At 42.6% G+C, this 71666-nt stretch overlaps 3 protein-coding genes across 4 annotated transcripts; 1 reads left to right on the forward strand and 2 right to left on the reverse strand.

Moving 5' to 3' along the window:
- Positions 1-9124: 9124 nt before the first annotated feature.
- On the reverse strand, positions 9125-33396 carry mfsd8l2 (major facilitator superfamily domain containing 8-like 2). 2 transcript variants are annotated; one of them, XM_078173191.1, is made up of 13 exons: positions 33268-33396; positions 33090-33176; positions 29836-29982; positions 29426-29611; positions 26182-26244; positions 25969-26088; positions 25644-25723; positions 24902-25184; positions 15953-16026; positions 15280-15493; positions 14190-14312; positions 13878-14008; positions 9125-11554 (listed from the first exon to the last, which is right to left on the reverse strand). In XM_078173191.1, exons 3-13 carry the CDS (start codon positions 29909-29911, stop codon positions 11474-11476), a joined length of 1431 nt encoding a protein of 476 aa, XP_078029317.1. In that variant the 5' UTR covers positions 29912-29982; positions 33090-33176; positions 33268-33396; the 3' UTR covers positions 9125-11473. The 2 variants fall into 2 exon arrangements, with proteins under 2 accessions (XP_078029317.1, XP_033507328.2); XM_033651437.2 differs by lacking the exons at positions 33090-33176; positions 33268-33396 and having other exon boundaries at positions 29836-30078.
- Positions 33301-38839, forward strand: kcnmb3 (potassium calcium-activated channel subfamily M regulatory beta subunit 3). The gene is made up of 4 exons (XM_078173192.1): positions 33301-33386; positions 36502-36708; positions 37567-37741; positions 38353-38839. The coding sequence occupies exons 1-4, from the start codon at positions 33301-33303 to the stop codon at positions 38719-38721; spliced, it is 837 nt and encodes a 278-aa protein (XP_078029318.1). The 3' UTR covers positions 38722-38839.
- Positions 38840-47351: 8512 nt separating this feature from the next.
- On the reverse strand, positions 47352-69264 carry LOC117271943 (phosphatidylinositol 4,5-bisphosphate 3-kinase catalytic subunit alpha isoform). Its single transcript, XM_033650510.2, has 21 exons — positions 68889-69264; positions 67008-67423; positions 66575-66784; positions 66196-66446; positions 65578-65823; positions 65271-65356; positions 65061-65166; positions 61878-62030; positions 61219-61353; positions 59200-59324; positions 58982-59063; positions 58605-58769; positions 58377-58480; positions 56956-57127; positions 54521-54627; positions 54112-54233; positions 51247-51325; positions 50874-51044; positions 50595-50712; positions 50348-50499; positions 47352-48509 (listed from the first exon to the last, which is right to left on the reverse strand). The coding sequence occupies exons 2-21, from the start codon at positions 67357-67359 to the stop codon at positions 48239-48241; spliced, it is 3207 nt and encodes a 1068-aa protein (XP_033506401.2). The 5' UTR covers positions 67360-67423; positions 68889-69264; the 3' UTR covers positions 47352-48238.
- Between the last annotated feature and the right edge of the window lie 2402 nt (positions 69265-71666).

Consider the following 71666-nt stretch of genomic DNA (forward strand, 5'->3'; position numbering starts at 1 on the left):
TCTGTGCTCCGTCTCCTAAGACCTATCGTGGCATATGCTCTGGCACAGTGGACACTTCCCTCTCTCCCTCTCTCCTCACTGCTTCCCCTTCCTCCCTCCTTCACACAGACAGGCCATTGTGTGCGGGCACAGATGAGATTTGCATGCATGTTAGACTGGATTACACATGCAGGCTCTGGGAACCTGGACCCCTGTGGTCTCCCTTCACTGTTTGGGCCCCGAAAACCGGCGAGCTCTCCTTTCAATCTGCAACTTCAAACAAATCTCACAGCTTAATTGGCTCAGGAATATCAGAGGTTACATTCGGAGATTTTTGAGGAGTGGGTGAAAAAGTTTGGGAGCTTCTCCGCAGCTGGTTTCAAAATCAATCTCATTGAGTTTTACACCCATCAGTGGTCAGATTCATAACTTGGTGAGATGAGAGTGCACGAACGGGTTAATCCTCTGAGTGATATGTATAATGAGAAACTTAATCCTTGATCTGAAGACGCCGTGTGTCTAAGAGGGTGGAGATTGCAGATAAGAGCAGCCAAATCTCCTTAAAAATAGCCAACATCAATCTGCCAGGAGATGCAACAAACATCTGATGAATTTTAATTTCACATGTCAATACTCTCCTTGATCATGTTTGTGTGTGCAAGCCTTTTTCGGTCAAGCCTCTCCATCATCCGTCAGTGTATTTATAGTGCATCTGTTGACAACGAAACGGCGCCAAAGTGCCTGCAAACAGACAATAAAAACATTTCATCTCAAAGCACTTGTGTGTCATTACATTTATTCATATGAGCATTAAAGTAAATTGTCAAATGCTGTCTTCTTTAAGCAGCTAAGCCCCGCCGAGCCTCTCCGCTCAGCAGGATTATAAATGAGATAGGATTTAATATTGATCCTCGTCTGACCTCCTATGAAGTTCTCATCATTTTGTAATATTCTTAACACATACTGTTAATGGGATCAATGGGCTCCCACATGTCCGCGCACAGATAAACCCTGACCTTATCGCTGTCAGACAACAAGCATGACCGCGCTTTCAAAGCAGGGTGAAATGAAACGTGAGGATTGGTTGTTTACTTGATTTGTTTACCGCAACAGAGAGAGAGTATTTCTTCATGCAGCAGGTTGGCCGGGCCTGCATCCACCCATGAAAATAAGCTTTGAACACGGTTACATTTTGGCTCCATAGCACATTGAGCTTTGCTGAGTAACGCCACCTTCAAAGGGCCAGACCGTGAAATATTGGATAATTTTACCTCACACTGGAACGAAACTGGTTGATGAGCAAATTTACTGTCTGCTCTGAGGCTCTCTGGTGCTGCTGCGGGGGAAAAAAAGAGCTCTCTCCTTTTGCACAGCAACACCAGGTTCATAAGCGAGCCACATACCTAAATGAGCCTGATAATTATCTGAATATATTTCCATTGCTATTACAATGGGCTGCAATCAATGAGCGAGGCTGCCTTAAACTCGTCTATGTCCCAAAGGCATTAATTTCACTGAGGCTCACATATGAGTATGGGGGTGGATGGTTGGTGTGGGTGGAGGCAATTGATTCAATGTATCTAAGGCGATGCCAGGCGCGCAGAATACAAACACACAGCGATGGGAGCTATAAGACGTGCAGGAGGGAGGGCTACCTGTGAGACTGTACACATATGCAAACCCCCGAGCGCCGCCGTCACATGTGATAAATCAAATCATTTGCCTTCCAGCCAGCCAGTCCTGTTTTTGAATCTCAAGCTGCTTACGAGAAAGGGGACATGAAAAATTGTGATTCATCGATAGCGAGCCACGAGCACGCTGTCCCCTCTCTCTTTTCCCGCTCCCCTGTCAGCTCATTAGTCGCCCATCTCGATATTGCTATAAGGTGTGGACTCGCAGCATTATGCCAGCTCACACACACAATGCTGTGAATTAAATGAACAAAAACTTTCACATAATTGGTTGCAAATTTCCCTCCTTCTGTGTGTGTGACAAGAGGCCTGTCTCTCACACACACACACACACACACAGTATTGGACTGCAGCCACACCCTTGCAATGACATCCAGGAGTAAGGTTCTTAAAGGGATACTTCGCCGATTTTTAACCAGTTTTGTGCGTGGTTTGTGGAAATGAACTGTGACATACCTCCCTCCATCTTACCGGCTCATCTCTCAGCTCGAATCTGCTGGCAGATTTTTCGCTGGCTCTGGGGCTGTTGCTTCAACTGCATTTTCGTATGTCCGCCACCACCTCCTGAAGAGGCAGAAAGAATAATTTGTTTACTAACACTTGACCTGAAGGCAGCTTCAGTAGGTCAAATCCACAGAGTATAAAAATAATAGACGTAGCTACTGGGATGTCACCCACTGGTTTGTGGACTCCCGTTTTGAAGCCTCAAGTTCAGCATTTCGGAACATAGCTTTTTTGGTTTTTGGGAGCCAGAGGTGATCATATTTAGGCGAGACGCTGGAGCTGTGGATAAGCGAGGGGTGGATCTGACTGTGAAGCTGAGGACACTATCGGCAGACAGCCTGTCACTCAAAGCGGCCCGCTCTTAATTATGCATAACTTTAAGCCTTCATAAAATGAAAACAAGTGAGTTTAAAAAAATTCACCCCCCGTAATTAGCTATAGAGACTAAAACTGTATTTTGCACCAGGCTGTGTTTACTTCTGCTGTAAAGTTTTAGAATGGGAATCTAGGAGGACTGACTGACTTCTGGAGCCAGCCTCAAGTGGCCATCCGAAGAACTGCAGTTTTCGGCACTTCGGCACTGGCTTCATTTTTCAGGCTTGAAGGTTGAAGCTTGGTAAAATCTGCCTGACTTCTACTTAAGTCAACTGTAACATATGTTCATTATTTCCAAAAAGATATGACTAGTACCCCTGCTGCTGAACGCTAAAGGTCCTGATTTGTTGATAATTTCAATTTTAAAATTATTATGAATCTTCCTCACAAATATCTCCGTAACAATAGTAAGTAAGGGAAATTTCTTTCATAATCATACATAGATATTATCCTGCAAGTCATTATCTTTTTAAGTTTAAGAAAGACGTGTGTATTAACTGTTCATTCTGTGAAATGTATCCAGAAACAATGCTGCATCTGTTTTGGTGATGTGCCTACAATAACTAATTTTGGAAAGATTTATCCCAGCACACTGTTGATAAGATTGACTCTGATTTTTTTTCTTTACTTGGAAAATGCAATGTTTGCAATCTACAATAATAATTATAATATTTTTAAAAAGACTTACGTGTAATCAATTCGACGATCATTTTAGCAGCATAGCCTATCATATTCATTTTAACTTAAAAAAAAACCCCAAAACAACAACAACAACAAAATAAAACCCTTAATTTGTGCTCCTTGTTCAACGTTTGCTTTAAAGTCTCCTCCTGGCTCTGATGTTGTTTTATCAGTATTAATGACTTAGTATGCTTTCGTTATTGTCAATAAAGATTTGATGTATATATTAAAAACAGCATGTCTCCCACCACGGACACAAAGGCTAGCGGGTGGACAAAGAGAACCACCTCTAAATAAAACATTTTAGTGCACTGTCTGGCTGTAATGTGATGATTTGTAAACAAGAAATGGGTGCCATACTGTTTCCTGAATTGCAAAAATGGTGGCTGTAAAAAAAAAATAACACAAATCAAATGCTAAAACTAGGCAACGCTTGTCAAACATAAAGCAAGATTCTGAAACTATGTTGCCTACAATGTTTTCAGAAGCATATTTTAGGTTACTGTTTAAATGTAATACGACATGTTGTTACCAGCCAGCTGCCATATTGTTTCGCAGGAGCATCTATTGGTCCGTTGTGGTGCAGTGCATTCTGGTAGTTGTAGGTTTTCTACCTCTTGAGCAAAAGCAAATAGCACAGCCCTTTTCCTGTTTTCAGTTGGAAAATTTAGGTCATGTAGCTCCAAATTAAAGAGTATTTGCTTCTTTGTACTCAATAGAAAGCCGAGCTTTATAAAAGACAATCTTTCCAGCAGTGAAATATGTCTTTAAATCAGCAACAATAACAGTGAAATAGTAAATCTTTGACCAAGCTGGCAGGAGACCAACTGCTGACATCTATTTAAAGGAGTTTTTAATGAATTGCCTCCACCGCAGAAACAAAATTACACCCTGAATAAATATATTCCTGTAAAATTAAATATCTTAATACATGATTTGTAGGGATGAATCTTCCTGCACAAAGATTAGATGGCACCGGGGAGGGGAAAACAGTGAATCATGTAATATCGCTGGCCTGATTTCACCCTCCCCTTCGTATTTTTCAGCAGACGATAACTCATCTATCATCTACGACCCATTAACAAGCGTCCTCAGTCCGGCTACAGTAATGCCATCAGGAAGAGGAGAGCCACTCTCTGCCCCTCTCCTGCCGCTAACATAATTGTTACACGCTGGCTCCAGTCAAATGCTGTTTTCCTCATTGTGACCAATTACCTTTATCTTTGTTAGACGACAGCGTCAATTTGCTCTCAAAGCTGGTCAATGCAAAAAACTGAAAACAGGCCTGGGTGAATTTCCCTCTGAAGAAAAGTGGGTATACTTTACTAATCACCTGCTGCATGAACTGGGGAGGAAATATTTCACCTTATATATGGATTTTTTTTCTTTTTTTTGAAAGATTCAGGTCATGTGATAATGAATCAATCAAAAAATCGATCACTCCCATCCCCAGCCTGGATATGTTTTCTCCTCAGGTCAATTATGTGTCATATGGGTCAAAAAAAAAAGGAAAGAAAAGAAAATTCAGATTTCTTTAGAACACGTGATAGTTCAAAAATATTTAGACCTTTATAGAAGAAGAAGAAGAAGAACGGCACAAAGTTACTGCGAGGCAACAAATGGAAAATCTGGGTTCAAATAAAATATTAAAAATCCTCAAAGTGGAAATAGACACGTTTTTGCTTTAACTTATCATAATGAAGTAAATGTTGATGGCACGATGTAATGGCTGTAGGATAATGACACCATCCAGCAGTCGCCAGAAGAAAATGTTTGCATTGAATGTTTCTATAAACCACAAATATGTTACACTTTCAAGTTTCACCTATATATCTATATCCATCCATCCATTTTCATGCACTTATCCAAAGCCGGGTCGCAGGGGCAGCAGGCTGAGTTAAGTATTCCAGACATTCCTCTCCTCAACAATGCTTTCCAGCTCCTCCTGGGGGACCCCGAGGCGTTCAAAGGCCAGACAAGATATGAAATCCCTCCAGCATGTTCTGGGTCTGCCCCGGGGCCTCCTACCAGTGGGACATGCCTGATCAGATACCCGAACCACCTCAACTGACCCCTCTCGACGTGAAGGAGCAGCGGCTCTACTCCGAGCTCCTTATCATATCAATGTTTGTAAAGTGACGTAGTATATGAGCTGATTTTGTCATCGGGAGGTGGAGGGGATGATGGATGGGGTGACACCTCGGAGAGCGGAGAGACGTCTGCCAAGCTGCAGACTACGGTTTGAGACCAATAAACAACAAACCAGTTGTTCTATACAGAGTCATTACTGCATTTCCCGCTGCCTTTCAGTCGTCAAACATGCATGTTTTGTAGCGACATGTGGCTCTTTTTAGAGCAGGTATAGTGCCACAAAAAGAGGATTTTTTTTACCAAGACATTGCTGCTTTTCCAGCTGGGATTGTGCCCACATTACCAAGAATTTTAAGCCAAAACACGACATTTTCCCAACCATTACCAAGTGTTTTTTTTTTAGCCTTTAACCACATTTAACCACACGTTTCAGTGTATCTGCAACATAATAGCGTGCAAATGGAGCGTATCCGTGGTTTGCAGAAACGTACAATGCCAGCATTTTTCTGGCAATCAGGTTGCACCATCAGCGTTTACAGTGGTTTCCTGTAATCCTTGCTTTCACTTTGCAATTCTGTCTGCCACCGGGTGCTATCTCCCGGGAGAATGAAGGCTTGATTGATAGCACAATGGACGTGCATCAAACATTAAGCAACCAAAACAGGAAGAGAATAGTGCTTTTGTTTTTCCTATTAGCTATATTAGGTATCCCCAGTTACCAAGAGTATCAGTGTAAGTCAGGGGTGTCAAACATACAGCCTATGGGCCAGAACCGACCTGTAAATGGGTCCAATCCAGTCTACTAGATGACTAGACTAACAGGTGCCAGGTGTCAGGAGCAAGTTAAACAATGTGTTGCCTAGTTCATGTAAAATTCTGCTTCAGAGGCTCTTCCACCCTGACTGGGATACATTTCTCAGATGTAACAATGAATACTTACTGTGACCATGTTTAAAGATATTGAACATTGTGCAAAATATCGTCAACCAGCAGCTTCAGTTCAGAAGAATCTGTATCAGGAAATGTGTGGATAAATGCACATGTAGCCTAAAGACAGTCAGAATAATGTCGAATAACTGAGACATACTGTTGAAGTTACTATCCCCAGTAGTGAAAATGGCGGACGGTGGAGCAACTGAAGCTACAGTGGAAAACAAGATGCAGTGTGTCCCGTCTGTGTTGATGGTGGTTGCTAGGCTCAGAGGATAACGGGAAGCGATCCACTTGTCTTTGTGAGAAATGCTGAGGGGGTTAAATAGGTGTCTGTTTCCACTTTAAACCATCAGCTACGCTTCTTGAGAGATTCTTGCACATACTTGCATTTTACTCCAGCACGTTTTCTTGATTTAAAGGCACAAAACTGTCAAATTTATTTCACCTCTTCCTGGCACTGTGCCACACTGGCTCTGCTTCCTGAAAAAGAAGTTCTCAGCCAGAAGTGCAGCATTGTAACGACTCCAGTTCCTCCTCTGATTCATCAGAAACACATCGCCCATGTGTAAAAATCAAAGTATATATAAATGAGAAGGTGTTAGGGACAAAAATACTTTGTGTTGCCTCAGGATAACAGTGTGCAGAGGGACAAACCACTCAGGTGTAATCTGAACCTCACAACAATCGAGGGAAACACTTGGATATAATGTAGTTCAGTGTTCACAGTTCAGTTGATTGTACAGCAGCACACACACTAAAAAAGCACTCAACACTAAAAAACAGTTAAAGCTACCAAGATATTTTTACACTCTGCTGAATAGCTAAAATAACTCTACGTGGCTGGGTTGCTCTTCCTCGACATGGCATGACAACAGTTAGAAAGCAGACTGAGCCATTTATAGTAAGGTAGTAGTACAACATGCAGATGCTTCCACTAATGCTTTACTACACCTTTGTCTGCTCCACAACCAGCCCCACCGTGGTAACCAGAGTTTCCACTCTCCAATTACATAATATTATTGTATTATCTTTGGCTTTTTACTTCACAAAACTCCATCTCCATAGCGACAAACTCTCATCCGTGCTTCACAGGAATAATTGTTGGCCCCTGCATCAAATGGTTGTTCTGTGTATCTTTAAAATTTCATAACTTGTGCGTCTGTGCCTACCTTTGGTATATTTAACATAAAAGCCCAAGGTCTCCGGCTTCTCTATTTATGGCCTTGGGGGGTTGTGTGCAGCCGCTATATGCTGTTACAGAAGCTGGAGCGGAACATAGTTCACTGCACCGATATGATCTTGTGCATGAAAGCAGGATCATCATGGTGTAGAGGAGAAATGGTCTGTCTGCTACCATGTTGAGAAACCTTTTAAAAAATGATATAACAATATATGCAGTCTCTTTAGGGGCCACCAAAATACACTTTCCTCATTTAGATTTTTACTATGAACAATAGGGCTCTACATGAACGTACTATTTTCTGCCAAACAATTTTGCTTATTTTATATCATACATATTTGTTTCCTCTGTGCTCTCTTCTCCGGTTTGAAGCAGGCAGTGATTGATCCCCTTTTACATGGCCTGTTCAAGGTGGGAATGTTGTGCTGCTATCACACCTCACCGTTCATTATTAAAGGTACGATTGTAATGGCGGGACAGAATTGTGTTGCCTTTAAGTAGTGGAGGTAGTAACAGCACGAATCACCATTTGTGTTAAAGGGACAGCTTGCAGGAACGGACCATGGACAGGATGCGTGTGACATTTTGACAACGTGTTACGCGTGCAACCCATTGCCGGGAGATTCAAAAAGCAGCTGCTGGCAATTAGCAGCTAACTCAAAGAAGAAGAACAGCAACCAAAAATGTCTGCAAACTAGGGAGACAATGTGGTTCGGGAGGTTCGGGAGCTCCTTACACTCCGAGCAGAGGACGACATCTGCTGCCATATCCTCCTCAGACCCTGAGTCCTCATGTGAGGACATTACATTTTGGGTTTATCCGACCTTATACTTCATTCTACTTAACTTAGACTTGTTGTCCTCTTTCAGGGACACATTTGTTGTGCCATCTAGTGGCAGTAAGAGCACAATACACTAATCCATATAAAAACAAGATGGCAGCCATCTCTGCTAAGTCAGTCTGCAGTCGATCCTGAAACAAAAGTGAACAAGATCCAAAACCTGATCACAGTTTACAGTTTAAACTTGTTTATTTATGTTTGGTATGGCAACAAATTTGACCAATTTTAGCAACAGCAACAAAATAAGACGCTGTTAATTAGGAAGTACTCGTTTGAGGACATAAGGACTTCTCAGGTCCTACTGATCCCAAATAGCTAGGAGGAATTAAAATTGCATAGCAAACAAAAGTTCGGGTCTCAGGAGGATATAACAGAGACATTAAATGATTGTTATTGCCATGTTAATGACACTGATATTTTTTAGAAAGCACTGACAACTTGTATGCTACATGTCACACTTAAGGCCGACGCTGTTGTGTTACATGTCACATCAGTCACGCCTCTTCTGCTTCCATGATGCCAGCATGCAAACAAAAATCACGCCCTGGGGCAGCGTGATGCCTGCGTCGTTTGGTTCTGTGTAAAAATGCAAAGGCAGCTTACAAGAGGGACTCATTTTTTTGTTTATTGATAAAATTTTTCATTTGACAGGTGTTGTTGTTTTATGATTATTATCACTTTTAGGGATGGGAACTGATACAATTTCATTGATAGCCTACCAATACCATTATCAATTCTGCTTATCGGTCCAGTTCTGTATTGACTGCCTTATTGATTCCTTATTAAATTAAAAAAAAAAAAAAAAAGTAGGCCTACACAGGTTTATGCGTCAGCGCAACCTCTTTATTATAGTGTGAAGACAGTGTGGATGAAATGAGAGAATATCTCCTCAGTATCCGTTAACTTTTAGATTTTCTTTATATAATAAGGTGCTCATGCTATTATAACACTGGATATTTACGCTCGGTGACAGACATGCTGCTCTGTTGGGGAGCAGTGGCACTTGTGTGTCAGATTGTCAAATACATGCTACTCCTGGACTTTAAGCCCATGTTGTCGAAAGCTATGTCAGGACATTGCTGGTCTTTTCACCATTACTTGAAATCATTATTTCACAGACAAAACAGCAACACTGTTGTTGTCCTTCTTGGTGAAATTAAGCCATGCTTTCAACTGTTTCTTCCTCTCCGCCATGACTCCGTAGATCTATGAGTTTGATGTCATTATTTGCAATGCACAACTGTCGGAAAAACATGCCAGCATCTAAATAAGGAATTGATAAGCTCGGAAGCATATACTGTCAGTGGGTTGGACAGTTCAAACGTCTCTCGATTCCCATCCCTGCTAATGAATAATAGCTATTACACCTTGAAATGTTGTTGTCAAATACACGCTATTGCTGGAATTCAAGCCCATGTTATAGAAAGATGTGTCAGCATATTGCTCGTCTGTCCACCTTTACTTGAAATGATCATTTCAAAGATATTAGAGCAGCAATGTTGTTGTCTTTCTTGGTGAAATGAAGCTTTAGACTGTTTGTCTCCGCCATGACTCTTTGTTGTCAGTTTCCAGCAGAGTTTGATGTCATTGTTTGCAACATGCAGCTGTCAGAAAAACATGCCAGCATCTAAAAAAGGAATTCATAAGCTCAGAAGCACACAGTTTAAATGGATTGGACAACTTGGAACCGGTTCTTAACTGGAAACGCCTCTCGATTCCCATCCCTGCTAATGAATCATAACTATTACACCTTGAATGCTGCTTTTTTAAAACTCAAAGTTTGACTGATGCTTACTGAGCTGTACACATTTAATGTTAAGGAGGATCAGATAACTGCAGATTTGAATAAAAGTGTTCAGGGGCTTTAACAATGGCTGCGGCTCTTACAGTTGTATTGTTGTGTAGGAGTTTCTTTAAGAACACAAGACAGCAGAAATCATGGTGAAAAAGCGAGCTTGTTCAAAGAGAGTAAATTCAGGCTTGACCTGATTTTTTTTGCACCCTGTTATCTCCCTCAAAATGTCAAGTACCTGAATACGCTGATCAGGGCATGAAAGTACTTATATGTATTATGTCCTTGAGTCCCAAAGATTAAAATTTCCATTTCAGGCAAAAAGCCTCTGGAAAGCCAAACATCACATGCTGAGTGTAGAAAACTGGAAAAGGTTACTGAGCCTTATCTGCAATTATGCAAAAACACAGAGATTGGCCAGAGCCATGTTCATTGGTACAAAGGGAATCCACAATGCCTTGATGTTGCTCTCAGCGTTATGTGTAGCATACAGCACATCCTAGAGGAGAATATAGGCAAGAACAGCTGACTATACACAAGTCACACCTTGTCATGTTTTGAATAATGAATACAGGCAATTAAACTTTAAATCCCCCCCATAGTAAAACGATAGAGATGGCTAATTAAGAAGTACTTTTTAAATTTGGTTTTTAATTTAGGAGTTTCTCATTTGCACATTAGATACAGAGGAATACTTTCAGATAACATCTATCTGCTTGAGTCACATCCAAGGCTCTGTATTAACACCAGAAACACAGTTGTACTCCAACACTGCAAATAAATATCCAGAAATCTCTAAAGCTTCACTGTCTTTGACCCTCGTCTTCTATCAGCTACACTGACACGGAGCTGCTAAGATGTTGACAACTCCTCTCCTGCACCCATTGTGTCAACTGTTTTCATTTTCAGCCCAGCATTTCTTTTGCTTTTTTCTTAGAGGAAGAAAGAGTCGGGACGAGGAATGAAAAATTTGGTACATGGGTCACATGGAGAAAAAAAACCCCCTGCTCTCTCATCTTTTCATCAACACCTGGGAATATAAATAGTTCAGTTTAAAAATAATGGCTTTCATCTTCAATTACACCTCTGAATATTCAATATGAGAGCAATGGTGCCCCCTTGTGTAAAGTATAATTAATAGTCTGATAGTGATGTGCATGACAAGGTGGATTCTAATAAAGTCTGATAACAGAGAGATTGTGCAACGCTTTGGAAACATACAGTGTGTTTACCTGTGTGATCACCTCTACAGCAGGATCTGAGGTACAGTGTGTGTTTTGAACATTTTTTATTCCACACTCATACAGTTTCTTCTCTGCAGTAAACTTGTATTGATTCTCTCAGAAGTGAAGGACACTCCCTCTGTCCATCTTTAGCCTCTCGGGCTCTTCAGAGAGGCTGCAGCTCTATCCTCCGCTGTCAGAGCTCTGGGCGCACTGCACTGCCCTGGGCTCAGTCAGCCGCTCGTAGGACAGTGCTGTCATAACCTGCGAAAATGTACACCGTGATATGCCTTTAGAGAACAGAGAGCAATAAGTAGAGGCTATCACAGTCAAAGACATGCTGAGTTAAGGATTTTACTGGCGAGTAGCCACTGTTTTTCAGTTTGGGTGTGTGAGAAAAAACCTTTGAATAGTCTCAATAGAGAAGGCACATACAGGGTAGGTAGAAAAGAAGCAGCATGTCAATACCAGCTCTATGAAAGTATGAAAATTAAAGCAGTAGTAAAAAATTTGGGGCAATACACTCATTCGCTGTCTTGCAGAGAGTTAGATGTGAAGACTGATAGTGTAAATATGAAGCTGGTAGTCTTAGCTTAGCAGGAAGTGAAGCGCCCGTCAGAGATGAGTCATTTCTATGTTCCCGGGTCATATGTTCTCTTGATATTAAACTAGTCTGGAGATTCCTATCTTTTCAGTTCAAATTACAAACTGATAAAATGACGTGGACGTTTCAAATGCAGTTTGAATGATAAAAATCTGTTCAGCCACTGAGGAGATAACAATGTCTAAAGTCAAGATTTGCCCACAAATTTGGGGGCATAGGTTTTAAGGAGTAAAGCGTCAGTAGTGTACAAGCTGTTGAAGGTGGATGATTTCAACCATGGTCTGTAAAAATAATGGATGTAGCTACCATGATGTCACCCACTGGTTTGTGGAATATCGCCATCTGTTTTTTTTTGGAACCAGAAGTGACCACATTTGGGCGAGAGGCTGGCGCTGTGCAGGAGCGAGGGATGGATCTGACTGAGAGGCCGAGGTCACTATTACTGTCACTCAAAGCAGCCCGCCCTTTACTATGTGTAACTTTAAGCCTTAATAAAAAGTGAACGGGTGAGTTATAAAAACAAAAAAATTCACCCCCTGTACAGTTGTCATGAAGGGGGATATAGCGACCAAAGTGCTTATCATGTTAGGGGTCACAGGGATGCTGGAGCCTATCCCAGCTGACATTGGGCAAGAAGCGGGGTACACCCTGGACAGGTCACCAGACTATCACAGGGCTGACACATAGAGACAGACAACCATTCACACTCACATTCACACCTACAGACAATTTAGAGTCACCAGTTAACCTGCATGTCTTTGGACTGTGGGAGGAAGCTGGAGTACCCAGAGAAAACCAACATGAACCAGGAACCCTGTGAGGCGACAATGCTAACCACTGCAAACTCCCACACATGTAATCCAAGTCTGAGCATGTGCATGTGTATGAGCTCCACTTGAGCAGAGTTCAAGTGTACAGGTGTGCACAGACACACTCATCCCCAATCCTCCAATTCATGAATAATGTTAGCCCTTTTTGGATTCTTTGTTCACTGTGGAGCCATGTGACAAAAACAAAGTTTTGTTTTCACAAACTGAAGGTAACACTGGGTGAGAAATTAAAGGCAAAGTGCACCAAAAAATGAAAATTCAACCATTATCTACTCACCCATATGCCGATGGAGGCTCAGGTGAAGTTTTAGAGTCCTCACAACACTTGCGGAGATCCCAGAGGAGAGGGGGTAGCAACACAACGCCACCTAATGGAGGCTTACAGCGCCCCAGATTCAAACGTCCAAAAACACATAATTGAAACTATAAACTATAAAATATCTCCATACTGCTCGTCCGTAGTGATCCAAGTGTCACTACGGACTCTGTATGCCTCCATTAGTGATGTGAGGACTCTAAAACTTCACCAGAGCCTCCCTCGGCATATGGGTGAGTAGATAATGGCTGAATTTTCATTTTTGGGTGCACTATCCCTTTAATATACAAATGGTCATTTAGCAGGTGAAGTATTTCTTAAGAGGATAATGAGCTGGGCAAAAAGGCCTCTGGGAAAATAGATATGCTCCCCCAAGAAACAGTCAAGCACATAACTCCCTGTAGAACCACAAACTATAATTTTTGCACTTTGGTGTTTTATGGAATAAATATATACCATTTTAATAAGTGCACTTCAAGTACCAGCAGGTGGATTTTAAGAGGCAACAGCTAAACATCTAGTTAGCTTAGCATAAAGGATGGTTAACACAGGGAAAAAGCTAGCCTGGCTCAGTCAGGAAGTAAAAACAAAATCCACCTACTAGCACCTTCAAAGCTCAGTAATTAACACGTTATATTTTGTTTGTTTGTAATCCGAGCCAGGCTAGCTGTTTACCCCTGTTTCATGTCTTTCTGCGGAGTAGTATCAGTTTTCTCATGTCACTCTTGGCAAGAAAGTGGATAAGCATGTTGCCCAGAATGTCAAACTCCTCTTTTAATTCATCATGTTACCAGTTTTCTGATGCTGTTGTAGTCAAATGAGCTGTGCTCCACTTACTGTGATCATTATAAGGAGAGCTAGCATCATGCCCAGCATCACGTACAAATTACTGGTCAGTCCTCCAGCCCACAAAGGACCCAAGATGGTGGCCAGGCCCCCGACTGAGCGTCTAACACCTTGGCTGAATCCTTTTTGTGAGGCATCACAAAGAAAATAAAAAAAAAAGTTTATTTATATCAAGCACAAACACTGAAATATGGTTAGAAATTACAGAACGTATAACTGTTTCTTTGCATCACATATGCTGCGCCACAATCTGTTGTTTTAATATGTTGAATCGTGCAAACAGTGGCGGTAAAATGAGCCAACCTTGTGTTTTCTCTGCAGTGACTTTGGAGAAGAGAGACACCTGAGACACGGCCACGAAGGGAAGCCCCAGCAGCTGTAGAAACACTCCGATGATGAAGGCGGACAGCTCCCATCCATACCCACCTGGTAGGGATGGAAACATAACACCCTGCTATTACTGAATTATAGTAGTTTGCTCCCGTATTATATGGAATATATCATTAAACAATTACCTTTAAAAACTAAACTCTAACACCAACTCTCACAGACATAAAATATTTATATTATTACATCTCTTAGCTATTAATTAGTAATATTTCACCGCTTTTCGCTTCTGATATGTGGCAGTAAGGATTCAAAGTGTGTGTTAGATCATACTTCAGTTATCCGTCCCTTCTTCTCTCGGGTTTTTAAGTCCCTTCCACAAATGGGTTGGCACCACCACCAGAGATAGCTCTATCTGAAAACTAAACCACTGCCAAGCTGGCAGCCACTAGATATTTGTTCTCTGCTGCTTTGCACCATGCACATGTTTGTGTGAATGTGTGCCCACTCAAACTGTTGGATATTCCTGCATAAGCTGAAAGTCTGTAATCTTATAATCAAAAAGCAATTTTGCCAATAAAACATGTTTCTTAGTGGTCCAAGAGAAAAAAATATGCATACATTTTTCCTCAGGTATCTGCCTTTAAGGTTGCATTTCTTTCTTTGGTTGCTTAAACTGTAACTGTAACAAATAGCAAACAAAAGTAGGATACGCTTTAACAAATAGCATTTTTGTCTAATTAGATTACTGTAATCCCTTTATATGTACTCAGGCACTCCCCAGCTCCAGCACCTGTCACTTGTAATCAGAGCGATAAATGTGACGAGCTGCAACAGACGCGGGCCAACATGAACATACAGGATCCAGCTTGCCTGTATGATCTCCTGCTGGCCTGCCACAGTCTGAATGATATCATTTACAGGGCACATTCAATTCAGCCAGAGTGTAACCCAATATGCACAGCACACCAACAACAGTCGCACGGGAAGGATTTGGCACACAATGCGAGGCATTTTTGTGCGCCTTTGCATTCTTGCTTGTATGTTTTCCCGGACAGGTTAGCACCTCGGGGGTTGCAGAGGAAGATGAGGCACCAGATACAAGCGGTGCAGCAGATGACCAGGCCCGCGGCCAGCACGGCGCGGTCCGCCACCCTCCTGCTCAGCCAGCGCACAAAGAAGAAGCCCAGGATGACCTCCACTCCGCACAGGCTGTACATCAGGCTGTTGCCCAGCTCGCCGAAGCTGAAGTGGCGCTGCGTCAGAGGAGTCACCATGGTCTGGGGGATTTTGAGAAAGATGTTGGCAAGGTCAGACAAAGAGATTCAGTCAGAGTACGAGGAGGAGGATTTATATTAGAGCTGAAACCAGCACCTTTTAAGTCCTTCTAAGGCTTCGTTCAGTCCAGATCAAACGTTTCGTTCTGTTTTGATATTGAAATGATTGTATAATCCAGGTCAGCACTGCGTGACAATTCAGTCGCAAAAATTTAATGAGAGGAGAAAAGGCCTCTTCATGTTTACGTCGGGGACATAGAGACTGATTATGTGCACTTGTTACATCAGTTTTACTCTGAGCGTTAAGCGACACTTGATTATTTTCTGAAAGTAACAGTGCGGGTCTTCCCAGGTAAGGCTCAGATTGATGCAGTTTGGATGAAACTCGGGGTAAAATAGTGTGACACTGTGTGAAATGCTTGGAAACCCTGGCTGATGGATCTCAACGGTAGCTGCTCTCACCTCCAGCGCTGTCTGATTGAAGAGAGTGATGAACTGAGCCGTGAGGAGAACAACCACCTCCTCTCTCAGGAACTCTGCAGAGTGAAAGACAGAGAGAGATATTGGGAAAAAAACAGAGAAACCAAAGAGAAAATCATAAAACAAGCTCAAGTGGTATCATTGAATTGAAAGTTTCGGCTGGCAAGTCAGGATGAGATAAAGAAGCTTAAAGAGAAAAGCAAACTTATTAGTCTAAAAGTAATCTTAAAAGGATGGTTCGAATTTTTTTAAAGTAGGCAGGAGTACCACCACAGAAACTCAGCAATGTACTGCTGTGGGTGGGGGCAGCAGTGAAATGTATTTTAGTCTCCTAAAAAACTCAATAACCAAACCAAGTGTGCGCTATATGTAGTTTTTACTGCCTTAATTTGCTATCAGACGGCCATTTCCTTTGGTGCTACAATTTCTCAATATTAGAACTTGCATTATCTTATGATGGGTGTGTTACCGAACAGATGTACTGGACCCAGGCCCAAGGGCTCAACGGGCCCCTAAACCAGAGCCTCTGAGTGAAGCTGCTGTTTGCATTTCTTGTCAAAGAGCTAAGTCAATCAATATAATCAATATAAAGCCCCATCTAAAAAAGCCAGAAAAAGAAAGACTGAAGGAATAGCTAAAGGTCTTCTTTTGACCCATCCACCATCTTTCCCGCCCGCCTTAGTGTTTTGACATTGGAGTTAGTTGAAAGCCTGTTGCATCTCATAAGCCCCTTTAACACTGCCTCTTCAAGGTGGGAATTTCACGCCATTACGCCACCTTGCAATTGTGTATAAAAAGTACAACCGCAGAATGGGTGGACAGCGTTGTCTCTTGTTTAAGGTGGTACTGGAGGTAGTATCAGCACTGAAATGATATCTGTATAAACAGGACAGGCAGCACAACAGAACGGCTGTGACATTTTGATGATGTGTTATATGTGCAACCCACCATCAGGATATTTAAAAAGTAGCTGTTAGCAGTTAGCAGCAGACTCAAAGAAAACGAAAAGCAGCCAAAAATGACCACAAACTGGGAAAACAACGAGGTCTGGGAGGTTCTTACCCTCAGAGCAGAGGACGAGATTGGCTGCCATATAACAGAGATGGTAAATGAATGTTAATGCCATGTTATGCCATAGTTACTGTTTGTAAAGTGCTGCCAACATGTGTGTTATATGTCAGACTAGAGGCCAATGCTGTTGTGCTACATGTCACGCCGATCAGGCTGTCTAAAATCAAACACTGGTGTGCCACAATGCTGTCATCATTTGGTTCTATGTAAAAATGCAAAGGCAGCATAAGGAAGGGACTTCTGTGTAAAAAGGGCTACAGAGATGCCAAAGGGTGCCCTCGATGTTATTATCTCACACTAAGGGGCGTGACAAAGTGTCGGTAGATGACGACATGAAAATGAGAATGAGCTGTGCATGCTTGTGTTTTTCTGGATGTTCAAACAAAGAGATGAAACCAGCTGTGGCCAGCTGCACTGAATACAGACATCAACACTCCACCTGCAAGACAGAGACAACTCAGCGTCTGCAGTGAACATTTCTCTCAGGAGGATTATGTACAGCCACTGCCAAATAAGGCAGAGCGACAGTTGCTGAAGAGCACTGCTGTGCCCAACCATCAGGTAAAACTGAGCTTCTGATTCAGAGAGATCCTAAGGTTGTGTTGTAACAGTCAGCAGTAGATCTCTGGGTCCTTGGGCTAAGAGTGATGTATTCAAAACTGTGAAAGGAAAGGAATAATGGAATGTAAAGGAATGCTTCAACCGAAAATTACCGTTTGTTTATCAATTATTCACCCTGTGTTACCTTGAATTCTTAAAGAAAACTTTGTTTTTCCTGCACATCTCCACAGTGAGCGAAGAATCCAAAAAACTGAGAAAACTCTTGATTAATTGAAGTCGTAGGGGTCCATGTTTGACGACAGCAAAACTATCAAAACATCCGTTTACTAACTGTCACATTCTTCGTTCTCAGAAAAATTCAGGACCACACACACTGTTATAAAAAATCTGTCCAAATGAAAACGCAAAACACAACTGAAGCACTGTCAAAAGCACGCCAAAGCATCAGGCGGTGATATAAGTGAAACCAAAAAGCCATACAAAAAGGTAAGATGGAGGAGGAGTGGAAGAGAAGAGTGGTCTGATCATGGAGAGAGAGACAGAGCTTCAGAAACTAAAAGCAAAATGCATGAGAAGGAGATGAAAAAGAAAGCAAAGGAGGAAAAGCTGGAAAAGAACAATAAGAAGGATGTTTTTAACTGGATGTCAAAGAAGAGGGTGCAACCAGTTTGACGGGGACAGTAAGGTGGAAAAGGCTGCTCACTGTTCAGCTCAGGTTGGACAACAGTAGGTTCCTCCTACTCCTCCACTCACTTCTCCATCCTCCACCCCAACCTCCCTCCTCCATCTGTTTAGCTAGTGTTAATATGACTGCTGTATTTAATAGAGATGTTTATTCCTGTATTTATCAGACTGAAAGAGCTCAGAGAGCTTGTGGGACATAGAAAAATTGGGAAATGATCCTGATAGGCTACTATGTGCTCTAATGACAGTAGTTTTGTATTTATATAGGAAAGGGTTATGTTTAGGATGGCTTCAGTGTGTTATCAAGCATGCTTTTAGGCCCGCCAAAAAAAAACAGATTAACTGTCTAACTCCACAATTCTTTACTACACAGTTCACAGTCTTTTCACGTTTTCAAGTATTTACTAACAAGTATAAAGTGTTTCGAAAGAAATCAATGACTTTGCTTTACCCAGACTTTAACGAGCCCATTTCCTGCTTTGTACAAAAACAAAAAAATCTAAATCATCTAAATTATGTTAGTTTGACATACGTACATTTAAAATCTAAAAATCAAGGAAATTTCTCTGGCATTTCTACTTTTTTGCTGTATGGAAAACATACCGATCTGTGACACCACCGTATCATTTTGAATCAAGAAGCTCAATGAAATGAAGGTTTCCCTCAACATGACATCACGCAATCGTCTCAGAGGTGCAGGTACCAATGGAAGTGAGTACGAACACAGAGAGTTTGGCCCCATCTTACCAAATAGGAGCTTCACTGAAGTCAGAGGTGCGAAAGTTAAACCTGGTCCACCCTCTCCTCTGGCTGCTGGTGGGAGCACAGGTGACTGCCACCTCAACCTGGTGTCACATGACACAGGGAGCATTCACACCAGGATAGTCTGGGGGACTCAGTTCAATTGGGTGGGGAACGCCGAAAAAGTTCACACCTTCATTTGGTTCGGTTCACTTTCACACTGCAGTTTTTTAAGAGGACCAAACCGCCAGGACAACGTCATGCAGTTACAACAGCTAGACATTTGGGAGCCGTATTGCCCGAAACGACCCCTGACCAGGATGAAGAAAAGCATGAGGAAGAAGAAAACCTGGCTCATCGATTGGCCAGGGCCAAAAACGGAAATCCATCCCCTTCAGCTGGCTTGATCACCACAAAAATGCACTGCGCTCTACCTCACTTCCTCTCTTTGGTTTGCTGGATAGTCCGTTTGCATTTCCCACAGTAAGCAAACCTCACCAGGGTTAACTCGCAAGTGAACCGAGATCCCCAGTTTTTAAGCAGAGCAGGGTTCTCTCATTTAGTCAGCATCAGAGTTTGAATGAGCGTTCACACCACTCCAAACGAACCGAACTATCTGTGGAAGCGGACCAGGGTTCGTTCAAAGCGGACCAAATAGCGCCAGTGTGAATTTGTCCACAGTGTCCATGCTGTACCAGTGGGAGTACCCCTACTTGCTCAACATCCGCCCTTGTATTTGTTGTTTCTTCCATAAACTGCTGAAGGTCTGACTCAAACAGCTGACCTGCAGTGTAGTACAGTGCACAGCACTGGGGGCGCTTACGCATAAGAATACAAAAGTTCTACAGCTGAGAAAATGTTGTGCCAAAGGAAAGAGATGTTTGACGGCAAGGTAAAGGGGTTTAAATAGAGTGTCCACTTAAACTGATATGTACTTTACTAGGTAGGTCTTTTTTTAGGTGGCTAAAATATGTTTTGCTGCTGGCCCTTGCTTAGTTTTCATGTCAGACTCCAGTCTGCTTCTCTGACATCTACTGTAGGTAATACACTGACTGATGGAGGAGTTTTTCATACAACCCAACTTCAAAAAATCCAAACTATCCCTTTAAGACTGAAAGAGGCTGATGAATCCTGGCTGGTTGGTCATGTTGATCCTCCAGTCCGGTCCAATTAATTGTCTTTTTCTAGAGATAAGTGAGAGCTCTTATGTCCAAAACATGATAACACGAGAGAAGGAAAAAAAATTCTGATAAATTCCAAATTCTGATACCAGCTTTCCCTGGAACCAAAACTCCCTTATGGACTTGGAGAGGAGGAAAAATGAGCTGGGCTTGCTGCTAAATTTGGAAGTCCATGCCAGATGGCTGGAGGAATGGCTTGATATTACAGTGTGTGATCTACTGAGGTTCAGCTCTGTCTGTTCACTGGTTTCACTATTATTTATATGATTTCAGTTTTGTTCATGACTGCGGTGTGCACTGTATGTGTAGTGGATGTATTTATAGTCATGTATTTTAATGTATGTGAGTGTATTTACAAGCTCTATGTAGCTATACGTAGGTTGATGTGGGTTTAAACATCATTATATGGGTTTAAAGAGGCTTTGAGATGACACATTCTGCATTTCCATAAATTTGGGGGACTTAGAAGAGACAGATTTTTTAAAAATCACTATAGCAGAGGCGGAAATATCCGGATTTTCTAGATCCTATAACGTCCATGATGCAACATGCCTTTCATTTTACCTTGGCTACAGGTAAACACCCATATCTTTTACTCCAGCTCCCATGTTGTTAGTCTTCAAGTTCATGCCAAAATTACTACGACGACATCATCACCTAGCGTAATGTGATTGTTTAGTCTGTGAAGTGAACAAGTGAAATGTAACAAATTGTTTCCGGGGAGTTTTAAGCTAGAACAATTTCTTGGCAGGCGCAGAGACTTCCTTGAGTGTTTTATCTCTTGGCCGGCTTAAAGACTTCCTTGAGTCTTGTTGTCACTGTGAGGTTGTTACCAAGACAACCAGGAAGACACTGCTCAGCTCACAGACATGGTTCACCCTGCAGGTTCACACAGAGTTACAGAGAGAAGATCGGCCTTTTGTTGCTGTGCCCCACATGGAATGTGCTTCAGCAAAACTTCAAGTTGACCTCATTAAAGGGATACTTGGACAATATTGAACCAGGTTTGTGTGACTGTGGTGTGTGTGCATGGGACCAGTGTTTTGGCTGGCAGATGGGGGAGCTCCAGAAGCTGGTGGCACAAGGGGCGCCTCAACACTGTTTATCTGCACAAACTCCCAACATCACAGTGACACAGGCCTGGTTGAAAATTGGTTGAGTATCCCTTTATTACCACTCAGACGATTCCAAGGTTTCATTGCTGATCTTAAACTGGGTGTAACGTGTACGATTTGAGCCAGTTCTGACCCAGTTTTTGGGTTTGCATTTCTCATGTTAGAGTCAGACTGAGTGTCAGATTTGTCAGCCGTTGGTTGCTGTGCAGTGCTTAGGGAGGAGCGCGGACCACTCACAGCACGATCAACTGCTCCTGAACAGCTGTTGGATGTTCAGAAGTTGGGCATACACTGTACGATGTGAGCCAGTTACTGACCCGATTTTTGAGTTTCATGACTCCTTTAAGACTCAAACTTAATTTCAGCTTTGTCAGGCAGTGAACAGGGGAAGCGAAGACTAATCATGGCCCGAGGAACTGCTCCAGAATGGAAGACTGAATTTCGGACATGTCAGAAATTTTGGTTGGCCATTGTTAGGTTCTCAAACTGCTGAAGCAGAGCTTCGAGTTGATTCCCCAGGGTCACTGCCTTTTTTTTCTCAGTCAATATACCCAGTATACCCAGCATGTTTGTTAGTGTGTCTAACTTGAGTGTGAGTATGAGTGTGTCAGAGAGCAACAGAGGGAAAGAATCAAAACTTAGACTGACTAGTTTTTGCAGAAATTTAGTTTTTAGCTCTTTTTGGGATGTCTGTGTCTATACAACTGTGAACTCTACCTCCATTAGCAAACTAATTTTGACCCTCCATTGAGCTTTCAAACAAATCTGTATTGACAGTTTTCAATAGCCAGAATTGTCCACAGAGGCTGACTGGCCATTTCATTTTCTATTTTATACGTACAGTGTGAGCTGGTTTGAACCCAGGGTGGCGGAGCCCTTCTGTGTGGAGTTTGCATGTTCTCCCCGTGTCAGCGTGGGTTTCCTCCAGGTACTCCAGCTTCCTCCCACAGTCCAAAGACACTCAGTTTAATTGGGGACTCTAAATTGTCCGTAGGTGTGAATGTGAGTGTGAATGGTTGTCTGTCTCTATGTGTCAGCCCTGTGATAGTCTGGTGACCTGTCCAGGGTGTACCCTGTCTCTCGCCCAGTGTCAGCTGGGATAGGCTCCAGCCCCCCAAGCCCACGACCACCAACAGGATACAAAAATGAGTGTGAGGACATTAATCATGATCTTTGGCTTTGGAGTTGGAATTAAACATTAACATTTCTAAAATGAGCTCAGGTTATAAAGTGTATGCCCTGCTTTAGAGGTGCTGGAAGACGTATTCTTGAGTGTCTGGAATGAGGTAGTCAAGCTTTTTCCCCCTGCTTTCAGTCTTTATGCTAAGCTAAGCTAACCAGCTGCTGGCAGTAGCTTCATATTTATCTAACCCTAGCCTAACCCTAACCCTTCCGCACATGAGAGTCTATCAGTCTTGCCATGTAACACTTGGCAAGAAAGCCATCAAGCATTTTTCCCAAACGTAACTCCTTCCTGTTAACCATTATCAATTGTTTATATACTGCTTATTAATAATACAAGCGGCAACATCCGGGGGGGCTGAAAAATGAAGACAATGTGGAAGTGCCAAAAACTGCAGTTCCACGAATGGCCACCTGAGGCTGGCTCCAAAATTGAATCAATCCCCATAGACCCCCATGTTAAAATATCCAACTTTACAGCAGAAATAAACACGTTTACAGCCTGGTACAAAAAACGGTTTGGTCTCTATGGCTAGTACCCCAGTTAATGACAACTGCACAGGGGGTGAATTTCCTCCGTCTGGCTAAAAAAAAAAAAAAATAAATAAATAAATAAATAAATAAAGCTATACTCCGATCTCGTCACATATTGACGTTTGGTCATGGACTTTCCACATCCACATACGACGAGCAAGGTACCCTGGGTGTGTTGGTTGTTGACGTTCAGGGGTGCTGTGTCAAGTTCTGCCTTTTACATGCATTGTCTTCTTTTTTTTCCTTCAACAACCCATACACCACCACCCCCACCGACCCCACTCTTCCGACTTTCGCCGCCTTAACTACCATCCTTGTCCCGCCGCATTTGCCCCTGATGCTACCGGGAGCCATTAAACTATAACGTCAACTGGCTGCGTATCATGCTGACATTAAAGGACATGTTTTTTTGTTGGTTTCTCACTGCCCAAGTGCCGGGTTTCAACGACTTCAGAGTGAGACCAGGCTCCGAAGTGCCAAACTCGAGACTACAATAGCCCACAAACCAATGGGTGACGTCACAGTAGCTATGTCCATTATTTCTACAGTCTATGGTTGAAATCATCCACCTTCAACAACTTGTAGCCACCTGATGTTATACTACTTGAAACCTACACCCTCAAATTTGTGGGCAAATCATGACTTGAGTCTTGCCTGGAACTGTAACGATAACAATCTCCAATTTCTTACAATGTTAGTTGACATCAACAGAACATATAACCCTGGGAACACAGGAGTGACTCTTCTCTGAGATGGGCGCATCGTGTTTACAGCCTGGTACAAAAACGGTTTTGGTCTCTACAGCTAATTTTAAGCATTCATGAAAACTGTATGAGGGATTAATTTTATATAACTCACCTGTTTACATTTAATTAAGGTTTAAAGTTATGCATATTTGAGGGTGTGACTGCTTTGAGTGACAGGCCGTCAATGAAGTGTCACCATGGCTAAGGCTACAATATCCATGATCCTTGTTCCAAAGGCAAAAGTTCACACTGGTTTCACTTGTGTTGTTTGTGATGCACGACTCCGACCAGAACTAAAAGACTTGATGAAAAAAAGAACACAGCAAGTGAAAGAGTTGCCGGAGTTTCAAAGATTCTTCACTCATGCACAAGAAGTCGAGGAGGATCAATAATTCACGAGAGCGAATACCAGACACGTTGTAACGGCTAACAGACACTCCTACAGTGTGTGTGTGCGAGCCGCAGACATCCTCCAGTTTTGCTCTTGCATGAGTTTCTGGTGTTGTAGATTTTCTTCGAATCAAAAAGGGGAATCAATAAGACGAATGTTGGCCACATTTCCAATTCTGTCTCCATTTCATCCACGAGTCAACCATAGCAAGTCAGTCAATAAGAAAAAGGAAGTCTGCCATCCATCCCTTTGCCACATCTTCAAAGAGTCAGAGAATCGATTTGGAGGTTTCACACACACACACACACACACACACACACACGCACACACACACGCACACACAGACTAACAAAGTACAGGAAAAGTTAATCAATAACGGCACACAATCACAGCTTGCATCCCATGTAAACTTACTATGACACAAATCCAATAGGACACCTGACATCATACATATACATGCTCACTCTGACATAAACCAGACACATACACACAAGTCCAATCAATACACAGGGAATCTGATCTGACGTGCCACACAGGATTTCTCAGAGAGACCTGTGTGTGTAGGTATGAGTGTGTGTGTGCATGCAGACAGAAAAAACCCAACAGAGCTGATACGAAACACGTGCATTGGCAGTGACACCTCTTCCTTCCTGAACCCCACAAATAAGGCAGAGGAAAGCTGACAATCATTGCACGGGACAGCCAGTCAAAACCTGCTCACTCACCTCTGCTGGCACTGAAGCTTTTGAAAGGGTTCGAGATGGACGAGGCGCCGCGCTCGGGGTGCATCTCACACGAGGCAGAGGTCTCCGATTGGTCGGGGCTGACAGCTCTGTAGGTGTGCACCTGCTCCTCGTCGGACCTCATCAGCGGCACCTTCTCCCCGTCATCCTCCTCTCGTTTCATCTCCACCATCACCGCGCCCCCCTCTGAGCTGATGGGTGGTACATCCCAGTACGTAGCCAGGACAACAAACTGGAGCAGCAACCACAACAGGCACATGAAGATCTGAGAGTGAGGAGGAAAGACCAAAAAAAAAAAAGAGTCAAATATCTTAGAATTTCTTTTTACAGCATCAAAATCATGGAAAACTATCAGGGGAGATAAAGTATTTGATTTATGGAAGAAGGTGTTCAAGACATAAAGTAACCTGGCACAGTGAGATAAAGAGACTTGCAGCGTCAAATTATGTGGAAAAATGGAAGTAGGCGCCGGAGCTTTGTTATATCTCATTTGAGCTACATCCGTTCTACAGGTATTCAGAGACTCATGAGATGGAAATAGATCGATTTGGGTTGTTACGGGCCTGAATATCGCTGCAGGTGTTTTGTATTCTTCTTACTCAGAGAACAAAGCAGAAAACTGCAGCAGGAGTGCAGAATGTAGAGCGACTATTTCTGAAGGTTGTTTCTGTATTCATGAGGCTTTCAGAGAACCTTAGATTACTGATTATCTGGATGCTGTTACCCCAGGAGACGTATATTTGTTCACAGCAAAGGGCCCAAGTTTGAAATCACACAGCCGCAGGAACAGGTTGAACGCCGGCCCTGGAGAGACAGGAGGAAGAGCTTTAGAGAAGAAGTAAAAACAGAGTGGTGTGCAGAGACAGTAGCCTCCACATCAGTGATTTCCATTGAATGTCTCCTTCTCACAGTTGAAAGTGAACATCAAAGAGGACATCACATCCCTCCACATCATATCCTCCCCAGTGTCTGATATTTCTCAGAAGACAGAGGAGGTGGAGGGAAAGAGACACCTCTCTCTGTAGTAAGATGAAGGGGGAGAAACTGACCCACAAGAAGGCCAGCTTGTCGACAGGCCATGATGGCCGCAAAGATGCCGGCGCGCTCCTCGGGACGAGTGCACCGAGTCAGGAAACCGAAGATGGAGGAGCCCGCTCCTGCGCCGACACCTGAGAGGAAAACAGCAGCTTTCTGTTACACCTTTACAGCAGGCTTTGGGTGTTATTTCATGACATGCATGCATGTGAGCGTGTATGTGTCACCTGCTACAAGCCGACTGCATAACAACAGCCACTTTGAGTATCCAATAAAATACATGAAGTTACCTGGGGACACATGAAAATGAAAATCATGCTGAAAAATGTGTGAGACAAGTTATTCACTTTAAGGCTGAAACATGAATGTCTCAACCACTATTGGAGGGATTGCCATGAAATTTTGTACAGACAGTCCTGAATCCTAAAGACTTTTGTGATCTCCTGAGAGTTCATCTTACAAAAAGTAGTGTACAATTTACGATCACTAACAACCATCATGCATTGCACATACAAGAAAACAAAATTTATATGAAATGAATCACCGGAAAACATTTGAGAGACACTTTTTAGTCAAGCGGAAATCTCCGAGGCTGAAAAATGATGATGATGTCAATCTGGAAGTGTTAAAACTGCAGTTCCTCTAATGGCTACTTGAGACTTGCTCCCAAAACAGAATCAATCTCCATAGACCCTGGTGTTAAAGTGCCCAAATTTACTGTAGAAATAAACATGTTTACAGCCTGGTACAAAAACAGTTTTGGTCTCTGTGGCCGATTCAAACATTCATGACAACTGTACAGGGGGTGAATTTTTTATAACTCAGCATATTTACATTTTATTAAGGCCCAAAGTTGTGCATATTTAAGGGCTTGAGTGACAGTTCATGAGTCAGATTCACTTGCTCTTCCACAGCTCCACCCATGTCCAAATATGGTCACTTCTGGCTTCAAAAAACCAAGATGGCGACGGCCGAAACGCAAAACACAAGGCTTCAGAACAGCAGTCCACAAACCAATGGGTGACATCATGGAAATCCCCATGTAGTGAGTAGTGAGCAATGAATAAGTGATACACTGACGTACAAAGACCAAATTTTAGCCACTGACTGTAGCTGTGATCACGTCTGGCTCCAAAACACCAAGATGGCGACGGGCAAAATGCCAAACTTGGGGTTTCAAAACAGAAGTCCATAAACTAATGGGTGGGTTGACCGTAGCTGTGTCCGGTATTTATAGTCTATGGTTTAACACCCCCAAAAAATTAGCTCGCCAATGTTGGAGTATGTGGGAGTGTTTTTCTTGGGGCAATCAACAGTAACCACAAAAGGGGGCAATACCACCAACCTGTTCCCCCACCTGTGGGGGATCCTGTGGATTTGACTTTCTGCAAAACTTCCTACAAGGTGACATTATAATGATGGCTGGTGTTAGTCCTTGTGGCGTTTTTGTTTATCACTTTATCGTGTTGCCTTTTCACTGTCCATTAAATGTAACTGCTCTCTCTTTTTGTTCCCTTTTATGGTGATAAACTCTCTCTCCACCTTCCTACGCCATTTTGGGTGGTATTCATTTGCCAAAAAAAGAGACAAAATATACAAAAAAAAAGTTTAAAGATGAACTCACAGCCTGGTGCAAAAACAGTTTGGTCTCTATGGCTAATTTCAACATTCATGAAATCTGTACAGTGGGTGACTTCTTTTATTATTCACCCTTTACGTTTCATTAAGGCTCAAAGTTAGTTATATTTAAGGGCGGGGCCGCTTAAGTGACAGGCGAGATGTTGTTACAGTTCATGAGTCAGATCTGCCCCTCGCTTCTCTACACCTCCACCCTCTCATCTAAATATGGTCACTTCTGGCTCCAAAAAATACAAAATGGTGACAGCCGAAATGCGAAACACAAGGCTTTATAACGGCAGTCCACAAACCAATGTAACCAATGTATGTAGGACTATACATTTATAGTCCTTTACATAGAGTTCCTCATGAAGTGAGTAGTGAATAATGAACATGTGAAGTACTGTCTGACTGTAGCCAGGCTGTTGGAATGTTATCATTCGACTGAATGGGTGTCATCAGAGGTTATCAGCCTCATAGATATGGGTTAGAAAGGGCCTTCTGCATCTGCTAGTAGGTTTGGACAGCCAATATCAGCCCATTAAAACAGTTGCAGTTTCGTTAGGTTTCACTTTTACTTTCAATAGGTCTAGGTGCAAATACTAAGTCATTTGATATAGAATAAAGATCATGGTTTGGTGTAGAGGAAGTACTTTTGTTAGGCCCTACTAACACACACATCATGTGACAACTTACGAATCCTGTGTTGTTTGACCAATCCACCAAGGCCCATACTCTCTTTACGTACGAAAATAGATACATGCATTTCAAACACTGTACTGCCCACACGTGTTATAAAAAAAATTCACCCCCTGTACAGTTGGCATTAATGTTGATTTTTTTTTTGCTACCAAAAACAAAAAAAAACATTAGTTTATGGACTGCTGTTTTGAAAACTCAATTTTGGCATTTCGCCCGTCGCCATCTTGGTGTTTTGGAGCCAGACGTGATCCTGGCTACAGTCAGTGGCTTAAATTTGGTCTTGTACATCACAGTGCATTACTTACTCATTGTTCACTACTTGGGGATTTCTATGTAAAGGACCATAAACATAAACTGTTTAAACAACGGACGTAGCTACCGTGACGTCCCCCACTGGTTTGTGGACTGCAGTTATGAAGCGTTGTGTTTTGCGTTTCGGCCGTCGCCATCTTGGTTTTTTGAAGCCAGAGGTGACCATATTTAGACGAGAGGGTGAAGTTGTGGGGGATCAAGCGAATCATGCATCCTTTATGTTGGCATCAATTTTTGTAAATCGATATCTGCATATGTACGCAGAATCTGTCGGCAACGGGACAAGATTTTGGTAAACAGTTTGTGGGCACAGGGAAACGGAGAGTACCACCAGTTTCTCCTTTATTGTTTACCAACTGTAAACTTGTTGTCGTGGCCACCACAGAAGGACTGCCTCTCCAATCAGCTGATTGGACAATGGGAAAAAAAAGCAGAGATAATGTCTGGCATTTTTCTGCCCTGACCTTAAGTTTTTTCAACTTGAGGAGTTCAGAGTGCTCCGGCAAAAAGGCTAGGTACCTTGAGCACAGAAATGCAAGGCATGCGGCAATAAGGAAACAGCTTAATTCTCACGAAACACAATTACAAAAGGGCGCCTCCAGCTGCTTAAACACTTTATGTGTGATCAGGGCCTAACATGTCCAGGCTGACAACGGCACTCTGAACCCACTAGTAGATGTATCAGGTATGTATCTTCTATGTGGCTGATAACGACTGATAACGGCCATTTAATCATATTAATACATTCAAACCTTCTGGCTACAGTCTGAGTTTACACAAACACAGTCACGCCAGTGCTTTCTATAATCATGTGATTTGTCTTGTGGTTTGATCACTCACCAGCAATCTCAAAAAGATTGGAGACAAGGATGATGGACTTTGTAGTTTTGGTCCGGTCTGACCACAGCCCGAAAAGCGGACCTGTGATCAGCCCGCTCAAACTGAAGGCAGACAGACCCAGACCCAAGAAGTAAGGGGGGGCCTCCAAAATCTGAAGATACTTCCATATTGTGGGCAGAATGACAGCTGAGACCACCAGAAAAGAAGAGATGAAGGAAAGATGAGTGTGGAGGGAGAAAAAAACAAGGGAGACATGTAAATGACAAGCCTTGTTTACCCACGGAAAAATATATTTCAATTTAAAATGCTCTCTGTGATGTGTGCTTCAGCCAAAATGCCAGGCAGATTCAGCTCTAATGAGACCATTATCTCATGTCTTCACGTCTATAAAGCTGTCATAATGAACTTACCGTACTCAATGCCGCTCAGCATAAATATCAGTCCAATTGTGAAGAAAGTTAGATTCCTCTTTTGGTGATTATCCATTGTGCTCTGTGACTCGCTGCCTTTAATGCACCGACATTTGGCTGTGCATGTTGTCCACGAATGCTGCTCAGCTGTATAATCAGATAACAGGAAACATTGTGCGTACAATTACAACTGCTGGCCCGGATAATCAGAGGAACTTGTCGGTCATTTGAAAACTTCTTAGAGACTGAAAAATGAGATCACACGAGGTTCCTCCTATAGAAGAGGCTCAGCGGGGGTGAGACCTGAGACGCAGGGCAGAATACATCAAATCAGCAACGAAAACAAACTGAAATGATTGCAGCAGTCCGTCCCCATTAGGCATTTATGTTAAAGATGAAATTCTCTTTGAGTCACGTCCGCAGCGCAGCATCACGCTGTGAGCCTCACGGTCAAGGCAATGTCTCGGGTTACCAGGTGAGGTAAAGTACACTCAGCTTTATACATTTTTAATCTTGTTTTCTTCAGTTTCATCAAAAGCACTTGATTCTCCCACGGCCTAGTGAAAAAAAAGTGCCAGGGCCTGTCTGCCTTCTTGTAGGCTATGGGTACGAAATAACTTTTACAAGAAGAGACTCCACTTGGCAGCTCACAGATACATCACACACAGTAATAAAACCATACAGGTGATAAAATATATCGGATAAACTGCGATTACATTTCCCAGAATAAGAAGCCTTACAGCAGAACATTTGATAAAGAGGTAAAGGAAAATATTCTAAAATAAAATAATGCCTTATTGTATTTAATGCTGAATAAATTAGGTATGACACCGCTGTCTGTTTTATTGAAAGGTTGGCGCTGTGCTCAAGCTGCTGTGGTGTTCCTAGCCCTGGGCTTGTTATATTAAACAGAACTGTCACCAAGTTAATACCTCCATATGTTTTTCCAGAAACCCATGAATAATACAGTGAGTTTCGATTGTTTGAATAACACATATAAACCCACTCAGCATTCTGCTCCCATGTCACACAGTGTCGGGATAGTCTGAGAGGTCTGGAGCTCAACGAGCTGACAGGATAATGAAATGGTGAAGGACACATACGTTTGGGTCAGTATCTCTTTTATCTCTGTATGTGTGTGAGGGCTCAGATCTTTACTACACAATTATTTTTGCCAACAGAATTCAGACTAATTTCTAATTAAACTAATTTCAACTAATAAAATGTGGAAGAAAAAAATGCTGTCAGTCAAATCAGAGGCAGATCTTCCTATAGGCGACATAGGCAGCTGCCTAGGGTGACTCCCAGAGGGGGGCTGCCCAAAAATTTAACCCCAAGAAATGTTTTTTAACATTCAAAAATATCGAACATAAGGAAAATGTTAAAGTGGAGTGTATGGGGAATGAAGAGGCAAAAGCCAGCCAGGACAGAGCATAAAAATAAGACAACGAAATTTGAAAATTTGCACATACGGTATTCTCTCATTGCTTGATTTTTGTTATTATTGTGGCCGGCACGGTGCTACAGTGGTTAGTACTCTCACCTCACAGCAAGAGGGTTCGAAGGTGTGAAGGGGCTGCTAACTATGGTGGCCAAAGCAAAAACGTGAATGGCCCCATCTGGAGCCAGTGTTTGGTTTGTCTGCTCTGGACTACTGTAGAAACCACAGACTGTATTAATCATGGACGTAACTACCATGACGCCACCCATTGGTTTGTGTGCTGCAGTTTTAAAGCCTCAAGTTCGGCATTTCATTGTTTGATTTATGCTATTATTGTGGGCAGCACGGTGGTGTAGTGATTTGTACTGTTGCCTCACAACAAGAAGGTTAGGCGTTCAAATCCACCGGCCAGCTGGGGCCCTTCTGTGCAGAGTTTGCATGTTCCAACTGTGTCAGTGTGGGTTTTCTCCAGGTACTCCAGCTTCCTCCAACAGTCCAAAGACATGCAGGTTAATTGGTGAATCTAAATTAGTTCTTGTTCTTTGTCATGATAAATACAATAAATATAAAAGATTATAAGTATGATATTCATTAAATCATTCATTTTCCGTAACCGCTTATCCTGTTAGGGGTTGCAGGGATGCTGGAGCCTATCCCAGCTGACATTGTGCAAGAGGCAGAGTACACCCTGGACAGGTCACCAGACTATCACAGGGCTGACACATAGAGACAGACAACCATTCACACTCACATTCACACCTACGGACAATTTAGAGTCACCAATTAACCTGCATGTCTTTGGACTGTGGGAGAAAGCTGGAGTACCCAGAGAAAACCCATGCTTACACGGGGAGAACATGCAAACTCCACAGAGAGGTGCTCCCCCACCCTGGGTTTGAATCAGTACCCTCTTGCTGTGAAGTGACAATGCTAACCACTGCACCACATTGCTGCCCTATAAATACAATAATGTTCTGTCTCTTTTTTGGCAAATGAAGTATACCCAAAATACGAACGTAGGAAGGTGGGGAGAGTCTATCACCATAAAATGGAACAGAAAGAGCAGTTACACCTAGTGGATAGTGAAAAGGCAGCCTGATAAATTGATTAACAAAAAAGCCACAAAGACTAACACCAGACATCATTATAATGTCACCTTGTAGGATGTTTTGCAGAAAGTCAAATCTGCAGGATGATGGAGGCAAAGGTGGGCGAACAGGTTGGTGGTATTGCCCCCTTTTGCAGTTGCTGCTGATTGTCACTTCCTGCAGACTGGGCTGTCTACCAACAACAACAACAACAAAGAAAATCCCACATACTCCGAAGCTATTTTTTGGGGGTTAAACCATAAACTGTAAAAATGATGGACATAGCTACTGTGAATTCAGCCATTAGTTTACAGACTGCAGTTTCTGAGCCTTGAGTTTGGCATTCAGACGAGACGAGACGAGACGAGACGAGACAAGGTAAGGTAAGGTAAGGTAAGGTAAGATAAGATAAGATAAGATAAGATAAGATTGTTGTGTGTTATGTGTGTAGATGTGATTGAATTGGCAACTTTCCCAACTTTTTCACTTGCAACAACACACAACTGCAACTTTTCCTTCTGACTAACATGCACTGTCAGAGTGCTGTTTCCTCTCGAGTAAAAAGTTAATAGTGAAGACGGGATTCATTCAGGTTTTCCATGGCAAATTACTACATGCAGCTGAGGCTCACGGGCCCACTGAGATGCTATTAGCATCCTACCTGCCTTACCTGTGGTTGTTTCTATAGAAACACACATGAGAGAGGAAGGTGTTGTTGCACTCACCTTTGAGCCTTGGTAAACAACAGGAAGTCCCCCAGTGAATAAACTGCAATCTGGTCCACTCAGTCAGTCACCGCGCTTCACTGGAGCCTGTTGGGGACACACACTGATCAGCTGTTGACAGAGGGACATTTGACTTTCATATAGAGCGGAGCTTATTAGGTGGATATACTGTACATACTGGGAGGTGGCTGAGACAGAGATAGGAGTGGGCATGTTCTTGAACACAGCTTCTCCCCGGAGGTCGTTCACCATTCCCATTAACATCAACCTGCAGGGTGCTCGCAGGCGGCAGACACGGTAAGAGAAGACGATCGACTGGGCCGGGCAGCTTTGAAAACACTGTTGGGAGATCATTAGGTGAAGTTTAAACAAAGCCTCACATTCAGATCTCCAACTCTTTGGCACATCTGAGCAGGATTAGACACACTGTATGTGTCTGGAAAGCCAAATGTAGATCTGTAACTAAAATCCATAAATATTGCATTAAAGAAACCCTCCACAGATTTTGCTTATCAAGGTCAGTTTACACGGCACTAAGAGAGCTACTTTAAAAACAGTTGTATTATGAATTTGTGGCTCTGGAAGGAGCTATCTGACGAAATAATACTTGATAAGGTCATCAGGGTTCTCACTTTGGCCTTGAAAACTTAAAGGGGACCTATTAAGCTCATATTCAGGTTCATACTTGTATTTTGGGGTTCTACTGTAACATGTTTATATACTTTATTGTCACAAAATGCTGTCTGTGCAGGAACACGTACTCACTCTCTGTCTGAGACGCTCTGTTTTAGTGCCTGTCTCTTTAAGGTCCCCTCCTGAAAAGACCTGGTAGGTTCTGATTGGTCAGGCTTTGTGGGCCCTCCTTATGTCAGTTCCTCTGCACCTTCACTGTAGCCACAAAGGGATGATGTTTTTCTGTAGGCCGACGCGGAAGTTAGCATCACACTAGATTCCTTGACGAAAAGCCTATGGGATTTTTGGATTATTGCCGAAAACAAGCTCTGTGGCAAACAAATGTTTATGATATGCTTTGTTCAGCAAGATAAGCTTCACAAATGAACACCACTTTTATGATTACTGAAGCCTAAATACCATCGCCAAAAGTAAAAAAGTTAATGTTAGGCTATAAATGAACTACACTATGGTCACGTCAGGGGAACATCCCTGACGTTAGCATGTAGTAGCAGTGTAGGCTACATAATGTTAATGACCAAATAAAGACATCCATCACGAGCTGACGTCAGCTTGTTGGCAAAGTAGAAAAATCATTTGGAAACAGAGTAATCAGAACAGTCTGGAGCCTGAGGCTTTCGCTCACAGGGATTACTTTTATATATGTTTACGTCATTATTTGAAACTTAAGCCACGTTTAATATGAACACCCATCACTAACATCACTACAGAAAAGCATAACAGGAAGTCTGTGTTATGAAATGGGGTTGTGAAGTTTGTAAGACATACGCTATAAAGAATTATGGGAAATGTAGGATTATGTGTTTATGGAGATTGTAATGTTCAGTACATCACTGTTGTTAGAGCTCTGATTCTCTGCCTGAGCTCCAGTGGGCCTGTCCTAACCTGCCAGGCTATAATTTCTCAATATTCCCATGGGCTTGAATCGGGTTGGGTTCTCGCCAATTTACCGTTTTTTGTTTGTTTAGTTTCTTAGTTTTGAAAATGAAACTGGCAGTTCTCGTGTGCAAATAGCAAAAGTTTCAGTTGACTGAACCAAGAGGGAAAGAGAGAGAGAACTGCAACTGAGGGAGGGAAAGTGGCAGTACAACGGAGCAACATGTCAGCCCTTAGCTTGTAATCAATGTTTTAATATTAACTCCAAATCTGAAGCCATGGTTCTCTGCTGGAAAACGGTGGATTGCCCTCTGCGGGTTGGGAGAGAGTTTCTGCCTTAAGCGAGGGCGTTCAAGTATCTCTGGGTCTTGTTCACGAGTGAGGGTAGAATGGAGTGTGAGATAGATCGGCAGTTTGGCGCGGCTTCTGCAGTGATGCAGGCATTGCGCCAGTCCGTCTTTTTACTGGTCCATCTACGTCCCAACCCTCACTTATGGTCATGAGCTCTGGGTACTGACCAAAAGAATGAGACAAGTGGCCGAAATGAGTTTCCTCCGTGGGGTGGCCCGGCTCAGCCTTAGAGATAGGGTAAGGAGCTTGCACATTTCGGAGGGATCTTGGAGTAGAGCTGCTGCTCCTTCGCATTGAAAGGGGTCAGTTGAGGTGGTTCGGGCATCCCATCAGGATGCCTCCTGGGCACCTCCCGTTAGAGGTGTTCTGGATATGTCCCACTAGTAGGAGGCCCCGGGGCAGACCCAGAATATGTTGGAGGGATTACATATCTCATCTGGCCTGGGAACACCTTGGGGTCCCCCAGGTTAGGGACGTCTGGGGTGCTTTGCCCGGCCTGCTGCCCCCGCGACCCGGCCTTGGATAAGCGGATGAAAATGGATGCATGGACATTAAAAAATATATATTATAATATATAAAATAAAATATATGTTTAACAGTAGAAATTTGGGTTTGTAACAGAGCTCAGGCCCAAAATTGCTGCCGTGGTTCAGGCTCCGTCGAGTTTATGTTGGGTTTGGCCTGATTTTTTGGAGGCCCGATCAAAGCTCTGACTGTAATAACTTTGTTGATCCCCTGACTTTCCATCTTGCGCCATCATCTGGCTGCTAATGACATTCTATCAGCCTCAGCTATACAATGTGTTTAGTGCTAAGTAGCATGCTAACGTGCTAAACTAAGAATGTGAACATGGTAACATTTAACATCAGTGTGTTAGTACAGCCTCACAGAGCTGTTAGCATGGCTGTTTTAATTTGTCTCTCTTTAATTTCCCCTTTAAAGTGTATCTCATCTTGAAACATCACAGACTGACTTCTGTCTTTATAGTGTTACTAATAAATGTAGTTAAAGCACTAGTTTTGACTGGTTAAATCTTTATGACGGCTCTTTTGTGCAATGCTAAATGAACAAAAAGAGAAAACATTGGGGAAGATGTTTAAAATATTACATAGCCACATGAGCTGCTTTCATCTGAGACCACAGCTTAAACTTAAATCTTTGAACTGGTGCGAACATGTGTTTTTATTTCAAAAGTCTAAATCTGTTCAGTTTCAGCCCTGAAGGGGAATCGTGTAATTTGAAAGAATAGAAAATTTATCAAATGAACCAAATAGATTTATGAGCAGAACATACTTTAAGCCCTGAGGGGGGATTGTGCAGTTTGAAGAACAGAAAATTAATCAAACGAACCAAATCAATTTATGAGTCGAACATGAAATTTTTTGATGCATCGACTCAAAAATCTAATTTTTATCACTGCTGGATTAAATCGTTACATCCCCAGCGTCCATGTATCCATGTGTGTGTTTGTGTGTTTGTATGACAGACACAGGGAGCCCTTTCACACAGCCGCAGCGCAGGAGTACGAGTGGAGCAGAGGGGTGAATGGGCGTGGAGGGCAGCAGCGAGCTCGGACCCAGATGCCGGTGTCAAGTGTCGGGGAGGACAGAGCCATCCTGCTGGGCTTCGCCATGATGGCCTTCTCTGTGCTCATGTTCTTTGTGGTCGGCTTCACGATGGTCAAACCTTATGTTAACAGGTACACTGTAGTTTGTCTGCTGATGGTAGAAGGGACATCACATGACAGACAGTATGACTTGTGTGTGATTTTTAAGAATACAATTAGGGCTGCATTAGCACAAAACAAAGTACAGATGAGGACATGGTCAGAAATAAAATGGATGTGTGTGTTCAACCATCCTAAAGGTGTAAAGATGTCAACCTGCTAGTGACACTAAAAGAAAAGTCAGGGCTTATTGTCGAGGTATTTCAGGTCTGGACCAAAGTTTTAGACTGACTGTCAGACTGACATTGCCATCCTCTGGCATGGCTAAAATAACTTTTAAGTTAGACATATTAATAGGTAATAAGTAAAAAATACTCAAGGTATGTCAAAGCAATCTACTTTCCTGGCTGCAATTGTCTACTATAACAATTGGGTTGATTCCCAACTGGTCCAGCCATGAGGTCCAGATTTCTCCTTAGTCATTAGTTCGAGGTCCACACAGCTCAGTGTGTTCAGCGTCATACTTGCATTTGGCCATGTCACTGAGCTAGTTTGCTGTCTCTGTCAATTAGCTTTCCACTCGTCACTCACTCTACAGCAGGGAACAGCACTTCAAAGTAGAAGCTCTGTGCCGGACATTCATTGTACCCCCCAAAAATTGTTTTTACAAAGTTGACACGTTTGCGAGTCACTTGCGGTCCATTCAGAATGGACCCAGGACCCACTTTTGGACCAGGATCGACAAGTTGGGAACCACTGTACTATAAGATGTTCTACAATATAGTCCTCACATCAGAGATCTAAGAAGAAACAATTCTTGCCTTTTCAGTGCGGTTTAGACACAAGACTTGGAAGCCCTGGGTACATCAACATTGTCCTCTTGTTTTCCAGTAATTGGGAGGAGGAGGCCAGCTGTGTGCTGCTGCAGGCCGACGTCCTAGACGAGTGGGTGGACTGCAGAGGTGTGAGCACCGTGCCTTGCCTCAGGGTGACGGTTAACCTCACGGACTCCAATCACAGGGCTTTTCTCCACTTTGACGAGGAGTCGGTCCTCCTCGCTCCTGAGGTAGGGATTTATGTCAGTACATTCCAGGTTTTTAAGTCTTACGTTACGGCTTTAGGAGCTTTGGGTTTGCTTCACACCCGGTGTGGCTTGTCGACTGTAAGGGAGCAACACCTGCAGGATGCTCCAGGCCCTCGAGGAGTGGATTTCAGCATGACGACTTAAAGTCTATGTGCCACAGCTGACAAGTAGGACCACTCGGTGTAGCAGATGTTTCTCAGGACTCACAGTCATCCATGTTTTCATATTAGACATGTAAGCAGGGACTTGAGAAAGCACCCGAGAAAGAAGTGGAGGCAGAAAGCTGCACCGAACTAGCTGACAGGATGGAAAACTGCTCTGAATCCTGCACCCCTGTGAATAAGCCAGCAGATATTATTAGGAGATGCTCTCATGCTGCACTCCTGTTCCATTCAGAGGAATTATATGAAACATTTTTCAGTAGCAGTGCGGCACACAGAGGCTAGAGAGGGCTGTTATTTTTTTAACAGACAAAATACTGAATCAAAAAAGAACCTTGCAGCTCGTCTCACTGATTGCAATCAGCGCTGCCAACTGTAATAAGCCTGTCACTTGATAAAAATTACACTTGAATCATATCTCTTCTCTCCCAGTGTTTCTACATACCCAAATGTCGCATGGACAGAACTGAACTTCAGGATGAGGTCCTGAAAGTGAAAAACAGCTTGGACACTAAACTGGGGAGCACTGCATCTTGCTTCAGCGACCGCACAAGGCACCCCAGGGACGTCATCCTGAGCAGGAAGTACACCTTTAAGAAGGCCCTATTTGCGTTACTGTGGCCCGGTCTGATGCTGGGTGGTGGGGCTCTGCTGGTGGGCCTTGTGAAGCTGACACAGTGCTTAGCCCATCTTTCCTCTGAGATGTGCTGTGAGACTGCAGCAGGCAGGCTGACATCAAGATACACTCAGGGCAAACTGTACAGACTCCTCCGCAGGTCCAGCATGCAGTCTCCTTCATGACATATCCAACAATTGTGCTGCAACATGCCAAAAATCCCTTTTGAAAACATGTAACTGGTACATAATATGAATCAGGGCTGGTATGTATAAAGCAGAGTAAAATTCTGGTCTTGAAGTGTCAGAAATATCCACAAAAAACATAATTTTACTCTTATTCTTAAGAAAAATGGCATGCAGAAACCTCCCCAAGTGTAGGGAATTGGTCTCAGCTCATAAATTATTTAAAAGAACTCCAGAGGTTTCTGAACCCAGTTAGGAGTGACCAGCAGATGACTGTGGTACATGCACAGAGGCACAGGATACACCAGCCCAGACGATAGAATAAAATGTTGGCATTGTACATTTCTGCACATACAGTACAGGCCAAAAGTTTGGACACACCTTCTCATTCAATGCGTTTTCTTTATTTTCATGACTATTTACATTGTAGATTCTCACTGAAGGCATCAAAACTATGAATGAACACATGTGGAGTTATGTACTTAACAAAAAAAGGTGAAATAACTGAAAACATGTTTTATATTCTAGTTTCTTCAAAATAGCCACCCTTTGCTCTGATTACTGCTTTGCACACTCTTGGCATTCTCTCGATGAACTTCAAGAGGTAGTCACCTGAAATGGTTTCCACTTCACAGGTGTGCCTTATCAGGGTTAATTAGTGGAATTTCTTGCTTTATCAATGGGGTTGGGACCATCAGTTGTGTTGTGCAGAAGTCAGGTTAATACACAGCCGACAGCCCTATTGGACAACTGTTAAAATTCATATTATGGCAAGAACCAATCAGCTAACTAAAGAAAAACGAGTGGCCATCATTACTTTAAGAAATGAAGGTCAGTCAGTCTGGAAAATTGCAAAAACTTTAAATGTGTCCCCAAGTGGAGTCGCAAAAACCATCAAGCGCTACAACGAAACTGGCACACATGAGGACCGACCCAGGAAAGGAAGACCAAGAGTCACCTCTGCTTCTGAGGATAAGTTCATCCGAGTCACCAGCCTCAGAAATCGCAAGTTAACAGCAGCTCAGATCAGAGACCAGATGAATGCCACACAGAGTTCTAGCAGCAGACCCATCTCTAGAACAACTGTTAAGAGGAGACTGCGCGAATCAGGCCTTCATGGTCAAATAGCTGCTAGGAAACCACTGCTGAGGAGAGGCAACAAGCAGAAGAGATTTGTTTGGGCCAAGAAACACAAGGAATGGACATTAGACCAGTGGAAATCTGTGCTTTGGTCTGATGAGTCCAAATTTGACATCTTTGGTTCCAACCGCCGTGTCTTTGTGAGACGCAGAAAAGGTGAACGGATGGATTCCACATGCCTGGTTCCCACTGTGAAGCATGGAGGAGGAGGTGTGATGGTGTGGGGGTGTTTTGCTGGTGACACTGTTGGGGATTTATTCAAAATTGAAGGCACACTGAACCAGCATGGCTACCACAGCATCCTGCAGCGACATGCCATCCCATCCGGTTTGCGTTTAGTTGGACGATCATTTATTTTTCAACAGGACAATGACCCCAAACACACCTCCAGGCTGTGTAAGGGCTATTTGACCAAGAAGGAGAGTGATGGAGTGCTGCGGCAGATGACCTGGCCTCCACAGTCACCGGACCTGAACCCAATCGAGATGGTTTGGGGTGAGCTGGACTGCAGAGTGAAGGCAAAGGGGCCAACAAGTGCTAAACACCTCTGGGAACTCCTTCAAGACTGTTGGAAAACCATTTCAGGTGACTACCTCTTGAAACTCATGGAGAGAATGCCAAGAGTGTGCAAAGCAGTAATCAGAGCAAAGGGTGGCTATTTTGAAGAAACTAGAATATAAAACATGTTTTCAGTTATTTCACCTTTTTTTGTTAAGTACATAACTCCACATGTGTTCATTCATAGTTTTGATGCCTTCAGTGAGAATCTACAATGTAAATAGTCATGAAAATAAAGAAAACGCATTGAATGAGAAGGTGTGTCCAAACTTTTGGCCTGTACTGTATATGTTACATTGGTATGTTTAATAAGCATGACGTGGTTCATATTACATGTGTATAAGCTCAGTTTCTCATCAGGGGAAGGAGGGGGTAGTGAATACTATGACACCTAGGCAAGACAGCCGCCAAGCTGCAGATCACTGTTCAAGACCAACAGAAGTAGGTCAGGACATTTCCGGCCATGGTTTTAGCAACAAAAGTGAGTATTTTTTATAAGAGGTCAGGACATTTCCAGCTTTATTCATAGCGACAAAAATGGGTATTTTTGACAAGAAGTCAGGACATTTACAGCTTTATTTATAGCAACAAAAATGGGTATTTTTTGACAAGAGGTCAGGACATTTATAACTTTATTTATAGCAACAAAAGTGGATATTTTTTGACAAGAGGTCAGGACGTTTCCAGCTTTATTGATAGCAACAAAAATGGGTATTTTTTGACAAGAGGTCAGGACATTTTCCAGCTTTATTTATAGCAACAAAAATGGGTATTTTTTGTCAAGAGGTCAGGACATTTCCAGCCATGTTTTTAGCAACAAAAGTGGATATTTTTTGACAAGAGGTCAGGACATTTCCAGCCATGTTTTTAGCAACAAAAGTGGGTATTTTTGACAAGAGGTCAGGACATTTCCAGCTTCATTTATAGTGACAAAAGTGGGTATTTTTAATAAGCGGTTATGGACATTTTCAGCCGGGTTATTAGCAATAAAAGCAGGTATTTTTTCAAGAGATTTTGAAACATTTCCAGCTATATTTGTAGTGACCATGCCAGATATTTCAAGACCGAACATGCTGTTTTCCAAGCACTTTTAATGGACATATAGTGACAACATCTAATTGCCTCCATTGCAGCTCATTCCATAGCTGCTGGCTGCTGCTGGCTCCGTCAATACTCTAACAATTTCAAAAATTGTTGTTCACGTCAGTCTCTTTGATCAACTTACACGGGGAAATAAAAAATGCTGATGTTATCCTTTAACCACAGTGCTGTCACAGCATGAAATCAAATGTAAAGAAGTTTCAACAAATTGGAGTACATATGAAATGTAAGAATGAAAAATACATGGTTTGAATGAATGTAACAATGCCAACATTTATTCTGGCAACTGGGTTGGACCGAAGTAGTGAGTAGTTGTTTTTTTAAAGTGTCATGTACATAATTAACATACAAATTTTAAAGGGCTTCCCCTGATGGGTTTTTACTACATGTAGCTCTTCTTTGTCTTCTTTGAAGAGTAACTAAAAAGCATGCATACCTCCAGTGGTTTACTTTTCCACCTTGATGCAGCAACACAGAGTGTACTTCACGGTATGTCGGTACACTTCGAGATCACTGTTGGGGGGTAAAAATATTAAAGTTACACAAAGATTTTTATGAACATTTCAAACTGCATATTAGATAACATCAAAATATGGCTATGGCTAACTGCGCTTAACAAGGTGTGCATGAAATTGCTTCTGGCTGATTTAGTGCTTGATGGAGGGAGTTTTTGGGTTTACAACACTAAAGAGTCACTGCAGTCAGTACTTAACAGTCACATTTAGACTTGATTGAATGTTATATTAGCTTATTAGTCCCACTTTTTACTTTAAAAAAATGGACTCCAAAGTCAACATTTAGAGGCACTCTTAAAAATTATACATACCAGTCCAGTTCAGCCAGTGAAGAGTCTTGTTTGTAGTTTTCTATAGGAAGATCGAGAAAAAGATTTTCTTGTCTTGCACAAAGGGATACTTCACCCCCCAAATGACCATTTCTATATTAATTAATCACCTGTTATGTTGACTTTATGAGGAAATCTTTTTGAATTGAAGTCATCGCATTTAAAAACAACAAAACTATATAAAAAACATCCGTTTACAAACTCTAACACAACTCCTGCAGTTTAATCCAAGTCTCATTTATCATTTAACGAAAGTGAAACTTAATCTATGCTCTCTAAAAAACCAGACCCTATTGACAAAAATAGTAATTAAAAACTACCGATCTAGGCAGCGGTGAACCAGCAGCTTCCTTGTTCAGCCAGATAAAATTACTGTTTTTGTCGATGGAGTCTGGCATGGATTAAGTTTCACTTTTAGTTCAGTTCCCCATCAGAAAGGGCTGTCTCGTTGGGAAGTACCAAGCGGTAACCTCGGGGACCGACAAATAAAGCCAACACAAAAGTGCCAAAATATGCAGTTCCCCTAATAGCCACTTGAGGCTGACTCCAGAAGCAAGTCAGTCCCCATAGACCCCCATGTTAAAATGCCTAGATTTACAGCAGACATAAACATGTTTACAACCTGGTACAAAAATGTTTTCATCTCTATGGCTAATTTCCCCCTTCATGAAAAGTGTACGCGCCCTATGATTGGCTGGTACTCATTGCCTTCATTAGTGGGATTGGTCAGTTTTAAGTCAGAGGAGTGGGATTAGTTAAGGTTAGGGTAAGTATGTCAGGGTAAGCCAGTCAGAGGTAGAGTAAGATGGGCCATTGCTTCACCATCCTAGGATTCACAAATTTGCAAACTGTATGGGGAATTTATTTGTTGGGTTTTTTTGCCTTTATTTGAAAGGAAAGTTTTGGGAGTGAAAGGGGAAGGGAGAAGGGGGATGACATGCAGCAAAGGACCGGGGTTTAAAATCAAACCCATAGCCACTGTGGCAAGGACATGGCCTTTGTACATGGGGGCCCACTCTACAGACGAGTTAGTGGTCGCCCCGGGGGCATGATTTTTTTTTTTAGAACTCACCCCTTTACATTTTATTAAGACTTAAAGTTACGCATAGTTACGGGCAGGCCGCTTTGAGTGACAGGCCACCTTCCTATAACGTCCTTGGCTTCTCAGTCAGCTCCAACCTCTTGCCCAAATATGGTCACTTCCGGTGCCAACAGAAACATAATGTTGACGGCTGGAATGCTAAACTTGAGGCTTCAAAACTGAAGTCCAAAAAACAATGAATTCATGGAGGCCACGTCCAGTTTTTTTTTTTCAGTCTAGGGTAGGAGTCGGCAACCTGCGGCTCCAGAGCTGCATGTGGCTCTTTGGCCCCTCTCCTGTGGCTCCCTGTGGCTTTGACAGAACATTATATGGAAATAAATAACCATTATTATATTTTCATTTATTGTTGTGGGCCTAAACTAATCCTTACATTCTTCAACTTTAAAAATGTGAAGCTCGTACAGTGATTTTAAAAAATGTTTTAAAATCTCACAACTAAAATGTGAGTCATACGTCTGTGACCTGCTGCCTTTTCATTTATTTGCAGTAGCTGTTCCAAAGCTTTGGAATAGCCTTCAGCTCTCTCTTAAATCTTTCCCCTCCACTGACACTTATAAGACAAATCTTAAAACACCCATGTTTTCAATGGCCTTTGGTTGTTTGTCGTGGTTTTAATATACTTAAAAGACTGTGTTACCTTTATTATGAGGCTCAAATATGTTTTGCCGCTCCGGACAGATTTTTCTTTTGTGGCCAAAAATGTAGATAGTATGTGGATAGTAAAGGTTGCCCCTGGTCTATGGGAGGTACTGAGCATATGACTGGATAAATGAGATATGGATTATACCGCACAAGTTGTGTGAGAGTTTGTAGACGGATGTTTTGATACAGTTTTGCCGTTGTTTAACACAGACCCCTATGACTTCAATTCTACAAGAAATTTCTCAGTTTTTGGATAATTTGTTCACTATGGAGTTTTCTTTTAATAATTTTACGTGACATCAGCTGAGTGATTTACATATAAATGCTCATATTGTGGGTGAAGTATTCCTTTAAGGATTGTTCACATTAGCCTTATCCTACATGAATGTTAATCTTTATCATGAAGCAAAACACAAAGTGCCTTGTAAATTATATTTTGATTGACTGCAAAACAAGCTCTGTAATTAAACCACCTGGTGATGTATTTATATAGGGAGAAATGTTTTTTATTCAACAGTACAATAAATGAATGCATACAGTTTATCAGACATGGTCATAATGAGGATGACTAAAACAAGTATTTGAAGAGGTTTTATGAGATATATATATACAGATGGATATATAACTAACATATGGATCTGGTTTTTAAAACATGCAGGGTAGCTTCTTCCTCCTTATTGTGCTTACAGACTTCCACATACGGCAAGAGATCTCCACTCGACGTAAAGATCGTACTCTGACAACAGCATCAAGTCCTTGTCCTTCATTCAAACGATCCACCTCTGCTCTGTCATTCATATCATTTCAACAACTAGAAGCTGTCTACTGGGTTTTGTATGAGGATGGTGCACGTTATGCATGATTCCTCCTTTGTTTTGTTTTTTTGGTTAGCAGTTTACATATATGAGTTTGCGTACATTTAAAAATACAAAAATATATTACCTCTGTAGTTATTCAAGGAAAGCATTTGCACATGTAGTAGCAGTTATCAGTATCTGTTACCTTCATTGTGACTTTGTTGTACCTCACACAAGTAACAAGGTCATTTCTATACATGAAATTCAAGTAAACAACATCAGGTCAAACAAACAAACAAAAAAAGTAGATATTCGAGGACCTCATGCATAATGCAGTGTGAGAAACAGAAAACAAAGTACAAAGGGAAATAGCATCATCTAGAGAGTTCTTCCATAAAGTATACAGGGTCTAGTTTTCTCAGTTTGGGTCCGGCCCACTGCTCTGTAGCCTGTACAGAAGCACATGCATCTCAGTAGGATCGGTTTCCTGAGCATTTTGAAGTCCTTACCCATGTACAGAAAACAAAAAAAAAAATTGGACTTGAGTGTCCAGGAAACCGCCCCGTGGTGTATCATTTGGTAAAGCTGGAACATCTATTGACCTCTTACGTATGCGTCTGTGCAGCTAGCGAACCTGCAAAGACTGTTCTTCCACACATAAGGGTGACAATCGTAGGAAAAGAGGAGGGAAGAAAGACACTTGGAAGGTTGAAAAAATAAAAATTCACTTCGTTTGCTTTTCTTTACCTGGATGTCACGATCAGGGACCATATGGTGAACGTGAGTCTGTCTTCAATTATCTGAGAACAAGAGGACAGGAGCGAAACTCAACACATCAAACATTTTACAGATGGCTTAGATTGAAGCTCCGAATATAAACCTGGTAAGGAGAAGCGAAAGGCAGGGTCCAAAGACGTTTCTCACAGTTCTTTTTGTTGGGAAGAAGTAGACGATTCTGTTACAGTGCAGCATTTTTTTCTGTCTTCCATGTACTGTCTGTACGAAGTTCACTGACACGCTTGTCTGTGTGAGCATGTCGGGGGAGATGCATTTCTCTCTCTGCCTTACTCTGACATCTTTTTTTTTTTTTTTTTTGCAGGATACAGTACATATTAGGATCACAACTTGCATAGTGTAACAGCACAGCACACAAAAGGAACGCTACACATCCTCTTCCCCTGCGTTCTTTGCCTTAAACAGCTGAATTATAGGGTTGGGTACCGCACTCTACTTCCACATGTACGGACTGAATTACATCGGTACTGACAAGTACAGATTCACTTTGAATCAATCTGTGCCAAATTATGGTAACTAAGAGCACACCTGGATGAAAACACCAGGCCAAAGCACAGCAAAGCGCCCAGAGGCAGCCGCCCGCAGAACTCCCTGACTGGTTTTCCTGCTTCAGGGTGCTTTGCAGCCAACAAAAGGAGCTCTGAGCCAGACGGTTAAGCAAAGAGGCAGAAGAGGCACAAAGTGTCAGGAAGCTGCTACGGACTATGCCATTTCCCCAACTTTGTGGCATTTTGCAGCAGAGACAACAAGCTCTGCAAAGCCAGTGGGTTCAGAAAGGAGGCGAAAGTGCAGCTAAGCGAACCGGACCCAGGAATCTGCCCATGGAACTCCTCGGCCGGCTGCCTGGCATCATGCGCTTTGCAATGGAGAGAACTGTTCTGGAGACAACAAGCTCCGCAAAGCCAGTGGGTTAAGTAAGGAAGCAGAAGTGCTCCTAAGTGAGCCGAAACCAGCAAGCCACCTGCATGCATCCTTGGCCGGCTGCTCACATCGAGGGTGCTTTACATCAAAGACAACGGACCTTTGCGAAGCTGGTAAGTTCTTTAAGGAGTTAGAAGTGCCGCAAAGTGATCTGAAGCCAGGAAGCTGCCCGCAAACTCCTGGGCCAACTTCCCGGCTACGTGCCGTTTCGCAACTGAGACAGGCTGCGCAAAGCCAGCAGTTCAGAAATGAAGCAGAAGCGCCACATCAGCTTCCCAGCGAGCTGCAGCATCGGCAGTTTGGTCTGGTTTGTTTTCCTTTCTATTTTATTTTAGGAATAGCCTTGTATCACTGCCGTTTGAGGTGGTGTTTTTTTAATTGCTTACTTATTCTAAAAAGAGTGTGAGAGAGACGGGCAGACACACACACAGGCACACGGTAGAGCTAAGACAGATACTTAGCTCTATGTGTGAATAGAGAAGAGTAAAAAAGGTACTGCTGGGTATCGGTACAGAGTAAAATGTGAACGGTACCCAACCCTATCACAATTCATAACCTCCTAAACGGCTGACCGTCAGAAAGGTTTTCTCCGGTCCAACTGTGTGGGGTGGAGGACGGACATTTGTGCCTCGACGCCGGACGCATGATAATACTGATAGACGAAACAAAACAAATACTGCAGAGATCAGTGCTATGAGTACACACGAGAGACTTGGAATAGTATTGACTATTTTTCTTTTTTACAATAAGACTGCTGAGTAGTGGAGTTACACATCTAGTACTTTGGCTCAGTAGAAAATAGACTCAAAAAGGAATATGTGCACCGAATGCATACAAGTCTATGGATATACTGCTGTACAAAAGTCAGTTATCTGGCGTGATTTCTAAACTGAGAACACGTCATCCGTAGGCTACAAATAAGTTCAGTTGCTCCAAAAGCGTTAAATGCTAGCTAAGTGTTTAACAACACGTCCTCTGTCAGTCCTGTGGTATAGTGTTGGTGATTGATTTTTATGATTGTAAAGGAGGGTAATATGATTTTTGTGGGCACACGTCAGCTCCTCATTGTCCCTTTCATTCTGTCTCAGCTGGCGTGGCTGTGTGCGCCGATATCTCCCCCCCGTCTTCATCAGTTCAAAATAGGTAGTGGAAATAAAGCAGATACACTTTTGTCAGGTCATCCTTAGAAAAAGCCGGCTGTGCTCATGGTACACCACTTCATGATGTTCCTTTCTTAATGCTGATGGTTGTAGATGTACTGAAAGGAATAAAAAATAAGAAAAATAAAAATCTGTCAACATTGTCGATCCATTACACTTTAGTTCCTATGAAGAAGACTGATGACACTCCGCCCTGCCTTTGTTCATAGTGCAGGGAGGAGAGATTCAGAAACCTGCAGAAACAGGAGCATTTAAGCATCATGTCCCTGAAATAGGCCCTTCTGAGCACCCTTATTTTGTGGTGCGCTGGCAGGTAATGTTTCAGAGTCACACGCTGGCAGACGTATTAACCAGGCCTTAGTGTGTTTGGGGAAAATACCTCGCTCTCCTCTCACTATTCTTTTGGTTCTTAGTGTGCTGTTGTCTCCGCAGTCCTTTACTCCTCTTTCGCGTCATTTCAGTTCATGGCGTGCTGGCGGATTGTGTGGAAGATCCAGTCCATCTTGGTAGTCCAGCCGCCATGGTGAGCGTCGTTCATCTGCTTCATGAAATAGTCCAGGGCCTCCTGCTCCGTCTTGTCCAAAGCCAGCGTCTTTCTAATGTAAGCGATGTCGTCGAACGACTGCAGCTCAGGCATCCCGGAGCCCAGCATCATGGAGAAGAGGTTGATGAAGAGGTTGGCATGCTGCCGGATTGCCAGGTACGCCTTGTAACACATCTCCTGGAACCTGAGGAGGGAGCAGAAAAAATTTACAAATAGGAATACAAGCACGGAAGAAAAGTGGGGACAAATGTGCCTTTTGTGCTGCCTGTTCAAGGTGCGAATGTTACGACGTTCCTCTGTCTCGCTGTTCTGTAGAAATGGTACGAATTCTGACAGGGAATAGCGTTGCTTCGCCTTTAAGCCAGCAGACAAGGTACTAACAGTACACAACTGGCAGGATGCGTTTGACATTTTGACGACATGTTATGTGTGCGACCCATCATGAGGAGATTTAAGAAGCAGCTAGCAGCAGTTAGCAGTTAACCCAAAGAACGAGAATAGCAACCAAAAATGTCCGCCATTGTTATCATTAAGAAAACACCTGACATGTATGCTGTATGTCACACTAGAGGCTGACTCCATTATGTTACGGCTCAGAAACACCAAACTGACATCAAAGAACTAGTAACGATAAAGGTTGACTGTTGCATCACCTCACATTGCCCATGTCTTGGCAAAAAAGTTGTGCTTGAACACACCGCAAACACTACAGCCAACAGCCAACTAGCATATACGTTATGCGCCTGCATGAGAAGGTATAACTCTCCATAGCTGCAGGTGGTTATAGTCTGTATTCCTCATCAAAAAACAGGGAAACTGGAAGACCAACAGGATGGATTGAAGATGCTAGTTAGCCAGTTAGCACATTAACAACACCCAACTGTGAAAGAACAGAGGTTATATATCGTGCGCTAGTTAACCAAAACCCGTTTCTGCTAAAGAGCTCAGTAGCTAAAAGAAATTATCTTACCTTGTACAACAAGTCAGTTACACCATCACGCCCTCTTGACCTTGACTGTTAATTTGTTTTCCTCACTTCTCTTTCTCTTCTTGTGCACTGAGCTAAACTACCAATCAGAGGGATTTCTCTCACCAACAGGCTCTACCAGCTCTGCATCCGATTCAACATATTAAATCAGCTGTAACACAAAACAAAAAAGAAAAAACAGCCGACTAGGGCTGACTCGAGCTATCACAACTCAAATTGTTATATTGGGCTTTATAAATAAATTGAATTGAACTTAATTGAAAAACTAGCATGGTATGCTATCTAAAACCACAAACTATAGTGGCATTCAAGGTTAGGAATTTGCACCAGCCACCAGCCAAATACTGGTAAAATATGCAAGTGGACTGGCTTCATTCACCAGAGTACCACAGTAGCCAGAACTATAATATTATTACTTTCAACAATGTTGTTGTAAGCTACTGTTATTACCTGCATCTCTCTCTCTGTCTCTCTCTCTGTCTCATTGTGTCATACGGATTACTGTTAATTTATTATGTTGATCTGTTCTGTACGACATCTATTGCACATCTGTCCGTCCTGGAAGAGGGATCCCTCCTCAGTTGCTCTTCCTGAGGTTTCTACCGTTTTTTTTCCCCGTTAAAGGGGTTTTTTTGGGGAGTTTTTCCTTATCCGCTGCGAGGGTCATAAGGACAGAGGGATGTCGTATGCTGTAAAGCCCTGTGAGGCAAATTGTGATTGGTGATATTGGGCTTTATAAATAAAACTGATTGATTGATTGATTGACCAGCCTAAAAAACAATGGTAATCTACTGAGTGGCAGGTGGACAAAAAAAGTTCAGCCAACCCTGGGGGCATTATGAAGGCATTGTTTAGGTGTGCATATAAACGCAAAGCCGGCAAACTAAAGGGTCTTTGTTGTGGCAGTATTACAGGGTCTCGTTGTACAAAGGGCTGCCGACAAGTGCAGGACATTCTGATATGGCTTTGATATGTTTTATAGTCATTCTTCTTTAATCCCAATATAATACACTCATGTCTGTTGCTGGTGTTACCTTTCAAACTCCCTTGTTTTGGTGCACTCTTGAGTTCCTTTGCTAATAACGATCAAGAAGTCCTGTGTGAGCACAAAGGGCACGCGCTCTCTCTTGTACCCAAACTTCTTCTTTTTGTGGTCGAGGAAATGGCCGAAGTCTATGTGGAACAGCTGAGAAGACAAAAAACGTAAGACATTAAATAATCATTCAGGAGGGAAACAGAAAGTATGCATATACAGCATAGAAAGGTACATGTAATCTGTACCTGTCCATCATCTTTGACCATGATGTTGCTGTTGTGTCTGTCCCCTATGCCCAGGATAAACGTGGCTACACAGTAGCCTGCACATGAACGTGTGAACAGATCTATGGCCTGGTCATACCTGAAAAATATCAAACAAATGGAAAATACTTCAGTCTCAAAGAGGATTGGGAGTTTTTCAAACCCTGAGTCTTCACATTATTCTTTATATTGTCAGTAACACCCCTCTATGCCCACCCAAAGCCTGGATGAGCTGTATAAATGACTGTTTTTACCACTCACATCTCTCCCTTGTTCTTATCCTTGAGCCACTGATGCAGTGTGTGGCTGTTGAACTGCAGTGCCCCCTTTAGGCCGCCTTTACACTGGATCTGCATGATGGTGTGAGAGTTCCTCACCACCTCAATCAAACCCACACAGTCGCCGATTGACAGACAACCATATGGCAACATCCTGGGAGAGGAAGGACAAGAAACACAAAGAGAGGCAGAATTAATTAGGACAGCAGCGACAGACTTCATATCAAACAAGTCGAGGTGGCTCGCAGGGGCTGCCACTAATCTGCATTCAGGTATGGAGTGCAGAACATGAAAGTATCCAGCACCTGTTAATGTGCACCTGCATCTTTGCTGTCGTGGTGTAGTGAGGAGCCTACCTGAGATCAAGGCCTTGGTTCTGCCAGATGTTCTCCATTATCCTAATGATCTGCAGCGTCAGCATGTCCTGCCTCAGATCTGCGGAGGCACAGAGAGACGAGGAGGTGGATGACAGTAAGGTGAATATTAGCTGCTTCGCTGCTCTTTGATCAACTCCATGATGCCTCATGGTGCAGAGCTGTCAGAGTCAGTTTTGTCACAGATGGTGCAGCAAAACGCACAAACAGCTGCACTAAAGTGTGATTCAAATAATGTGACTTGTTCTTTCTGAATTCCGTGTAAAGAACATGGATGAGGTTGTGTTTGTGTGCCATGATGTGCCCTACAGGCTCAGACTGAATTATGCTGCATGCTCAGCAAGAGCTTTTTCAAGTCTGTGTGTGTGTTTGTGTTTGCATGTGTGTGTGTGTGCTGATACACAGAGGGAAGGATGGAGATAGAGGCAGTCACAAAGATACAAGGCAAAAGCACTGATACAAAACCATAGAAACAGAATGAGAGTGAACAAACGTCCCCATTCAAGTCAACATCGCAGGATGGTCAGAGTGGCAGCCATTTTTATATGTACTGCTGCCACTGCAACAGTTGTAGCTGGCTAACTTCTGTATAAATTTCCATACAATCAAACCAACTTGTAGTCAAGAGCTCACCAAGGTGTGCATTTGCTGACGACCAAACGAGCAGTGGAAAATGAGCAATTTTTACATCAAAATGTGTTATTTCCTCATTTGTTGAAAACACGGTGTAACGTTATTGTAGCTGCCTTCGACAAACGAGTGAGAGCTGCTGCTCAGCGAACAGCTCAGAGACAGGAGCCCCTTTCACACATGCACTGCGAACCTGAAATAATCTTGACATACCCGAAGGAGCTGTATGTGAGAACACAAATGTCTGAATCAGCTGAATCAGACATTAAACAGACTTTATCCTATTAAAGGCGCTGTATGTAAGAATGTGGCCAAAACGGTTACTGCACTCAAATTCAAAATACTCCCGCGAGTTGTGTCCGCCCCCCCTCCCCTACAGATTCGAGGTTGCTGGACAGCGGCACGCTGGAGACTGATTTGTTTGTCCACAGGCGGCTGCCATGGCAGGGCCGTGTCACCGCGTCCTTGATCTTCGGTTTTCCAGCGGACCGTTCAAGCAAGTCCGGCTTCTCTGCTGCTAACGCTGCTGCCGGGATACAGCTCATGAGGAGCCGGCTGCTGATGCTATGTACCGGGACACTGCTAATGCTGCTTGCTGTGCTGCTGTCGCTCAATTGTAAATTCAACTGATGCTGAGACTCTACTGACTGCGTGACTGGTAGACGGCGGTGGGTAGCGCAACAGGCCAAACCACAAATTCAAAACATAAACATGATTTGCAGACTGTAAAAAATTTTTTTAAATGCGAATATTCTGGCCATACTATTGTTGTCGGTGAGATCAGTATGTTATCTGAACATTATTCCTTAGTCTCTGTGACATATTAGGATGATTTTACGACTATTTGCTTTAGATTTCTTACATATAGCTCCTTTAACACACTAGTAAAAAGTCCATGCAATGTTCAACTGAGCCCATGTAAGAATAGAGCAGGTGTCTGGAAAATTCACAGTGAGCAAATTGGTGTGTTGATGACGTGTCTATCTGGAGACGAGCACGAAACAGAAAGAAAACAAACACCCAAAGGGCCATTTACACAAAGACAGCAACAAGGAGATTCAGAGACTTGTCAGTACAGGCCGAAGACGAAATCGTCAGACGAATTAAAGGAACAGCAAAAGACTGTTTTTTTTTAAATCAAATTACAATCTGGTGACATGACCGTGGTGTAATCCACATTGTGTCCTGGCGCCAACCCTCACCTAAACAGAATGGAAGATTTCCAATAGGGCTGTCCCTTAAAAGTTGGAGATTCGAATTAAAGTCGAGCAGTCTTTTCTGATTTTTGGCAAGTCAGTGTGCTGTGCGGTGTGTTTCTGAGTTTGTTGTGGTCCCCAGATTCTGCTGCAGAGTGAGCGCTCTTGACTTTCATGCTACTCTCGGAGGAGGAGACATTTTGCACCATAAGGCTCTGAGATAACGTTATAGTTTTGCTTCTGCTCAGAGGTTGCAAAATTACAGCTCACGGCAACTTAATACGATACAGTCTCTGGCTTTTCTTTGATATCTAGTGTCTGCAAAAAAATGTTATCACACACTTCCGAAATGTGCAGTTAGCTTGTTAACTGTATATGTGAATGGCACTGTCACTCTGAATGTCCCACTGAGCCCGTTCAGTAAAAACATGTCATCAAAAATTCGTATTGATCAGCCAGATCTGATTCGACTGACATAATATTCAGTAGACGAGAACACTTCACACACAGACAGTCTCCTGTTACTCCATGTATTAAAAGGAAACTCAGGATCTGATTCTCCGGACACTGTCCGGAGTTCATATGTGAGAATGACTACAAAGAGACCAAGAGGATAAACAGCCAGAAGATCTGCATATTTTCACATCTATCTAAGTGAGTTAAGGACCAGCCCAAACAGAGGTGTTGATTGTGTGAACAGTGGGCTAACTAGATGACTAACAAGATGGTTTTGGAGGTTTAATTAAGTGTGTTTTACGATGAACTAACGAGGCAATCAAGCTAATGTTAGTCTTAGTTCAGTGAAAGACAGAAACTTGGATTGGTGTACAGCTGTGTTTTCTTGTTTAGTGAGAAAAATAGGTGTGATAATAGGCAGAAAATAGTCCTCAAATTAGGGAGTATGACACATTAACAGCCGTGTGTTTAACAACTAACAGAAATCGCCATTTTCTGTTGTATTAGTCAAACAATCAGAGCAAACAGTTCTTTCTACTCTATTTTATTTCATGGACAAACTCACCATCTCCATTTTTGAAGATGATTTCGTTGTTCTGAAAGAGCAGTTCTGACATCATATCTGGATTTTCCCAGTTAAGCCATAGAGGCCGCTTGGCTGACGACATCATCCTGCATTCCTCCAGGCTGAAACACAAATGGGGAAATGTCTGAGGAGGAAATGTGACTCAAAAAACATATATACATTATTCCATCCCAGCTGAGTCATGTGGACTGGGTTTACTGCAAATGAGGCAGTTCCTTGTGTTCCTACATTTTCTTTATCCACACATAAAAAACACTGACTCGTATTACGTAATAACATCTTAAGCCTTGAAGAAGACAAGGCAAAAGCAACACCTGCAGAGAAAATAAATAATAAATGTCAGCCACTTCATCAGAGGAGAGAGTAAGATGAGAGAGTGCTGATGTACCGGAGGTTTCCCAGCTGATGTGCTGGATTCAGTGGGGAGGTGAAGCTCTGCAGGGCGTCCATGTAATCAGGCCTTCTCATCTGCTCCACCAGAAACTTCATTTGAACCTTCAAGGAGAGAAACGCACCATCATGTGAGTTAAAGCTACAGTTGGGTAACTTTTACGGAAATAACTTTTTGACATATTTGCCGCAACTGTCACAAAATTCTGAAAGAAGTGCAAGTCAGATAAAAATCATGTTCCTCCTCCTCTTCCTACTGCTTCTACTGGGATTTGCTAGAGTCTGCTACTGCTCACTGAAAACAACCAGTCAGAGCCGAGGAGTCTCTAACGCAGCTGTCAATCACATCACAATCACTGCTTCTGAACTGTGGTCAAACTGTCAAACTAGGCTGCGGCTGGTGGGTGGTGTTCTGTTTCAGCTCTAGTGTTTCAAACAGGGGTCATAAACTTTCTCATTCTACAGCTAAACAGTACACTAAAATATGTTTTCTGAAAGAATTTGAGGTGAGAAAAAGATATTATTATTAAGTAGTATTAAGGAGACATGTCCATCTTAACATTTAAAATATGTGCATTTGTCCCCTCCAACAAAAACATGAATGTGGCAGACGACTTACACTTTGATGTGCTGCTAGAGCGCAACTCATTAATGCAACAATTTCTCCAGTAAAGTAGGTGGTGGCAGTGTGCAACCCCATACAATTTGTGGAAAGCAAAGGCATGAACACTATTCTGCCTTACTGACATTCTTACCCTAACCCTAAACAGTCTCACTCCCCTTGCCAACCTAACCAACGAAGGCAACGAGTACTAGCCAGTCAGGGGGAAAGTAGGGTGGATCAGACCTTCGCTATCTTGGGAAACGCAAATTTGCCAACTTCAAAAGCAACATTTACAATCTACCATGAAACATAAAGATCAACCAACTCACATGACTGAAGTGTAAGTACCATGATATTTCTACCATTGATTAATGCAGAAAAGGCACAAATTGATGCCTAAAAATTCACCATGTTTGATGCTCTGAATATATAGGGGGATGACCCCCAGCCCCCTGCTTAATATGTGTCCCCCGCCCAGATGTTATAGCAAAACGTACACCCTTGTTTAGACAGCTGGCAGGTCACACAGCTGGTAAATGCACAGTAGGAACAGTCTGCCTGCTGCTTTTCCTCAGCAAAATTTTTAAACTTTAACTGAATGCAGCCTCACAGAGCACCGCAGTTTTGCGCTGTGGGGCTGGGGGCTGGTCATTTCATCACTGATGAACGCTATTTAATAACAGAAAATTCAGACAGTACGTCAATCTGCTGGTTAACTAGCTAACCAATGTATCTGCATAGACACCACCACCAGTATGACTGGCACATTAGCTAGTGGCTATAACCTCCTCCCTTTAGACAGCACTTAAATACTGAACTAAAAGATGGAATACATGTCAAATAAATTTTTCCCAATCTCATTTTAGGTAGTTCTTATGCGGATGCATGTTCAAGTATACATTTTTCTCATGAGATTGGTTTTAATTAGCTGTTTGATGCTATAAAAAGGGGTTTGACGTCATGACTGACAGCTGTGTGTGCCAATCGGTGTGCTCATGTTCAATGGTGCTGCTTGAGATTGGTCAGACGGCGGTAACTCGATTATGTGGACATCACTACTGCGCAGACTCTGGTTCCTGATGACCGGCACAAGGTGGCAACGGCTGTATCCAGGATATTTTGGCTTCATTTTTATATGGCGCATAGAAGTGACCATCTTTTTATACATCTTAAATAGCACCCTATTCAAAGGAAGTGCCTATATTTTTTTAAGTGAAGGCCTTTATTTGCTTTATTTGAGCATCATTATAGACGATATGCCTTTTCCCCTAATGTACCCTGTTTTACAAGAAATTCCATCATACTCTATTAAGAAGCATTAATCTGTGATTGCTGCTCATTTCACTTGCCTAGAAGGCTTTTATAGTAAATCATTTACAAGTGTTGACCTTCATTAACAGCAGCTGAAGCTCTGATGTGTACAGTCAATCAGAATTAAATGGTAATGGACTGGTATTTTTATTTAAAACTTAAGAGCCACTGATACTGATGGAAGTGATACTGCGGAGATATTAATTATGCTAAATGAACCATGCAAACATTATCAGAGGTCATACCGGCCTTTTTTGGAACCAACCTGTGTAAGCACCAGCTGTAATTTAAGAATACACTGCATAAATCTACGGCTATTATAAGGATCACCTTGTTTTGTTTTAGAAATGTGTGGTTAAAATATATTTAGCAGCAAGCAAAGTGAAAAAAGCACCTGTCCAAACTCAATCACTCAGCTGTATTGTGGCTTCTCTGTGGCCTGATTGGTCCAGATGTTATCAGGATTAAACTCAACGACTCAATGGATCACAGTTAACAGCTGCCGGCTGTCGGATTACCTTCTGCGCCTCATCTTTCTTCTCCTGTTTGAGGAGGTCAGTGAGATTGATGAGTTTCTCCATGGCCTCCACCTGTCTGCTCAGGTGCTTCAGATACATGCCACAGGCCCGGCAGTACGACTCGAGCAGCAGGCCGAACCGCTGGCTGACTGTCTTGTTGTGCATCTCTGACCTGCACACATATCAGTGAGAGAAGGAAAAACATTAGGGGTTGTTTGGGTCCTGATGAGAAATGTGTCCAGCATCCGTAGAATTTAGAGCTATGATTAGGGCCAAAAAAAGAAATCAGGCCTGACCCGACATGAACTCACAGAGTTTCTGTCCAAGCCTGAACCACGACAGCAGTTTTGGGCCAAAATGAAAACCTGAATTTGCACTTTAACTTTTCTTTTTCGTTGACAGAAATGTGTGACATGCGCCTTCTCTTACCAAATGTTCAGCACAATCCAAAAACCATCATTTAACATAGACACTAAATAAAGATCAGATAAATAAAGATGACAGGCAGGGTTTAGATACTACAACATCAGGTCTGCCATCATTGGGGTCAAAGGGTAGAGATGACCCCAGCTTAAGGCCAAAGAGGGCCCATGAAAAAGTCTACGGTTGACGCTTAAATTGGATCAAGTACAACAATTTACCTACTGAAATCACTGACAATACAAGTTATATGTATTTATTAACATACATTTAAACATGCCATCTGATGCTCCCACCCCATGCAGGTATGAGAAGTGGTGCGGTCCATCCGACATGGGTCAGGTGGATGTGCAACGCTCACAAGTGCTGCTGAGGTAAACGTGAGCCAGACTGCATCCTGACCAGCTCAGTCAGAATGCCGGTTTCGATAAGGGGCCGACTTTTGAAAATGTTGTTCCCCTGCCCAAATTTCCCAACAGCTGTCCTGTATACGGTCTGAATTGAAGACGAATAAAAATTAAAAAAAAAAAAAAAACACCAGGAAACTGTAGCAAAACCAACCAGATTCAAGCCCGGGGGGAATTTTCAGAAACCACTGTCCAGCCAGACTCGGCGGGTCAGGTCAAGCCCAATCAAGTTTGGGCAGAGAATCAAAGCTCTAATACAAACAGACACAGAGTATCCCAAAACATCAACTGACATCAGCTGAATTCACAGAACTTTCTTGAATTCAACGTGACTGGAGACCTGACAGTTAGTGACATTCAAACTAGGGGTGGCCGTGACAATTCCAGAACTCAATTTGGATTGCACTTGTTTTTTCATTGTTGGCCAATTTAGATGCTAGATTTTTTTGTGAGTACTGTACAATAATTTAATACAAATACTTGAATATTGAAGTAACTTAAAAAGGCCCATCCCTAATTCAAACATCACTTTAACCATTCAAATCATGGACAAACAGCTACAAATTAAAAGAAGAACTTTTAAAATGAACTCACTTTAAATGCCAGAAGAAGAAATGTCCTATCCTTTGATTGGTTAATGCCTTTTTTAGCAGGAAGCGTGCAAGCGGGTTGTCAAGGTACTGCTCATACTTTAGAACCTGGGCACAGGAAACAGAGAAAACACCATTAAACATTATTATTTGCCTAAAAAAAAATCTTAAAGTGTATGAAACTGAAACCTCAACCTTCCTCTCACAATAATACGATGAGGATGCAACACACCTGAACCAGCTGAATGAGGTACTGTGAGAGTTTGTCATCAGTTAGGTATTTCTCAAGGCACTTTACAGCAAACTCTCTGATCATAGGGTCAGGGAAGTTGCAATCCAGCAACTCCATGGCTTGCTCTGGCTTGATAGCAGGCCAGTCCTTCAGGAGGCAATACATCTGAAATGACAAAATAAAACTGACCTCAGACATTTTTATCTTTCTTGCCATTTTTAAACAACACTACAACACCTGAGACAACATGTTTGTGTGCACTATCTGGGTAAGTATCGGCTGAGTTGCATTAGTATAACAGTGGGTTAGGCACACATCTATTTCCCCGTGTGGTGTCCTTCAAAATAAAGGTGTCAGCAGCAGAAACCTGAGCGTACCTGTGCAATCTCATCTCTGGAGTTCCATTTCACAGCCAGGAGGATCTTGGGGAGGATCTCTGGCATGTTGAGGCAGTCTTGTCTAAAACAGTTTGGGGAGAGAGCAAATTAATTCTAACTTCAATGACATGGCAACACACAGTGACTTCTGTGTAAAGTGTAATTGTTTTGACCCCTCAGATACGCCACATAATGGCATACAGGCGCACACACATTACCTGTGCCTCCACAGAAAGTCTTTCTCCTGCTCAGTGATTTCAGACAGCGGGTCTCTGTTACACACCTGGCGTAGCTGCTCATTGTCGCTGTCAGTCAGGGGGTTGTCACGCGCCAGTCTGTTACTCTATGACGCCATATAACACATGCAACACGTAGTTTAATAAACGGAACAACAATGTCAGCACCATGTTGCAGGGGTGGAGAAAAATGAATTACTCTGTTGAAAGATTATGGCCCAATCCCATTTCTTATTTTTACCCCTACCCCTCATTTTTAAGTGCCCTTTTGCCCCTCGGAAACAGAGTTACAAGGGGAAGTAGTTGAAATCTTCCCCTATGAAATGAGACAACCCTTCAAGACTCTGATGCATCATCAGTGACTTAACGAGTGTATTATTATTACAATATCAACATTTCATTTTTTTAAAATGGCTCTCTGCCTCCTGCTGCTATAGCAATGGGAAAATAAGACACCACTGTGCTTTATTAATGGCTCGTTTCACTTTAAAAACCTCCCAGACGGTTCAGTTGACAAGTTAAACATATTATGCACCTGCAGAGAAAAAACTGTTAGTCGTTCTCAAAGCCACCGCTGCTGTTGGTCAGTGAAGAAGAGTACGGCAGCTTTACCCTGGGCATCAGAGCATGATCTAAGTCCATGTTATTTAGTCCACTCATGGAAAGCAAACTGGTGTTAGTAGGAGGATCACTGCCCCATTGTCGCTGTTGGAGTTTCTCTTTCTTCAGAGTTGCAGTCTTGAGAAAGTTAAGTGTGACAAACCAAACTAACTGCCTTACTCAGTGGTCAGTGGTACTGCAGTACCGGGTGTATATATTGTAAATAATTTCCTGTCACTGAACTGCAAATACAGATGCATTTGTTTTGTGGAGAACCACAGTAAAAACCTGCAGCACTTTTGAGCTGTGTTTTGTTTCGGTGGTTTACAGCACGACTGGGACTGAACTGTGAAGGGTTGCCAAGAAAACAGAAAACAGATTCAGTGGACTGAACTGAGCTGAGGTCTATTTGTTTGTGCAGTGCTGTTTTTTCTGGTGATATATTCCATCATTTGCTGTGAGCTGTGTGCTGTTATGTGACCTATGGTTTGACAGAGCTATTTTTTTTTATATTTTATAGTTACCTGCCAGACATGACTCTGACTTGCACCCCACTTGATTTAGGGTGCTTTCACACCTGCCGTGTTTGGTTCGGTTCAGTCGAACTCAAGTTAATTTGCCCCCTAAGTGCGCTTCATTAGGGCAGGTGTGAACACAGCAATCACACTCAGGTGCACACCAAAACAACCGGACAGAGACCTTCTTGAAGAGGTGGTCTCAGTCTGGTTACAAACTAACTCTGGTTAGTATGTACTTCAAGTGTTTTGAAGGGGCGTTGGTAGCTTAGTGGTAGAGCAGGCACCCCATGTACAAGGCTGTTGCCACAGCGGCCCAGGTTCGATTCCAGCCCGTGGCCCTTTGCTGCATGTCACTCCCCCTCTCTCTCCCCACCTCACACTTCGCTTTCCTACCAATTAAAGGCAAAAAAAATGCCCCCCCCAAAAAAAAGGTGTTTTGACATACAAAATGCTAGAATGTTAAACATGCAATTATAAAAAAAAGCAATTAATCGTGATTAACTCTTGAAATTTAGCGATTAATCGCAATTAAAAATTAATCCTGTGACAGCCCTAGTTTATTTTAATCATGAATCATTACCAATATGCTGTTTTAAAAGTAGCAAGTAGCCACACAGTGAGATAAAAATAAATGATGTACAGAAATCCAAATTTTTGATCCACTAGGATGCATTTTACCATCGTATCGTAGCCCAGATCGATTGATGAGGTGCCTACAGTTTCCCAGCCCTACAGTCCTGTGTCATTATGAATGAAAAGGTGTTAATTTACCGTCTGTGGTGTGAGTGAACAACAATGTGTCAGCAGCTCACAATGAAAATCAGAGCTCAGGGTGAATGAAGTGACACAAACCACATAATTAAAAAAATGCTTGTTATCTTACCAAACCGGTGTGGCAGTAATTAAAGCCAAGCTCTCTGGATATATTCCAGTTTGCGTGGTCCTCGATGATGGCCATATCGGGGTACTTGACGGGGCAACTGAAATGGTCAAACTCCAGCTCCAGACAAGGTGTTTCCTGCAGGGTGAGATAGTGGTGAGAGGGGAAAGGTCTTTACTGTAATCAAAAATGGCACCTGTATCAATGAGTATCTAATTAAATGGGATAAGAAGCTTGGTTGATTAAATCTGTGCGGCTTAAATCCGGCTGTGAAACTCTACATGTCGTCACCAGCTCAATTTAAACTGGGTCATGGGGCTTAGAGGTCAGTGCATAATACCTGAAAAGCTTTGAAAAGATTGTTCTGTGCCATGTTTTTCTATCTTCTTAGTATTGTCAGATGTGACTAAAAGAAATCTTCTTTGACATCCCGTGCAATTTACATTCATTTTTGGCATATACAGCTTTGTATTTCATTTGAAATAACATATTTTCTGGTTAACCGACAGGAAAAGACTTAAATGAAAGAACAAAGGAGAGCAATGTCTGTTTACATTTGTCCATCACGCCACTATTTGCTCTGTAGAAAAAGGACAAGACATGACTGGAAGCACAAACAGGGACTAAGCATTGTGTTCATGATGTTGACATTTGCTGTTCACCTTGTTGGGGTTGGAGCCAGTGACACCGATTGGGTTGAGCAGGTCTTCCAGGCCGTGTGGGACAGGCCATAGGTTGAGAGCCATCTTCCCTGATACTAATGTGTGGGTGTAGTCAAACAGGTTGATGTTGCCCCAGGCCAGAGGACAGTGCTCCTGCAGGAGAATACCAGTAAGATGATGCATAGGAAAATGATTAGCGAGGCAACTGCTCGAGGCTACGGAGCAGACAGGTGCAGCGCACAACACAGGGAGGTTGTTTATTTCCCATGCCTGCGTTAACCGCCTCTGCTAACTGCTCTGATTTGAATAAGAATGAAACAAGAATAGATTGAGTAGGAATTTGAATATAACATTCAAAAGGTCGCTTTACAAAATCCCTGTTTCTGATTTTAATTTTATTCACGACCAGCATTTTTTAGGCAAAATCCATTTAAAGTATTTACACTCTCTAACTTTATACTTGCAAACCTTGACACCTAAAACATACGGAGGATTTTAAAACCAAATTTGGGGGAGACTTTGCATTCTGATTACTTTTAAAGAACAAAAAAAATTAGTACAATCCAGCAGCATTTTCCTGGTAAACACTTTTAATTCTCAGGAAAGAGTACAGAATAACTTTCCCCTCTTGCGTGAACTTGCATGAATCCCTGGCATAAACTAATATTCATCAGTTTTCATTCATTCATTTCAGCTCACTGTGCAACCCCCATGCTTGATGGAAGAATCGACAAGGCAGTTTTTACAAAATGCATGCCCCTTTCTTTCAAACTTTCTGTAAGAAACAGGAACACTTCTTTCTAGGACATGTGAAATTTGCTCAAGTATTCCTTTCGCCTCACTGAGAAAGACAAGGAGGCGCGAGCAGCTCTCTTATGCATCACTGTATTGTTTTAAAGGTAGGAACTGTAAACTTTCAGAGTCACAGGGCTTACACTTGCTGCACAGTGCCAGAGACAGGTTGTAAAAACAAAAAATGACAAAAAATGTGTGAGAATTTGTCATAAATTTGGAGAAGTATGAGAGAATTGCGACCCTGGGAGGAAACAGTAAGAGGGCAATAAAAAACCGAAGTCTCCCAGGAAAAATCGAGGGGGATTGGCAACTATGAATTACGTTTCTATATAGTTGTTTTTATTGTTACTGGCAGAGTCTGTCATTGCAGCCCTGGATTCAAATTGCCCACCTACGCACAAGAGATTCACAGGAAAACGACGCATGAATATGATCCAGGGCAACATTTCTTCCTCCTGCTGATTTACATAAAAGTGTTCAATCAGTGAGTAGCTTTTATCGTGACACAGGAAACGCAATGTATTTGTCCCTGGGGCGATTGTTCATGAAAAAATACGTCTGCAAAACACGTCATTTTTGGTTCTTTTTGACAGCGGATCCGTTTTATCTATTGCAGAAATTAATAAAACAAGAAAGAGCAGCCACAATGAGCTGTTACATGAAGAGCTGCAGATGACAGGCTGCATGCCTTCACCTCCTCGCCTAATTAACCAACTCCTTTCACTCCGCTCTGCTGTTGTGGAAAACTACTTGTGCCATGCCCGTCATGAAATCAGAGCGCAGTTGCTCATGGCATGATGGAAGAAGGCCAGTCACTGACTGACATCTTAATTAAAACAATGCCACCTTGTTTGACTGCGCTGTGAGCAGACACACCAGTTGCTCCTTTGATATATAAGGAGTGTTTGCTGTAGTATTAAAACACATTTCTTGTTACGACTAGTAACCACAATATCATCAAATCAACTAAAGCTAATGTTTAAGGCACAGTTCACCCATAAATCAAAATATATGTTTTCATCTTGCCTGTAGTATTTTCTATCAACCTAGATTGTTTTGGTGTGAGTTGCTGAGTGTTGGAGATATCAGCTGTAGAGATGTCTGCCTTCTCTCCAATATAATGGAACTAGATGTCACTCAGCTTGTGGTGCTCAAAGTGCCAAAAAAGTACATTTGAAAAACTCAACAGCAATGTCTCTTTCCAGAAATCATAACCCAGTTACTCAAGATAATCCACAGACCTTGTTGTGAGCAGTTTCATGTAGGAACTATTTTCTTTCTACCAAACTTCACCCGCCAACTTTATTGCTGCAAACGAAACCATACATCTACTCACGGACAAGAGGGCCATGGTTGTGACAGTGTGAGATGTAAATATTAATGGCATCCTCTTTGGTTGAGCTGTAACATTAGCTAGCTCTGTAGTGCTAGGTGAGCTAGCAGTAGATGCACGCTTCCTTCTGCGCTGAGACGTGGTTGGTAAGACAACAGCACTGTCTCTTGGGCGGCAGTAGCCAAGTCAATAGGGGCATGAGTTGGGAACCAGAGGGTTGCCAGCTCAAGTCCCTGTCCGGACCAAATATGGAGCATGAAGTGGTAGCTGGAGAGGTGCCAGTTCACCTCCTGGGCACTGCAGAGATGCCCTTGAGCAAGGCACCGAACACCAAACTCTGACATCTCTCCATCTAATGCATGTTTAGGTCCTGTTTTTGCATATGTTTGTATATTGGGCTTGTGTGTGTATGACAACAGAGTGAAAAAAAATGATTTTCCCCTTGGGGATTAATAAAGTATATCTTCTTCTTCTTCTCTTACCAGAAACCATGGCCCAGTTACTCAAGATAATCCACAGACCTGGTTGTGAGCAGTATCATGAAGGAACTATTTTCTTTCTCTTTAAAACTACACCAACCAACCGAATCACTGCTCAGAAGGAAGTGTGCATTTACTGCTAGCTCGCCTAGCACCACGGAGCTAGCTAAGACTGCAGCTCAGCTGAAGACGACGCCATTAATGTTTACATCTCATGCTGTCATGAGAAGATGCACACTTCCTTCTGTGCAGTAATACAGATAGTGGGTGTAGTTCAGCAGAAAGAAGCATTTCCTACATGAAACTGCTGATGACAAGGTCTGTGGATTATCTTGGAGGAAAGAGACATTGCTGTTGAGTGTTTCAAGTCTATTTTTATTTATTTTTTTTGGCAAGAGTGCTAACTAGTTCCATTATACTGGAGAGAAGACAGACATCTCTACAGCCGATATCTCCAACACTCACAAAACAATCTAGACTGATAAAAAGCATGACAGGTAAGAGGAAATTTGGGGGGTGAACTGTCCCTTTAAGCATTATAACTTTAATGTAGCATTTCAGCATTTCATCGCTAACCTCTTTCGCCCCTTTCCTTCCTTTCACAGAGCAGATGGAGAGGCAGAGCCGGGCAGCACGGGGGATGTCTGGAATGTACATGTCGTAGTTCAGCCACTCGTTCCACCTGGAAAAAACAGGGAAGGTACCATTAACATAATCAATCACGTCACTGTCGCAAAGCTGAGTGGAATCCCAGTGTGTGGAGTGCCATTCTTCACTGTGTACTACCTGGGGTTCGAGCAGGGCACGCGCTGAGTGTTGACATTGTCACACAGCTGCTCTCCACCGTGGTATATCCCCGTCCTGACGTAGATCTAGAGCAGCCACAACAACAACAGTTTTATATACTAATCCATCAAGTGGTGAGATATCTTCCAGTGGATTTCTGACTGCACGGTGTGAACAATCTTCTAATAACCTCAGAGGTGCTGGTGATGTGAGATTACAGTCAGAGTTTATCTTTGACAAAGCAGAACAAAGCAGAGAAGCTATAAATAAAACAAGATGTAGTGGTCATAGCACCACGCCAGTGTACCTTGTCAATGTCTCTGATGTTGACATTGACGTAAGTGGCACACAGTATCCTGATCCTCAGCGTTCCGTTGATAGTCCAGAGAGACTTTGTGGCTGTTTCCCCATTCATGTAGGGCGTTGCTGTGGATATTCGCCGCGCGTATGACGGCATGGTGAAAGTGTCCATGGGCAGCTGGGAATACAGGCTGTCTTTTGCCATTAGCATCAAGTTGGGCATCCTTCCCAGCATGATACAGCTGCGCACATACTGTCAAGGACACACAAAGTGACATTTTGAAGCAGCCATGATTGTGACATTTTGAAGCTATTCATGCTGTTTGACATTTTGAAGCCATTCATACAATTTCCAGGGTTTATTAAGATGTAAATTATTGGATTTTACAAGCACAACTCAGCAGTAACTGAAGCATTCAGTGCTTTGTGCTTATATAATGTGATGTATACGGTCTATTCTTGAATCAGCACATTTCACAGGCAGCTCATTTTCTCATGAATTTCATTTCATGTCATGAATGCCAAGCACATTTGTGTTGGATGATAATTTGATGTGAAGTGAAACTCTCCCGCCTCTAAGTACAACAGCATCAGATGCAGCATGCGTAAGATTAAATTAGATTACCTTGTACTGACTCAGAGGGTATTTCTCCAGCAAGTACTCGTCGCAGCCGCAGACTTTGAGGATGTACTTTCCCTGATACTCCTGCACACACATCTTTAACTGCTCCTGGGAGAGCAGCATGCTACGTGTCTTCTTACGGATGGCTTCGGCAATCACCTGCTCCGGCACATAGTCGTGGTTGATCTTCAGGGTGTACTTCTGCTTGTCATTGCTGGGTGACACAATAACCCATATCACCACAATGATTTGACCTGAGGGAAAAAGAATAAAAGAACAAATTGGAGAAATATGCTTTCATTTTTTTATACACAGAGAAGGCGCAAACAGCTAAAATGTGAATGTTTGCACAATATATTTTGAGCCAGGAGTGAAATGTTACCTTTATCTAGCTTGTTATAGATGTGCCTGGGAAGTTCTGCGGAGGATTCTACATTGGGAGGATACACGTACAAAGCTCTGCTGTGGGGTCCGTTACTGTCTCTGAGGTCCACGGCCTCTTTGCAAACATTTAAAATGTTCCTTCTGAAGTCCTGCACTTCTGAGTCTTTCACCAAATCAAACTCACATATAGGCATTCCAATGGCAAAACCTGAAAGGAGAAACACGTGCATAACAAAAAACTTTTTTTTTGGCATTGACACGTGGGATATTAGCCTTGGAATAATACAGTACAACACATAACATAAAGCCAACAGTATTATGTTAATCCTCCTCACTGCGGGTAATGACATCCCCAAGGCCAACAGTTGCTACAGTACGTTACTGTATGGTACGGTAGGTTGCACTGTACCTACATAATTCATGAACCATACCTATTTCTCTGTTAAGAATTTTCTCCTCTCTGTTGCCCACTGGCTCGATGACTTTGAGGAAGGCCTGAAAGAGCCTGAGATCGCACAACCTCCTGGTCTCGTCATAAAACTCCTCCCGCTCTGCCTCTTGGGTGACGCTGACAAAGATGTAGGAGCTCTCCTCCTGCAGCAGATGGTAAAGAGGGTACTTCCTGGCCTCTTTGAAAAGCTCATGCTTGACTGTGATCAGCGTGGCCTCCCGGAGGCATTCCAATGTGAGAATCATGCCATTTGGCAGAAGGCAGTCCACTAGGATGTTGGGGGGCATCAAGTGCATCCCCCATAGTTCTCCTGAGGAGGGCCTGGGAGGCATGGTCGTGCTAACTAATCCTCTATTTCAGGAGCCCGGTAATTACGAGATGAGCGATGTCAACCAACTGTGAGAAGGAAGAAAACAGAATTATGTAAGAATCACTGACCTGTGCACAATAATGCATAAAGCTTGTGGTAAACACTTGACCTGAGAGATGCTGGAGTTGCATTGTGACACCACATAAAAATGCTAAACACACACTTATTTTAAGACATTGATCTATTCTGTACACACAACTTCTATTGCTCTTCCTGAGGTTTCTAACATTTTTTCCCCTGTTTAAGGTTTGTTTGGGAGAGTTTTTCCTTATACTCTGCAAAGGTCCATGGACAGAGGGATGTCGTATGCTGTCTCTGAGGCAAATTGTGATGTGTGATATTGGGCATTATAAATTAAATTGAAAACTGAACACTCCTGGGGGACATTTACGTGAACGTGGGTTGCCAAAAATGTCATAAAATTCAGTAACTGCATACTAAAGCAATGCCTGTAGGTGCAAGGTATATTGGTTTAGTGTTTTTGAGCTGGCCACATTGCACATAGCCATGATGTAAAGTTACTTTACTTCAGTTTGGCAGATCAGAGGTAGCAACACACTTATAACAACTATAACAACACAATTGTGACAGTAATTGCAGATGTTACTGCAATAACATTAGCTTTAGTGAGTTGGTGACCTGAGAAGATGCTGGAGATGCAGTGTGACAGCATATAAAATGCTTAATACACACTCCTGGGGGAGATTTAAGTTCACATGGGTTGCCAATATGTCATAAAATTCAGTAGCTGTAACGTTATACTAAAGGAATGCCTGGAGGAACACTGTATATAGGTCTTAAGGTTTTTTGGCTGACCATATTGCACATAGCTATTCTGTAAAGTTGCTTTACTTCAATTTGACTGAACTGTAGTAGCAACTTATAACAACTCAGGTGACAGGATATAGCAGTAATTGAAGATGTCACTGCGTTTTTTGAATTTTCATAAATTTAGCAAGGGACCTGAGGATAACATAACAAGTCATCACATCAGACAGCAACATCTATGGACAAAACTTTCCCTTTAGTGAGCTGGTGTTAAAATAACTCATGCTAACTCACAGAGGGCAGCAATGGACCGATAAATGTCCAGTGATGTCGAATGAAAGGACTTAAAAATTCATGTAAACAACCATGTTAGCTTAAAGAAGGTTAGTTAAGTGTGGATAACACTGCTAAGTTATAGCTTTTAGCCTGGGCTTGACAGTCACATCAATTAGTTTGTGCTGCGCTGCTGCTTGGTGGGTTTAAGTTGTTTCTTTGCTAGCTTGCTAGCTAACCATGCTAGCCAAGTTCACTAAGCAGATCAATGTCATCTACAATATGAAAACATCGACTGATACATAACAAGCTCATGTTGGTCTGAGGTTAAGTTACTTCAATAAACGGGTGCGACCCGGCTGTCTGTCGGGTGTGTAACTGGGAAGCTGTTCAGTATAAAAGTAAAAGCGAACACACAACAAAACACGACAAAAACAAATATAGAGCTACCTGTGTCAGCTAGCTAACGCCAACCGGTTAGCCGCGAAGCTAGTCTGCCAGCACAACCATTAGCAACGGCTAGCTGAGTGAATCCCATTCGTGCCCGGTCGGGAAGTCTCAAGCAGCGGCGCTAGCTCTAACGTTAGTCCATCCGAACAACGACACGGAGGGGTCGGGACAGACCCGCTGTGGCGGAGAAGAGACGCCCCTAGCTCCCGCTGATGTTGTCAATATGCTGTAGTGAAATAAGTCTGTAATACTTCATGATGTTCTTCATCGTGCTGTCCCGAAAATAAACTGCTCAGTTTGGTAGCACGCTAGCTCCGCACAGCTACTAGCCTGCTGTACGGGTGCTAGCAGGCTCATCATCATGGACCGCCCTCCCACACAGAGAGAGCTCAGTGTGTCATGAGATGAGACTGCGAGAGGAAACCGCTTGTTCACTCTTTACTTTAGTTGGTTATTAAATGTATCTTATTAATGACACTAAGGAACACGTGTGAAAAACAGAGGCGATATTATTCAGATGTCAGTCATAGGCAGAGCCCAGGACAGATCCTGTCAGCAGCATGTGTGTGGAGGGGGCCCCCAGAGAAGAAGAGTTTGTCGGAAATTACGTGCTTGTTATTGAGTAACTTTAAAACCACATAATACTACATTGGAACTGAGCAAGACTTTATGGGCCAGAGGAACAAGCCAATAACACTTATATGACCATTGTAGATGTGGATTCTGTGGGGGAAGCAGGGGCGTAAATAAAGTTGCACCGGGGCCCACTGGGTTGGGGGGGACTCAGATTGTAACCATGTAACTACACCTGTGTTAAAAAAAAAAAAAAAAGACTTAAGCAGGATTTATAGTTGTGCATCAGCGCAACACATTTTCCCCACAAATACAGCATGCTAATGTTTTTAGCACGAGCCTATGGCATTTTCATTGTATAAATTAGCCTAGCAGCTTTCAGACTTTTCCTCTACTCATATGAAGCCAGGGACAACAGTGACATTTAACAAAGGTAACGTTACAAAATTCAGTGACATTACAACTCACAAGGTTCACTAACAAAACAACTGTCTTAGGGCGCATTCACACCAGGGTAGTCAGGGGGACTCGGTTCGATTGGGCGGGGAATGCCGAAAAATGTCACACCTTCATTTGGTTCAGTTCGCTTTCACACTGCACTTTAAAGTGGACCAAACAGCCTGGACAATGTCATGCAGTTACAACAGCTGCTCGTTTGGGGGCGGTATTGCCCGAAACCACCACTGATCAGGAAGTAAAAAAGCATGAGGAAGAAGAAAACTCGGCTCATCGCTTGGCCAGGACCGAAAACGGAAATCCATTGAGGTTAGCTACAAGCAACTGCGATATATAGTCGTCTGACCATATATCAATAACCGCCTGCACCTCCTCACTACTCCACGTCTGCCCATGAGACATTTTCCAACTTTTTCTTTGATTACCTCTGCTTCTCCTGGTTTGCGTTCTTGGCTTTGTTTTTTCTACCCAAAATGTACTGTGCTCTACATCACTTCCTCTCTTTGGTTCACTTCCTCTCTTTGATTTGCTAGATAGTTCATTTGCATTTCCCACTGTAAGCGAACCGCACCAGGGTTCACTTGCAAATGAACCGAGACCCCCAGTTTTCAAGCAGTCCAGGGTTCACTTGTTTGGTCCGCATGAATGAGTTCGAATGAGCATTCACACCACTCCAAACAAACCAATCTATCCATGGAAGCGGACCAGGGTTCGTTTAAAGCGGACCAAACAGCGCCAGTGTGAATGTGTCCTTATACTAAACACGTTTCCAAACAAATATAACATGCTAACGTTATTAGCCCAAGCCTATGGCATTTTACATTGTATAAATTAGCATAGCGAAGAGTGGAGATTTCCTCTGTTCATATGAAGTCAGGATAAATCACACACAAGACTTAAAATGATATTTTTGTGGAGGCTTTATTGTCTTCACAATTTATTGTTTCTTGTCTGTGAAATTACAGTAAATAAAAGCTTTATTTCCACTGAGGGAAATGGTTTCAGCTTACAGAAATAGACAGGAGGTCTGCAGCTACAGTTCTGGGGAGGTGCACGTCAGGCTCCGACATAGCGTACAGCGTAAATTCAAAGCAAAATTATAAATCCTGCGTTACATAAGTTAAAAATGGTGCCATTTGCTCTTGGCTGTATTCCCTCAAAAATATGAACCCATCTTCATCATGATTTCCTTTTCTTTTCTCTGTCTTTTTATATATATATGTATGTATGTATATACAGTACAGGCCAAAAGTTTGGACACACCTTCTCATTCAATGCGTTTTCTTTATTTTCATGACTATTTACATTGTAGATTCTCACTGAAGGCATCAAAACTATGAATGAACACATGTGGAGTTATGTACTTAACAAAAAAAGGTGAAATAACTGAAAACATGTTTTATATTCTAGTTTCTTCAAAATAGCCACCCTTTGCTCTGATTACTGCTTTGCACACTCTTGGCATTCTCTCCATGAGCTTCAAGAGGTAGTCACCTGAAATGGTTTCCACTTCACAGGTGTGCCTTATCAGGGTTAATTAGTGGAATTTCTTGCTTTATCAATGGGGTTGGGACCATCAGTTGTGTTGTGCAGAAGTCAGGTTAATACACAGCCGACAGCCCTATTGGACAACTGTTAAAATTCATATTATGGCAAGAACCAATCAGCTAACTAAAGAAAAACCAGTGGCCATCATTACTTTAAGAAATGAAGGTCAGTCAGTCTGGAAAATTGCAAAAACTTTAAATG

Source organism: Epinephelus lanceolatus, chromosome 12 (genome assembly GCF_041903045.1).
Source record: "Epinephelus lanceolatus isolate andai-2023 chromosome 12, ASM4190304v1, whole genome shotgun sequence".
Lineage (NCBI taxonomy): Eukaryota > Metazoa > Chordata > Actinopteri > Perciformes > Serranidae > Epinephelus > Epinephelus lanceolatus.

Bases quoted from the DNA above. Each gene is read 5' to 3' on its own strand.
- kcnmb3 (XM_078173192.1), top strand. From the start codon at position 33,301: ATGTTCTTGAACACAGCTTCTCCCCGGAGGTCGTTCACCATTCCCATT. The intron at 33,387-36,501 runs GTAAGAGAAGAC...TGACAGACACAG, and splicing joins GCTCGCAGGCGGCAGACACG to GGAGCCCTTTCACACAGCCG. The intron at 37,742-38,352 runs GTAGGGATTTAT...CTTCTCTCCCAG, and splicing joins CGGTCCTCCTCGCTCCTGAG to TGTTTCTACATACCCAAATG.
- LOC117271943 (XM_033650510.2), bottom strand. From the start codon at position 67,359: ATGCCTCCCAGGCCCTCCTCAGGAGAACTATGGGGGATGCACTTGATG. The intron at 65,357-65,577 runs GTACACTGGCGT...TGGCTGCTCTAG, and splicing joins ACATCAGAGACATTGACAAG to ATCTACGTCAGGACGGGGAT. The intron at 54,234-54,520 runs GTACATCAGCAC...TTTGTGTTTCAG, and splicing joins CATCAGCTGGGAAACCTCCG to CCTGGAGGAATGCAGGATGA.
- mfsd8l2 (XM_078173191.1), bottom strand. From the start codon at position 29,911: ATGGATAATCACCAAAAGAGGAATCTAACTTTCTTCACAATTGGACTG. The intron at 26,245-29,425 runs GTGAGTGATCAA...ATGTGTCCCCAG, and splicing joins CAATCTTTTTGAGATTGCTG to GTAACTTCATGTATTTTATT. The intron at 25,724-25,968 runs GTCAGTTTCTCC...CTGTCTCTCCAG, and splicing joins ACAAGCTGGCCTTCTTGTGG to GGCCGGCGTTCAACCTGTTC.